This window comes from Phyllostomus hastatus, unplaced genomic scaffold, assembly GCF_019186645.2.
Source record: "Phyllostomus hastatus isolate PE091 unplaced genomic scaffold, TTU_PhHast_1.1 phas_contig_549, whole genome shotgun sequence".
Classification (NCBI taxonomy): Eukaryota; Metazoa; Chordata; class Mammalia; order Chiroptera; family Phyllostomidae; genus Phyllostomus; species Phyllostomus hastatus.
Genome location: NW_025333907.1, coordinates 941,105 through 1,013,193, shown reverse-complemented (window position 1 = coordinate 1,013,193; position 72,089 = coordinate 941,105). Strand labels below are relative to the sequence as shown.

The 72,089-nt window shown below is 40.6% G+C and overlaps 2 protein-coding genes and 3 pseudogenes across 2 annotated transcripts; 3 read left to right on the top strand and 2 right to left on the bottom strand.

The window, feature by feature from the left end:
• Nucleotides 1–16,265: 16,265 nt before the first annotated feature.
• On the bottom strand, nt 16,266–19,208 carry LOC123824127 (annotated as a pseudogene).
• Nucleotides 19,209–22,727: 3,519 nt separating this feature from the next.
• Nucleotides 22,728–23,668, top strand: LOC123824126 (annotated as a pseudogene).
• A 13,140-nt stretch (nt 23,669–36,808) lies between these two features.
• On the bottom strand, nt 36,809–37,339 carry LOC123824195 (novel acetylcholine receptor chaperone-like). The gene has a single exon (XM_045847321.1). The coding sequence runs from the start codon at nt 37,337–37,339 to the stop codon at nt 36,809–36,811; it is 531 nt and encodes a 176-aa protein (XP_045703277.1).
• A 6,271-nt stretch (nt 37,340–43,610) lies between these two features.
• LOC123824125 (vomeronasal type-1 receptor 4-like) lies at nt 43,611–44,669 on the top strand. The gene has a single exon (XM_045847234.1). It carries the CDS (start codon nt 43,611–43,613, stop codon nt 44,667–44,669), a length of 1,059 nt encoding a protein of 352 aa, XP_045703190.1.
• A 20,161-nt stretch (nt 44,670–64,830) lies between these two features.
• Nucleotides 64,831–65,857, top strand: LOC123824193 (annotated as a pseudogene).
• The last annotated feature ends 6,232 nt before the right edge of the window (nt 65,858–72,089 follow it).

Genomic DNA, 72,089 nt, shown 5'->3' with positions numbered 1-72,089 from the left:
TGTTCCCTGGCAACTCCCCAGCACAGCACATCAGAAAGTAGGAGGGGAGCTTGTGGGTGTTGGAGCAGGTCATGAAGAGACAGAGAAGGAGAAGAGACATGTGTGGACTCAATGTTAGAGGTCAGTAATGAGAGCCTATGGGCATCAGGGTATGTGTCTTGGGGGCTGGTGAAGGGTGAATGGGGTGCATTGGATTGACTGGCAGTTTGTGTAGGCCATGCACAGAGTCTGTTGGGATTGGTTATCATGAAACATGTGAAGGTGTTAACAGGTGAATCACTAGGTCAGCAATGGAGGGAAGCTGGGGGTCAAAGCTAGAGGCCTGGAGATCAGTGCTGAGGGCTCGTGCGGTCACTGAGTGGGAAGGCTGTGTGGTCACTGATAGGGCTGTGGGGTTAGTGACTGGGAGCCTTGAGATCAGGGACAGGAGAGTCTGTGGGGTATTCATAACGTGGAGGTTGTGGGAGTCAAGGGTGAGGTATTAGGGTGCAGGAGTGTAGTCACTGGTGGTTATTGGGGAGTGGACATGTCACTGCTGGGTGTGGTGATCAGTATTTATAATTGTTTTGGGGGGCAGGTCACTGAACAGAGTTCTGTGAACCACCAAGTTGGCCGTATAACCTGGTCGTGACCGGGAGACCTAAGTATCGGGGTCTGACTGGTGCGCTGATGGGAGCTGTCACTTTGAGAGGCCTGTGGGGATAGTGATGGGGAAGGACTCCCTGGGGATCCTTGACTTGGGTCTCCAGCCTGTTGTCAGAATGAGCTTTACACAGCAATACCTCTACCTCCCCCCCAACACCTTACCAGCAGTTTTAATCAAGGCACTCTTCTCAAATCTATTACTTTGTCACAGTTATTTCTCCTTGTGACCATTCAGACAAAAGTTGTATTTTGAAAATATTAGACCCTTGCCCTGGCTGGTGTGGCTCAGTTTGTTGGAGCATCATCCCATACACCAAAATGGTTGTGGCTTGATTCCCAGTCAGGTCACATAACTAGGTTGCTCTTTGATCCCAGACTGAGTGCCTCCAGGGACAACCAATCAATGTTCTCTCTCTCCCTCCTTCTCTCTCTCTCACTCTCTCTCTCTCAAATAAATGAACATGTCCATGTCCCCTGGTGAAGATTGAAAAAGAAAGAAAGAAAATGTTATACCCTAAGGAAATCCAAATGATATATTCAAATATATTTGCCTATGCATAAAACATCACTGGAAAAATTCATATAATTCTAGAAATATTGCTTCCTGGGAGAGGACCTGGGTTGCTAAAGGACCACTGGAAAAGACTAAGACCCTCCCATGCCCTTTATACCTTGTGTATATTGAACCATGTGAACTATTGTTTAAAAAATTCTCTTTTAGATTTTATTTATTTTTGTAGAGAGGAGGAGAAAGAAAGGGATAAAAACATCCAGGTGTGGTTATCTCTTGCCCATCCCCAACTGGGGACCTGTCCCACAACCCAGTCATATGCCCTGACTGGGAATTGAACCAGTGACGCTTTGGTTCTCAGGCCAGTGCTCAATCCATTGAGCCACACCAGCTAGGTTTTTTTTCCGTTTGTTTGTTTTTTGTTTTTATTTTTTTATACAATTTTTTTAGATTTTATTTATTTATTTTTATAGAGGGAAGGGAGGGAGATAGAGAGATGGAGAGAAACATTAATGTGTGGTTGTGGGTGGTCATGGCCTGCAACCCAGGCATGTACCCTGGCTGGGAATTGAACCTGCGACACTTTGGTTCGCAGCCCACACTCAATCCACTGAGCTACGCCAACCAGGGCCAGTTTTAATTTTTTTTAAGTATATTTTATTGATTATGCTATTACAGTTGTCCCAATATTTCTACCCTTTATTCCACTCCTCTCTGCACCCCCCAACCCTCCAGCATCCCCCCACCCCCCCCGCCCCTTAGTTCATATCCATGGATTGTACACATAAGTTCTTTGGCTTCTCCATTTCCTATACTATTGTTAACCTCTCCCTGTCTATTTTATACCTACCAATTATGCTTCTTATTCCCTGTACCTTTCCCCACCAATCCCCCCCCCCAGCTAATAACCCTCTATGTGATCTCCATTTCTGTGATTCTGTACCTGTTCTAGTTTGCTTAGTCTGTTTTTGTTTTAGGTTCAGTTGTTGATAGTTGTGAGTTTGTTGTCATTTTTTTTATTTGTATAAGAATGAACAAATTTAGTTTTTATCTCATGAATTTGTTTCAGTTATTTTAAAAAGTGGGACTTTGGCCAAGATGGAGGCATAGGTAGGTACACTGTGCCTCCTCCCACAACCAGGATAGGGACAATGACAATTTAGAAACAGGATAACAACCAGAACTGACAGAAAATTGAACTATATGGAAGTCAGACAACCAAGGAGTTAAAATAGACACATTCCTCCAGACTGGTAGGAAGGGCAGAGTCGGGCAGCCAGGCGGAGAGGGGTTGTGGCAAAAAAAGTGGTGGAACCGGGCACGTAAGGCATTCCGGGCATACAAGACCACAGTGGGCAGACCCTGGGCAAGCAGGCGGTGGCTGGCAGACCCCAGGCATGGGGTGGCAATGGGCAGACCCAGCAAGGCAGTGATTGTGAAGTGAGGCATTGTGCTCAAGGCAGCTGGCTTACCAGGCAGTCCCACATTCATGCACAGATAAACCAGGCAAAATTGGGAAGTGAGACAGATCATCCAATCCAGGGTCCAAGAGCCGGGAAACAGAGCCTCGGAACACTGGTTGAAAACACCTGCGGGGGTTGACGCTCAGGGATAGACTACCGTCCTCACAGGAGAGTGTGTTGGAGAGACCCCTGGGGTCGTAGAATGTGCACAAGCCCACCCACACAGGAATCAGCCCCAGAGAGGCCCAGTTTGTTTGGGGGAAGCAGTGGAAGGGACTGAAGTCTGACAGAGAATGGGGCAAGAGCCATTGTTCCCTCTCAGACCCCTCCCCCACATACAGCATCACAACCCAGCAACTGGGTTGCCCCACCCTGGTGAACACCTAAGGCTCTGCCCCTCACTGCATAACAGGCGCGGCAAGACAAAAAAAAATGGCCCAAACAGAAGAACAGATCAAAGCTCCACAGTAAATACAACTAAGTGACGAAGAGATAGCCAACCTATCAGATGCACAGTTCAAAGCACTAGTAATCAGGATGCTCACAGAACTGGATGAATTTGGTCACAGATTAGATGAAAAAAATGAAGGCTACACTAAGTGAAATGAAGGAAAATGCATAGGGAACCAATAGTGATGGGTAGGAAACTGGGACTCAAATCAATGGAGTGAACCAGAAAGAAGAAAGAAACAACCAAACAGAAAAGAATGAACAAATAGAATTTAAAAAAAAATAAGGAGAGGCTTAGGAACCTCCAGGACATCTTTGAACATTCCAATATCTGAATTATAGGGGTACCAGAAGGGGAAGAGGAAGAGCAACAAGTGGAAAACTTATTTGAACAAATAATAAAGGAGAACTTTCCCAATCTGGCAAGGGAAATAGACTTCCAGGAAGTCCAGGAAGCTCAGAGTCCCAAAGAAGTTGGACTTAAGGAGAAACACACCAAGGCACATCATAATTACATTACTCAAGATAAAAATGAGGGAGAGAATCCTAGAAGCAGGAAGAGATAAGGAGACAGTTACCTAAAAGGAGTTCCCATCAGACTGTCAGCTGATTTCTCAAAAGAGACCTTACAGGTAAGAAGGGGCTGGAAAGACGTATTCCAAGTCATGAAAGACAAGGACCTACATCCAAGATTGCTCTACTCAGCAAAGCTTTCATTTAGAATGGAAGGGCAGATAAGGTGCTTCTCAGATAAGGTCAAGTTAAAGGAGTTCATCATCACCAAGCCCTTATTTTATGAAATGTTAAAGGGACTTATCTAAGAAAAAGAAGATAAAAAACATGTATAGTAAAATGAAAGCAAACTGAATTTATTAACAACCACACCTAAAACAAAAATAAAAATAAAAACAAACTAAGCAAACTACTAGAACAGGAACAGACCAACAGAAATGGAAATCACATGGAGGGTGAGCAATAGGGGATTGGGAGGAGGAGAGAGGGGGAAAAGTTACAGCAAATAAGTAGCATAGATGATATATAGAAAATAGGGGGAGGGCAAGAATAGTATGAGAAATGTGGAAGCTAAAGAACTTATAACACACGGACATGAACTAAAGGGGGAATGATGTGGGTGGGAGATGGTGTTCAGGGTGAAGGGGAATTAAGGGGGGAATGGGACAACTGTAATAGCATAATAAATAAAATATATTAAAAATAAATAAATAATGACATAAAAAAGCAAACAGCAAAAAAAAGACATGCTATTAAAACATAACCTTAAAGACATTTCTATAGGAATAGTAATCTATTGTAGCTTAGATACATTTTCTCTTTTTTCTTCCATTTTTAAAATTTTTTTGTTGTTCAAGTACAGTTGTCTACCTTTTCCTCCCACCTCTCACCGCCACCCCAGCCATCCCTACCTCCATCCCCTGATTCCACTCCCCCTTGGTTTTATTCATGTGTCCTTCATAGTTGTTGTTGCAAAACCTTCACCCCTTCCCCACATTATCCCCACCCACCTCCCCTCTGGTTACTGTCACTTTGTTCTTAAGTTCAGTGTCTCTGGTTATATTTTTCTTGTTTATTTGTTTCATGGATTAGGTTCTACTTAAAGGTGACATCATATGGTATTTGTCTTTCACTGCCTGGCTTATTTCACTTAGCTTAATGCTCTCCAGCATGGATGGAAGTGGAGAGCATTATGTTGTCATCTTACTGTTAATAGTTTTGATCACCTTTTTTTAGATAAGTCCCTTTAACATTTCATATAGTAAGGGCTTGGTGATGATGAACTCCTTTAACTTGACCTTATCTGGGAAGCACTTTATCTGCCCTTCCATTCTAAATGAAAGTTTTACTGAGTAGAGCAATCTTGGATGTAGGTCCTTGCTTTTTATGGCTTGGAATACTTCTTTCCAGCCCCTTCCTGCCTGCAAGGTCTCTTTTGAGAAATCAGCTGATAGCCTTATGGGAAGACTATCCTTTGGAGGTAACTGTCTCCTTTTCTCCTGCTGCATTTAAGATTCTCTCATTTTTAATCTTGAATAGTGTAATTATGATATGCCTTGGTGTGTGCTTCCTTGGGTTCAACTTCTTTAGAGGGACTCACTGAGCTTCCTGGACTTCCTGGAAGCTTGTTTCCTTCGCCAGGTTGGGGAAGTTCTCCTTCATTACTTTTTCAAATAAGTTTTCAATTTATTTTTCTTCCTCTTATCTTTCTGGCACCCCTATGATTCAGATATTGGAATGTTTGAGGTTGTCCTGGAGGTTCCTAATTCTCCCCTCATTTTTTTTGAATTCTTGTTTCTTCATTTTATTCTGGTTGAATGTGTATTTCTTTCTTTTGTTCCAAACTGTTGGTTTGAGTCCAAGTTTCCTTCTCTTCATTGTTTTGGTTCCCCATATATTTTTCATTATTTAATTTTGCAAGCCTTCATTTCTTGCTCTATTTTGCAACCGTATTCAACCATTTCTGTGAGCATCCTGATTACCAGTGTTTTGAACTCTGCATCTGATAGGGTGGCTATCTCTTCATCACTTAGTTATGTTTTTGGAGTTTTGATTAGTTCTTTCTTTTGGGCCATATTTTTTTGTGTTGGTACCCCTGTCACATTATAAAAGGTGGAGACTTAGGTATTCACCAGGGCATGGCAAGCCACTTTGGTGCATTGTGGTGCTATATGGGGGGGAGGGGTCAGAGAGGGATCAATGCTGCTTGCTCAGCTCTTGCCCAGCTTTGAAGAGACTGGCAGTTTCTCCTGCTGCCACAACCTCCACAGGTTTTTACAGCCAGAGGTTCTGAGGCTTTATTTCGCCTGTGCTGGAACCCGAGGTAGCCTGGTGCTCCCCAGGTGTTTCTCCCTGTTTATCCTCAATGAATGTGGGACTGCCCTGTCCACCAGCCTCCACCTCACTCACCTGGTCCTCCAGCTGCCACATTTCCTTTCCACCCTGGCTACCTGTCTCTGCCTCTCCTCCTAGAAGAAACCAGAATATTTCTGCTTTATCTCCTTGGTTGTCAGATTTCCATACAATTAGATTCTCTGGCAGTTGTGGTTGTTTTTTGTTTTTAAGTTGTTTGATTTCTTCTCTTGGTTGTGTGAGGAGGTGAAGCATATCTACCTACACCTCCATCTTGGCCAGAGCTGTATAAAACATATAAAACATTCAATTATTTTTTAGAACATGTTTTAATTTTCATTTAGGCAAGTGACTGATAACTTTCATCTCATCCTATTTTTGTTTCTACCCCATAATAATAAAAATAATCACTTACAATTATTATGATAGTATTCATGCTTTTTCATCACAATTTTTCAAATATGAATATTTAACATTTTATGAATGTGCAATAATTGATTATTGTATTCTTACTTTGTTGGGAACCACCCTGCCTGGTATCAGAAGCTGTAACCCCCGCCAAGGCTAAGGCTGAGAGAATGACCTTGGACCATAAGCCACCACGAAGACAAAAGCTTATCTCCCTGGCAGGAGCACCACTTCTGCTCCTTTTACTTCACCCTGCCTGGCCCCCAATGCTTGGTCAGTTAGCCAATGATGGGTGAGATTCCCAAAGGGGGGAACGACCTAAGACTGGCATGATCACATGGGAGGCTCCTAAGGAAGGACTTTGGGGGCTACAGCAAAAGGGGGTGATGGACCCTTGCCCCTCGGCGAGGCTTTGACATAGCCTGAGTCCTCATTGTCTGTGGGAAAATCTCCTAATCTCTTGGCTGCCTTACTTCCCTTGCTCCACTTAAGCCTGAAACAATGACAGAGGGTGATTCAGCCCCCGTGCTGGAAAGGACAGGTTCCCCTGGGTGATCAGGCTTGAGAAAGAATATGTAAACTCCTGTGAAACCTGCTTTGTTTAGAATGCTCTTAATTAAATGATAAGGGTCCAAGGAAGAAGTAAGTTTGTTCCTTAAAGTTTTTTACAGCTCTTTAGCTATCTGACCCTGACTCAAAATAGGCCCTCAGAGTTCCTTGTTATTTGATCCTTACTTCCTGGCAATGAGTAATGAGCTTTACCTGAATTCCTGTGTAAACAGACCCAATAAAAGCCATTGAGGAAAAGGCTCTTGGTCCTACTCCTGTGAGAGATTGGCCACCTTTCCTCCCCAAGCAGATCATGTCTTGGTAGACTTATTCTCATCTGTGGCAGATGGGAGGGGGCTCTGTGGGCAGAGCTCCCCCACATTACTTCACAGTAAGACTAGGATAATTTTTATTTTTTTATTTGAATTTTCTGATGTTTGGAATATTTGGCTGCCATGTTTTTTTTTGTGTGTGTGTGGTGGCTGTTGTTTTTATCCTCACCTGATAACATTTTTTCACTGCTTTTTAGAGAGAGAGGAAGGGATAGGGAGAAACATCGGTTAGTTGCCTCCTGAATGTACCCAGATTGGTGAATGATCCTGCAACCTAGGTATGTGCCCTGGCAGGGGAATCGAACACACAACCATTCTCTATGGGATGATGGACCAACCCACTGAGCCTTGCTGACCAGGGCAGGCTGCTGTTTTTTTATTATTCCTAATTCTATATAGAGGAATTGACTGAGCTTCTTGTTCTTGTTCTTCAGTATATTGTCTTTTTTAATTGATTTTTGGAGTTAGGGGAGAGATTCTTGTATGTTCTTTGATGGGGTTGAACCTGCAACCTTGACATATTTGACATGATGCTCTAACCAACTAAACTATCTGGCAAGGGCAATATATGATTTTTTTTAAAAAGTACTTCTGAATATTTTAAAAGAATGTGTATTTTCAATATGGCATGATCAATATCTACTTTGTAGCATATCTACTTTGATGTATTGCTGAAGTTATTATTTTTAGTTTTAGTATTTAGGCTGTATATATAAAATAACATTTGCCTACTTTATCTGTCACAAATTTATAGTGATATTTTAATACCTTCTATTCCAGTGGTGTTTGTGTCAGATATCCTTGTTTCTTTTTTTTAAAGATTTAATTTATTTATTTTTTAGAGAAGGAAGGAAGGGAGATAGAGAGAGAGAAATATCAATGTGAGGTTGCTGGGGGTCATGGCCTGCAACCCAGGCATGTACCCTGACTGGGAATCAAACATGTGACACTTTGGTTCGCAGCCCGCACTCAATCCACTGAGCTATGCCAGCCAGGGCTGTATCCTTGTTTCTGTAACAGCATTTGATGTAATTTAGTTTTATACTATTTGTGACACACAGTAGCCACACTGCAACTTCTGAATCTTGTTATCCTATAACTCTACTTTATCCCACATAACCCATCTCATCTTAAATTTGCTTGCCTGTTATGCTGACCATTACTTGCGATTCAGTTATCTACTTTTTCCTGATCCTGGAAGACTTTGTCTCTTTCTCATTGTTATCTTCTCTGAGTGTTTTTTTAAAGAATGCAGGTATCACTAAAAATCAGCCAGTCCCTGGATTTTGTTTTCTTTTTATTCACTGCAGTCAGCTTTGTCTTTTCTTGTGCCCATTGCATTATTACATTTTACCACTTGCATTTGCTGCCCCAAACCTGGACTGTGGGTCTCTCACTCCTGTTTTACTCTTGCCTTTTAAATTTTATTTTCTGTTTCTTCACAGTTTATTTTGCCTTATAGTTCCTGTTACATAGATTATCACTGTTATCTAGGTCCACAACATTTTGATGTCTCCAACAGGACATCTCATACCAATTAACCATTCACTCCCATTCCACCTTCCCCAACCACGAAAACTATTTTATGCTTTCTATTTTTATGAATTTGACTATTGTAGATATTTCAAAAAACATATTTCTTTCTTTATTTTTTTTTAGAGAGAGGGGAAGGGTGGGAGAAAGAGATGGAGAGAAACATCAACCAGTTGCTTCCTAGTTGCATCCTGAGTGGGGACCGAACCCCTAAACCTAGGTATGTGCCCTGACCAAGAATTGAACTGGTGACCTTTCTCTTTGTGGGATGACACCCAATCAACTGATCCATACCAGTCAGGCTGTAGATGTTGTTTTATAAATGGAGTTATACCATATTGTAACAGGGTGTAGCCAAGGGGGCAGGGCCCAAATAGGGATTTATAATGGCATCCAGAATTTGGTGTCCAGGAAACATTAGAAAAAAATATATGTACATAAGATGTCCTCACCCCCACAAGTCTGAGCTGGGGGATGGGACCCATAGAGCAGGGCCATTGAGAGTTATTTTGAATAGTGGCAGTTTTGCAGATAACCTCTATAATGGTTGTTTAACGTATCTATAACTTTTAACTGGTTTCATGGATATGTTAAACAACTGTGGCCAAGCTTTGAGCCAGGGAGATGGGAGTGACTTCAACCCATGATGTAACTGGGAGGCAACTCCCCCTTGTTGCAGTGCCTGCATGAGAGCTTGGAGATGATTGGCTCTACATCACAGGGCCACACCTGCCCAGACTTACTATGGCAGCCCAGTAAAGCTGGAAAAATATGGGAATGCCGGCAGCTGTGGTCAATTGTGGGAGGAGTTGGAAATGGTGCAGTAGAGGAAGATTGGCGCTGGGATTTAAATCCAGGTGCAGCAGCCATGTGGCATCTTTTTGGGACCACAGGCCTTGGGCAGAGAAGAATCACAGACTTCTATTTCTTTTTCTGAGATACGGTACCCCACATTGGGCAGAGGGAGAAGGAAGGACTGTGTGTTTGTGGGTGTCCTAAAGGACTTTGGGATCTCAATGAAGACATTAAGTTATTACTCTTAAGTTTGTATAACTCTTTAAATAAATAATCCCTTTCCTTTTCACCAGTCTCTGGCATTGAGAGACATCTTTCCCTGGCAGTGGGCAAGGTGAACCTACTACAGGGTAGGGGACCCCTGGAGCACAAGGGTGGGTCAGTTTGGTAATAGTATATCGTTCATGCCCCACTCTGTAATAATATGTGGCCTTTTGTTTCTGGCTTCTGTCACTTAGTATTACTATTGTCAAGACTCTTCCTTGTTGTAATATGTATCAGTATTTCATTTCTTTCTATGACTGAATAATACTCTATTGCATGCCTGCAGTACATTTTGTTTATCCATTCATCAGTAGGTGGACATTAGGTTGTTTCCACCTTCTGGCTACTTTGACTAGTAGCCATTTGTTCCTATGATTGTGCTGCTATGAACAATCTTGTACACTTACTGTTTGAACATGTTTTCAGTTCTTTTGGGTATATATCCATGAGTGGAATCACTGGGTCACATTCTGTGTTTAACTTATGAAGTTAGTACCCAAATTATTTTCTACAGTGGCTGTAGTGGGTATAAAGTGGTTTTCTCAGTATCTTCTATTGTGGTAAAATATACATAACAAAATTTAATGTTTCAACCAGTTTTAAGTGTAAAGTTCTGTAGCATTAAGTACATTTGCGTTATTGAACAACCATCATCACCATCCCTTTCCAGAACTTTTTCATCATCACAAAGTAAAACACTATACTCATTAAACAATAAGTGCCCATTTCCCTTCTTACCATTCCCTGACAGCCACTACTTTACATTTTGTTTCAAAGAATTTGACTTCTCTTGATACTTCATTTAAGTGGAATCATACAATATTTGTCCTGTTGTGTCTGGCTTATTTCAGTTGGCATAATGGTTTGAAGACTCATTGAAGCTGTAACATGTATTACAATTTCATTTTTTATAGGGTCGAATAATATTCCATTGCATGTGTATATCATGCTTTTTTTATCCATCCCTCCATCGGTGGATATTTCATTTAGTTCCATGTTTTGGCTATTGTAAATAATGCTGCTGTGAGCATTGGTGGAAAATACATGTTGGAATCACTGCTTTCATTTCTTTAGGGTGTATACCTGGGAGTGAAATCGCTGGATTATATGTTTATTCTATGTTAATTTTTTGAGGAACCATTCATAATATTTCCCCACCAGCTGCACTCTTTCACATTTCCACCAGCAATATTCAAGGGTCCTAATTTCTCTGTATTTTTTACAAACACTTGTTATTTTTATTTTTTGTTTTATATTAGCCATCCTAATGGATGTTACACATGGTGCTTTTGATTTGCATTTTCTTAATGACCAAGTTTACATTAAATATCTCATGTGTTTTTTTGGCCACCTGTGTATTTTCTTTAGAAAAATGTCTATTTTTACCTGCTTTTTGTTAGGGTTTTCTGTCTTGTTGAGTTATAAGAGTTATTTACATACTCTGAATACTGGATTCTTATTAGATACATGGTTTGGAAATATTTTCCCCCATTCATTCTCTAGGTTTTTTTTACTTTCTTGATGGTGTTTATAGATGTTCAAGTTTGTAATTTTGATGTAGTCTACATTATTTCTTTCTGTTATTGCCTGTACTTTTGTTGTCATACCTAAGGAACCATTGTGAAATCCAATGTCATGAAGATGTACCCTATTTGCTTCTAAAAGTTTATAGATTCAGCTCTTCTATTTTACCCGTTTTTACAATTAGCTCTTCATTGCCATGATCTTTTTTGTTCCTATGACACCCTGTACACTTGATCCTCCCAGATCCCAATTCCCTTACACCCTTAATATCCTTGTACATTTGCCCTTTGTGATCTTAAATCTGATACTGCACTTTAACACCTAAGCAACATTCTTTTTTTAAAAAAGATTTTATTTATTTATTTTTAGAGAGAGGGGAAGGGAGGGAGAAAGAGCAAGAAATATCAATGTGTGGTTGCCTCTCACACACCCCCTACTGGGGACCTGGCCTGCAACCCAGGCATGTTCCCTGATGGGGAGTTGAACCAGGGACCCTTTGCTTTGCAGTCCAGTGCTCAAATCACTGATCCACACCAGACAGGGCTCTAAGCAACGTTTATTTGCCTTTTATCCCTCTGACTTTTCTGAGCACTCTACCCCACACTTCCAGACTATGTCCAACCATCTTACCCCAATCCCCCCATTTTATTTTGCCTCTTCTTATGCTATTCTGTCACAAATCCACACACTGGAACTTCCCAAACATTCCAAAGCTAAGCAGTGGCTACTGCCCGTTTCTAACAAATGTTCTGTAGGTAGGAGTATTTGCACAGATCAAACTCTGAGTCAGGTCACATAAAGAAAAACCATCAGAGTGGAGCTTTTCATCATACTGCCAGATAGGATACATAGTGGAATCTCTCTGGAAATTGGATATTGGGTAGTTCCCAAGACATTCCCCCTCTAGTGGGTGCTAGGTTGCTGATCTTCACTGTTACTGTTTTTGCCAGGTGTTTGGTTTTCAAGGGTACCTTGAAGCTGAACAGATAGGGTTGGGATTAGAGTGCATTACAATGTTACAAGGCTCACTGTGGGTGAATGTGTGGACTTAATCAGCTGCTCAACAGGGGCAATGACTGGCCTCTAATCAGGGCCTCAAAACTGGGTCAATGGTATCACTCTTCTCCCCACAACCCCCACTGTTCAGTCTAGCAAACTCCAACCTTTCAGGCCAACTCCATCTCTCTACTCTTCTTTTGGCATCCTATAATTTCACTTCCTTTCTCTCACCATACAAACACTCTTTGAGATATCTCTATTTATTCTACATACAATTCAGATGACAACTGGGGATGTTGGCTTTCACCTACCGGTTCCACCGTCCTGAGAGGCTAAAGTTTTCACGGGAATTTGTGCTAATTTCCTATAGTTTTTATTATCAAGATCTCCTGTGTTCCCAACTCAGCCATCCCCATAGAATTAGCTATTGTCTTGTATAAGCACAGATACAAAAATCGAGCTCTTCCCTGAATATTCCCAAAATAAACCACTTTCACAGAAAAATACAGTGATAAATGTTGCCTTTTTTTTGAAGATACTGTAGACTGAAAGAGACAGAGGTATCAGGGCACCCGAGGACAAACAATTTAATATCCTTTTTAAAAATATATTTTATTGGTTACGCTATTACAGTTGTCCCATTATCCCCCCTTCACTCCCCTCCACCCTGCATACCCTCTTCCACCCACATTTCCCCCCTTTAGTTCATGTCCATGTATTATAAGTTCTTTAGCTTCTACATTTCCCATACTATTCTTGCCCTCACCCTGTCTATTTTCTACCTACCATTTTTGCTACTTATTCTCCATACCTTTTCTCCTCCTCCCACTTTCCTATTGCTCACCCTCCATGTGATCTCCATTTCTGTTGGTCTGTTCCTGTTCTAGTAGTTTGCTTAGTTTGTTTTTATTTTTATTTTTATTTTTGTTTTAGGTGTGGTTGTTAATAAATTCAGTTTGCTTTCATTTTACTATACATGTTTTTTTATCTTCTTTTTCTTAGATAAGTCCCTTTAACATTTCATAAAATAAGGGCTTGGTGATGATGAACTCCTTTAACTTGACCTTATCTGAGAAGCACCTTATCTGCCCTTCCATTCTAAATGAAAGCTTTGCTGAGTAGAGCAATCTTGGGTGTAGGTCCTTGTCTTTCATGACTTGGAATACGTCTTTCCAGCCCCTTCTTACCTGTAAGGTCTCTTTTGAGAAATCAGCTGACAGTCTGATGGGAACTCCTTTTAGGTAACTGTCTCCTTATCTCTTCCTGCTTCTAGGATTCTCTCCCTCATTTTTTATCTTGAGTAATGTAATTATGATGTGCCTTGGTGTGTTTCTCCTTAAGTCCAACTTCTTTGGGACTCTGAGCTTCCTGGACTTCCTGGAAGTCTATTTCCCTTGCCAGATTGGGAAAGTTCTCCTTTATTATTTGTTCAAATAAGTTTTCCACTTGTTGCTCTTCCTCTTCCCCTTCTGGTACCCCCTATAATTCAGATATTGGAATGTTCAAAGATGTCCTGGAGGTTCCTAGGCCTCTCCTTATTTTTTTTTAAATTCTATTTGTTCATTCTTTTCTGTTTGGTTGTTTCTTTCTTCTTTCTGGTTCACTCCATTGATTTGAGTCCCAGTTTCCTACCCATCACTATTGGTTCCCTATGCATTTTCCTTCATTTCACTTAGTGTAGCCTTCATTTTTTCATCTAATCTGTGACCAAATTCATCCAGTTCTGTGAGCATCCTGATTACTAGTGCTTTGAACTGTGCATCTGATAGGTTGGCTATCTCTTCGTCACTTAGTTGTATTTACTGTGGAGCTTTGATCTGTTCTTCTGTTTGGGCCAATTTTTTTTGTCTTGCCGCGCCTGTTATGCAGTGAGGGGAAGAGCCTTAGGTGTTCACCAGGGTGGGGCAACCCAGTTGCTGGGTTGTGATGCTGTATGTGGGGGAGGGGTCTGAGAGGGAACAATGGCTCTTGCCCCATTCTCTGTCAGACTTCAGTCCCTTCCACTGCTTCCCCCAAGCAAACTGGACCTTTCTGGTGCTGATTCCCATGTGGGTGGGCTTGTGCACCCTGTGGGTCTCTCCAACACACTCTCCTGTGAGGATGGTAGTCTCTCCCTGTGCCTCAACCCCCACAGGGTTTTCAGTCAATGCCCCAAGGCTCTATTTCCCAGTGCTGGTATCCTGGGTTGGGTGCAGTGTCTTGCTTCAAAATTGCTGCCTTGCTGGGTCTGCCAGTTGCCACCCCTTGGCCAGGGTCTGCCACTTGCTGCTTGCATGCCCAGGATCCGCCCGCTGCTGGGCGGATGTGCAGTCTTATGTGCCCGGTCCCAATACTCTTTGTGCCATGACCTGTCTGCCTGGCTGCCTGACTCTGCCCCTCCTACTGGTCTGGATGAATGTGTCTATTTTAACTCCTTGGTTGTCCGACTTTATATAGTTCAATTTTCTGTCAGTTCTGGTTGTTATTCTGTTTCTAAATTGTTGTTATCCCTATCTTGGTTGTGCGAGGAGGCACAGTGTGTCTCCCTATACCTCCATCTTGGCCGGAAGTCCACAATTTAATATTCTTTTATAGCAATAGTTTCATTTTCCAAAGTTCCTCTGGGCTTCTGTACTTGTGAGGCCTCTTGGACCTTCCCCATCTTGGACCTGCTCTCCTCCCTCTGGGACCTCCTGAAAATAACTTACAGTTTTTTACCATCATAATATAGACTAGTTGGCTCTCTTAAGTCTACACCCTAACCCAAATAACTAAACTTATGGTGATTTAGATATTAGGTAAGCTTTTCCTTTGGTATAATCCATCTTCTTAAGAGAATAGTTAGAATTCTCACAATCTTTCTATCCGTGTATCTACCCACCTATCAGTTATGCATCTGCCTTATTTTGAATCACACCTATGGTTATTTCAGGCCCTGTGAACATTTGAATTTAGCCTCTACTTTTAGAGATAATGGCAGAACACATGAGATTCCTAGATTAAAAAGAGAAGACCATTATTAATGGCACAAAAGGCAGAATGAACATTCTGACTGGAAGTTGTCTTCTCTGCCCCCACTCCTAGTTCCATTTGGAGTGGAACAGAAAGAACCAGGTGAATGTTCACATGCAGTGGGTTTGCATCACACATAGGAAGCCTGAATAGAGGAAAACCCAATTTTTAAAGGGGACTGCTGGGAAGCCTGCTACACTCTTTGAAGACATTATTTGTATTTCTTTGTACTGTTCCAGAGGGTGACACTATCCCTATCTTTTAAGGTTCTTTTTTATACAAACATCTCAGAAAACACAATTTCAGACAAAATCTCTCCATGTCTCTATCTACAAATCATACACATAGATGGGAAACCTGTGGAGAATTGTCTTCCAGAAATATCCAACACTCATTTTTTTGACTGCATAGCTCCTGACACAACTTTTCCATGAATAGATCACTTGTTCAAACACTGATTAAACTGACAAAGGGCTGCGATCAAAGCCATTTAATTTATTTCAAGCAATATTTGATTAAGATTACTGTGAAGAGGGACTGGATGAAAGAAGGTGAAGGTATTAGCTAAAGAACATTCATGCATGACCCATAAACACAGACAACAGTATGGTGGTTGCCTGAGGGAAGGGGAGACTAGGGCTGAGTGTGGAAATGGGGAAAGGTGGGGGGATGGGGCCATATTTAATAATGTAAACAATAAAAATAAAAGAAGACTATTAAGAGGATACTGTATATCAGGATGTGGATATCCTGCTTTATTCAACTCATTAATGCTCAAGTGGTTTCTACTTTTACCCATGGAAGAAACCCCAATACCTCTTAAGTTCTAACTTAGACATGTATATGTGTTGAGTGTTTGATGGGGGTGAGTGGATAAGCAACCACACATTGTGAAAAAACACACAACAAGTATATTTCTGATATGGAGATGGAGTCTCAGCTCATGAGTAGAAAGGGGCTGACAGATGGAAAACACAGGAAGAGTAGGGAAGCAGTTCACACCAACCACCAACTGGGAGTATAGAAAAGAGCAATACAGATGGAAGAGCTAAAGGTAGAAGAGAGGATGTGAAAAGACACAAAGGTGCTCACCAGGACAGGGGTGCTCTGGTCTCAGGGGAACATCTGTGAGAAACATTATTTCTGTGAATGTGTTGAACTCTCTGCTTGTGTCTGTATAGGATGAAGACCCTGGTTCTACTAGCCCAGAGCATGAGCACAGAAAGTGAAACTTCAGGGAATACTAATAATGCTGCAAACAGTGAACTTGTGATTGTTCTTTGACCAGAAGTAGAATGGCATTCAAAACCCCACTTCTTTGTGATGTTTTTGCTACTCCATTTCTTAGAATATACAAAGCATGTGTTAAGAAAAATAAAATTTACCTCCCTGTATGTCCTCCAGCAGATGGACATGAAGAATCTAATGTACTTGGGAGCTTTTACTTTAAGATCCTTCCAACAGGAGTTCATTGGTCTTCTGATCATGATGGTCTGGAAGACAATCAAGAGGCAGGTGGTGCACGTAGACATGCCCATGCCCACTCTCTGACATAAAAAAGAAGTTTGCATCCAAGAAGACATACAGATGGCCAATCAACATATGAAAAGATGCTCAATGTCACTAATCAGAGAAATGCAAATTAAAACCACAATGAGATACCATCTCACACCTGTCAGAATGGTTCTCGTTAATAAATCAACAAACAAGTGCTGGTGAGGATGTGGAGAAAGCAGAACCCATTTGTACTGTTGGTGGGAATTTGAACTGTTGCACAGATTGGTGCAGCCACTGTGGAAAGCAGTATGAAGATACCTCAAAAAATTAAAAATAGTTCTCCCTTTTGACCCAGTGATCCCACTTTTGGGAATATATCCAAAGGAACCCCAAACAGTAATTCGAATAAACATAAGCACCCCTATGATCATTGCAGCAGTATTCACAATTGCCAAGATATGGAAGCAGCAGCCCATGTGTCCATCAGTAGGTGAGTGGATAAAACAACTATGGGGCATTTACACAATGCAATACTACTCGGCTGTAAAAAAGAAAAAAAATTACCCTTTTGATAGTTTGGATGGACCTGGAGAACATTATGCTAAGTGAAATAAGCCAGTCAGAGAAAAACAAATACCATATGATTTCATTCATATGTACAATCTGTGAATAAACTGAACTAACAAGGAAAAAGGGGACAAAATAATAGATGGGGAGCAGGATGACAGGTAAGATGGGGGGAGGCAAGATTAAGCTAAAAGGAAAAAAAACTCATGGACATGGACAGTGTGGTGATGGACAGTGTGGTGATTGCTGGGGAGAGAAAGGTATAAGGAAACTAAGTGGTAATGGAAAAAATATAATAAAGATTAACTTTAAAAAAGTCATTGAATGCTCTGGCTGGTGTGGCTCAGTGGATTAAGCACCGACTGTGAAGCAAAGGGTCACCAGTTCGATTCCCAGTCTATGGCACATGCTTGTGTTGTGTGCCAGGTCTCCAGTGGGAGGGGTGTGAGAGGCAACCACATGTTGATGTTCCTCTTCCTTTCTTTCTCCTTCTCTGCCCCCCTCTCTAAAAATAAATAAATAAAATCTTTTTTCTTTTTTTTGGTAAGATTTTATTTTATTTTATTTTTTAGAGAGGGAAAGGGAGAGAGAAAGAGAGGAAGAGAAACATCAATGTGTGGTTGCCTCTCACAACCCCCAAACTGGGGGCCTGGCCCACAACCCAGGCATGTGCCATAGACTGGGAATCAAACTGTCAGCCCTTTGATCCAAAGGCCAGCATTCAAACTCTGAGCCACACCCACCAGGACAATAAAGTCTTTTTTACAAAAGTAATTTTCAAGTATATCTGACCTAGGTAGAAAACTTGATTTTTATCCTTGAATGTTCCTTCCTACCCCTCATGGATCCTTGATTTTTATTATCATGGAAACATCTAATTCCTCCAATTATTATGTGGCTTTTGCTGCGATTGTTCAGAATCTTCAGTTGAGACTTTTTAAAAAAGGCTTGGAGAGCTGACTGTTTCATAATGTTGGAATATTTGGATCCAAACTAGTAAGAATAAGCTGTACAGGAATTAGTGCTCCATATATATTGTATACATTTATTGAAATTTTTTGGATGAGAATGTGTTACTTCAAGTGGCTTATACTGAATTTCTCAGATGTGGGTGTTTAAACAAACCCAGATGTGTTGTTTTTTTTTTTTGTCACACAGTCCTGCTTTATAATTTTGTAATACAGTTTCCTTGCAGGAAAAAAAAAGCCATTGAAGAAATGTTTCAACCCCAAACATTGGGGTTGCCATTGTCTAGGGGACTTTTTTAGATAAGATGACCATGGAGTTTGGCTACAGTCAGGTGATTGAAAATAGAATCTGTGGATGTCAGCCTGCATTCAGTATGGTAATGGAGGATATAATGGTAAAAAAGAGAGAAATTGCCCAGAATTCCAAATAGAGTCAGTGACAGGAAGATTATTCCTATTGCCAAAACCCTATAGGCTATTCTGTCATTTAACACATTTTCCTTTAAATTATGAAACACTGCAGAATGTTCTATATATTATGATACAGTTTAGAATCATAAACACAAAATGCCATCTAATTTCCTAATGTTTTGATGAAAAATTATATCAAAAAGTCTGTGACGGTATAAGCTGAAGTCAAAGGGTACATGTCTCACACCATGTTTTTTTATTGTTCAGGTACAGTTGTCCTGCTGTTGTTTTTCCCTGCCCTGTCCTTCCCACTCCCCCCTGCCACTGCCCATGGCCATGAATTCTCTATTCATGTTTCTTGACTTGCCCCCTCCCCTTCTTTCCCTCCTTATCCCCCTTCTTCCTTACCTCTGGTCACTTTGTTCTTTATTTCCATGTCTCTGGTTCTGTTTTGCTCATTTGTTTGTTTTGTTGATAACCCACCCCACCACTTAGCTTTCCTTTCTGTAGTTCATTAACTTCCTATCCCTGTTAGAACTTCAGTTTCCACGATGCTGCACCATGATCTCCCCTGATCCCAGTATCTTTCCACCTTAACCCCCTGCACACTCTGCCCAATTGCATTCTCACCCCTGGCATTGAACTTTAATACTGACCCAACATTAGAAACCTTTTGCCTTTTATCTCTCTGCCCTCTCTTTACCTGCACTCTCTGTAACCCCCTGCCCCCCCAACTTCTCTGTACAATTATCTTTCCCTTATGTTCCTTTTTACTTGTGGCCTTTTCTTACTTCAGCCCATCAGATACCCACACACTGTAACTGTCTTTAAAACTCCCAGTTTCCCAACATATGTCATGATGTAAAGGTAGCAATATTCACAGCATATTTCAAGTGCTATGCATTATATAAATATTAAATGCTATGATTGTTGCAGGGTTACAAGGACTATAAAAAGTAGGAAGAACCCCATTGCTTTTCAGGGATCCAGAATTCTGGAAAAAGAAAAATTCTTCTGTAACAGGTCATGTTATTGAGATATACACATAATGGTGACTGTGATTTTATGCAACAGAGTGAGTGTAAGTTTATGTGAGTGTGCATATTTATGAGTATTTATATATGTGAGTGTGAATTTTCATGTACTCAGTGTGTGCATTGTTTGTGACTGTGCAGTTGAAATTGTATAGTATGTGATTTATTGTAAATCTGTGTACCTGAGTGTACATGTATGCATTTGCATCTATATGTAAATGAGAGTGTGTGTGGAGGGTGAGTTGTCCACCATTATTGCTCTAACACGTGACTTGATAATGGTGGTAACTGTATAGTGAGCATGGATCAAAGAGTTTTCTTGTGTGTAGGAAAACCTCAAAAATTAACTTCAAGTTGTATACATTTTTCCCTTTGCCTATCAAAAATCTATTTCTTCTCAATTTAAAAAGCAATTGTAGTTCTGTGCTCAAAATTTTTCAAAAATGTTTAGAGGACTATGTTGACCATTTGATGGTCCTGAATTCAGTAAGTGGCACTGGCCTCTAAAATAGTTACAAGTAATGGAAGAATCTTCTGTTCATTTCTGTGATTGCGGTGCTGTATATGAGAATTTGTTTGGATATCATATCTTCTATGGATATCATATCACAGTATGGATATCATACTGTGTCTGCTCTGATCCCTATTGGGGGTCAATATGGATATTATATTTTTTTTTCTGAAAGTTTCCATATGAGATGACATGGACTTGAACCAATGACTGCAGTGTTATCTAATGTACATGCTTTTCCTGTTACTTGTCCCTCTTTTTAAATCTAAGATATTTGACTCAGTTTATTTCTTTGCTCCATATGTAGATGATGGTGCAGCACTTTTGTATGAAGATTAGAAAAGAACTCACTTTGGGTAGAACTTCCCAATGAAGCACAATGTCCAGGGAGACAAGCAGACTTGCCCTTGTCTCTCAGGGGTCTGGCATCAGCACTCCCAGGGAGACCCTGTCTCCTGCAGAGATCATGGAAAGAAAAAGCCTGTCACAAACACTCCCAGAGTCTCCTAAGAGACACTGGTGAAAACTTGGAGTTGTTCTTGGTAATTCCAACTGAGAAGAAAGTTTTGAGAAATACTCTCAGCTCCCAAGCCTGTCAGGGCCAGTGCTGCCTATCAGTGAAGTGATAATTGCCATTCACACTGGCAAGGTGTAGGGGAGATGAGGTCACCAAATCACAACCCATATCTCAGGGTCTGGCTGCCTCCCTGTTACATGTACCAACAGTGCTGACTTCACAATGAGTCCAGAGTCCAGGCAGCAGGGAGACATCAGTGAGTTTTCCCTTTATCAATCTGAGAGGTAGAGACTGTAAGGGAAGGAGTTGTATTAGGAATCCGGGTAAGTGAACATACTGCTTAAAGGGGTCTTGGGTGAATGAACCTGATGCAGCACCAAAGCCAGAGGGTAGGGGGAGGAATTCGTGGGACTTGAGCTAAGCTGGTAAAGAGACATGGGGCCTAGAGCTGCTCTGCTCCAATCCCTGGTGGCTCCTGAGGTGATGTAGTGTGATCCTCACTCTCAGTGCTGGTTATTTAATCCAGCGATTATGAACCCTGATTTTTAATGTGTTTAAGGGCTGGAGTTTTGGAGTCAATCTCTGTCTAGCCAACTTTACAAAATCACAGACATTTTCAGTTTTCTAGAGGTCCCTGCTTCATACCTCCATGCCTTCAAATTTAGAGGAATTATTGATAATTCAGTAATTATTGAATTATTTCTGACCATGTGCAGAAAGTGTGTCTGTGAGCATTATCTGTATAGAAATGTTTTCTCTAATTCTGGGTGTATTGTTTGCTAAATAAATTTAATAATAGTGTCTATTTTGATTATGAAGAAACATTTTCCACATAATGTCTACAAAGCAGCATTTAAGAAATATGTTACTTTAAAAGTTTCATACAGTATTTTCAGACTCCATTGTACCTTCTGATATTTTTGCTGTTCTCAACTGTTTTAATACCAATGCAACACATGTATGTGTTTTAGAAAATACGCGAGTGTTTGACCTAAATGTTCCATTTTGCATATGTCTTTTGTATTGTAATATTTTTACTCAACTGTAGCCTTAGTGCTAAATATTTTACTTCTTTAGGTCTAAATACATCATTATGCATATGGTCTGAAATTAGTAATAATTTTGCTTGTGTCACACACTGTTTATCAGGCATCCATGTCTCCTGTCCAGTAGTTCCCATGACTCATGCACTTGTCGACTTCTGTTCCTAGAAGGAAGTGAATGAGCTTTTGTGTTGCCCTCCTAATATTGCACCATTCCTACATTCACACCCAACTTGTCAGGGGCTGGTACAGGCAGTTTATTCTGTACTCAGTGCATCTAAGTTCTATGAAGATTTGTAAAGCTTTATTCAAAGCACATATTTGGAAAAGCAAGTGGACACTTTTCATTAATCTAAAAATGAAAACTTAAAAAAGCAATTCATTTATTTGAATAACATTACTTATTCAAATAACAGCCAACTAGCATGTTGTTATACTATGGATTAAATGCACTGTTGTCATTACAAGCACAGCCACCTTCAAATCACCACTCTACCCCTATCCAGTGAGAGAATTTAGATGTAAGTTTTTACTGACATGGTCCTCATTTATTTAAAAAATATGCAACAGTGTCTGCCTCACAAATCTGTGAGGGATAGAGAAGTTTTTGAGTGTGTGAACTTCATAGCAGTGATTGGTATTTTAAGTGTGTTCTTTAGTGCTTACAGATTCAACTTTGGGAGCCACTAAATGGCAGAAAATCTTTGTCAGTATGTAACAGACTGCATACTGTTGGTAAGTGCAGAATGTTAGGGTTAGCTGACGTTATACATGTGGCTTACATCTCATTTTCTTATGCAGGGTTCTCCCTAGCTCAGAGAACAAATCTAAATCACTGAGAAGTGACAGGATGGCCACCAGGGATTTGGTAGCTGGAATGATGATTTTACTACAGACTACAATTGGAGTCTTGGGGAATTTCTCTCTGCTTTACCATTATCTTTTCCTTTATTTCACTGGGTACAGGCTGAGGTTCATTGATTTGATTATCAACAACCTGATTGTGGCCAACTTTTCAGTTCTGTTTTCTAGTGGACTCTCCTATACCTTATCATCCTTTGGGTGGTATCATCACTTCAATGATTTTGGATGCAAATTTTTCCTCTATGTACGTGGAGTTGGCAGGGGTGTGGCCATTGGTACCACCTGCCTTCTGAGCATCATCCAAGCCATCATCATCAGCCCCACAAACTCCAGGTGGTCAAAGCTTAAACATAAAGCTCCCAAGTACATGGTCCCTTTAATCTTTCTGTACTGGGTCCTGCAAATGTTGATAAACGTGGTTTTTCTTATGTATATATCTAGCAGTTTGAACTACAAAAATATCACCAATATAAAACGTTTTGGGTACTGTTTTGCTGTTCGTCATGATAAAGTGGGGGACTCATTATATGCAGTATTGATAGCATCCCCTGATTTTTTATGTTTTGTGCTCATGCTCTGGGCAAATGGCTCCACGGTCTTCATCCTGTACAGACACAAGCAGAGGGGTCCAACACATTCACAGAACCCACCTCTTCTCTCCATCTGCTCCTGAGGCCAGAGCTACCAAAACCATTCTTCTCCTGGTGAGCACATTTGTGTTTCTGAACACCCTTTCCTCCATCTTTCATATTGTTTTAGCTATTTTAAATAATCCCAACTGGTTCATCCAGAATACCAGTTCAGTACTCTCTGAGTTTCCCAACTATCAGTCCCTTTCTGATCATGAGTCGTGACTCCAGAGTCTCCAGGCTCAGCTTTGCCTTGATAAGGAGTAGAAAATTGCCTAATATTATGAGAAGTATGTAAGTTTTATGTATGTGCACATTGTTCATTTGGTAACTCACACATCCCTCTCAGAGTTATAATGGTACAGAGGTCATGGTAAGCACGTTCATCTGGGTAAATAATTTATAATAATATTTTTAATGAAATTTCCTATAACTGCCTTGTAATACATGTGTGATGAAGTATTTCTAATGTTTGCCACGGGAGAGTTCAGAATTAATGCAATAATAACCACTGGTCTTGAAAAAATCTGGATATTATAGAGAAGTCTTCAAGTGTGTAACTTGACCCTATCAAACAATTTTCAAAAAAGAGCAAGGCAGTGAATTGTAAGAAAAAGCGCATGAAGTGGGACAGCAGGTGGCAGGTCACTGCTGACCCTGAAGCCATTGGTGCTGCCAGGAAATTCAGTCCCTGAGGAAAGCTTGTGGGAGCCAGTTATGATCTTGTACATGACACCCTTAAAGAGAAAGTGGTCATTTATTGAAATACGATGTTATAATGGGAAGGCTTGTTCACACATATTCAGGTGGAAGTGGCCAGATCTAACTGCAATGGGGCACAGGGGAGCATGAAATTACATTTTAGCTGGTGTTTAAACTACATCATGAGAGTGTGACAATTGAAAAAGACATGAATTTCATGGAATTGGGACCTGCAGAAGGCAAATGCTTCCTTTGTGAAGAAAAGCTGGACATGTTGACAAAAAGGAGGTCTGACGGTACTTGCTCTGGTCTCTAAAGTCATGACACTAGTTTGTGGTGGGGACTTCCGTGAAATGTGGAGCCATTAAAAGAAAGAAGGCAGGAATTAATCCTCTGTATGTAAAGTTTATGATTCATTGGTTGTCAAAAATAAAGTAGATATTTCCTTAATTTTAGTAGGTATTTCAGATTGCTTTTTTCTGTATGTACATTTTGAAGCTGAAAGAAGGTGTGGATAATCGAACATATTGAAGGACAAAATAATTATATTCACCTAATTGACATATATTTTGAGCATTGTACCACAATAAAAAAAAGCCTGTATTTTCAGCTTATGGAAAACATGGGCAATATAGACATCAAAGAGCAAGAACAAGAAACATGTATAGAGGTACACACAGGCTTGGAATTTTGTATGTGAGTGCCTGTGTGTATATATATGTGTATATACACCTTTACATATAAAGTCACTCAATGTATTGGAAAGTTGTACATTAATACAAATTTTAAATTGTACTAATTACAATAATGACAAACATTGTCTAATTGAAAAATACTTTATTGTTCAAGAATGTGAACCATCATCTCAGCCTTCAGTGAGTTATAATGGTTTTGTTGGTGGAGGTCTTCCCTCCGTGTTGATGGCTGCTGACTGAACAGGGTGGTGGGTGTTGAAAGTTAAGGTACAATATTGACAAAATCTTAAAGTGTTTATAACCTAATGTGCATATTGCCATTCTAGTTATTTAGTGTTTGAAATTACAGAAAATGTAGTTAAAGCAATCTGACAGTAACCAGAGGGGAGGTGGGAGAGGATAATGGGGAAGGAGGGGAGGATTTTCAGGAACAACTATAAAGGACACATGAACCAAACCAAGAGGGGGTGGAAGCGAGGTAGGGAGGAGGGGATTGCTGCTGCTTGGGGGTTAAGAGTGGGGGTAAACGTAGACAACTGTAATTCAACAGTAAAGTAATTTAAACAGAAAAAAGAAAAAGCAATCCTTGTAATACATTGTAAAAGAAAAGAGACTTCGCCCTTTGCAAGGGGAGGGTTTTAGAAGATAATCTGAGGCTGTACCAAAGTGCTAAGGAGAGTCACCACTCAGCATAATATTTGTAACAGGGGACATTTCAGTATGGTCATGATTTTCTGTCAGAGGCCTCAGACTCTCTAAGAAACCTGAAAAATGCAGATTCATGAGTCACACCCAACACATAGACCAGAACCTATGAGGCTGGAGTCTGTGGGTTTGCATTTTCAACAAGGGTTCAGATGCACATCTCATTTTGACCATGTTTATTGTTAATTCTGACTTACTGTCTTCATCATCACTCTCACAGTATACATTATAATGGGGTGGATTCAGGGCAGACAGTCCTAGCAAAGAATCAGTCATAAGTGCTCCACCATCCCAACCTCTTCTGGTCCTGTGAATTTTCAGATCCAGCTATGGCAAGGTCAGACTGGGTGACTGAAACACTGATCCGACAAGGACGAGGTTGGGCATCCAGATTCACCTGAGTTCTGATGGCCACGTGCTAAACTCACTTTTCCACACTGGACATCCCCAGGAGAAGGCTGCCTAGTATACACCTAATTTTCATACCATACCTAGGATTCGTATGGTTCTGACGAGGTCCATCCTAGACCTTCAACAGTTGCTACAAGTGAGTCCTGAAGTCACACTGTTGTTTGAAACCTAGTCTTGGTGCTTTTGGGCCAGTTACTCAACTCACCTATGTGTCAGATGAAGTATTGTCTGTCCCAGTTTGGTTGGTGAGAAGCAGATGTAGTTAAAACAGTGCCTGTCAAATAAGGAATTAAGGATCATTATTGGCCCTAGTGCAGGAACAATCCCTCTCTCCTGGGATATTGTGGGTCATCTTCATTATCTTCATTTATCACTTTAGAAGTAAAGCCTGTGAGCTTGATTTTTACAGAGCCTGGCTGCGCTCCTACAACAAGTGTGTGTCCTGGGTCGTGCAGACTGGTGCTAATCCCATGCTCCTTCTACCCCATTTCCCAGTGTCACCAGGACTTCAAGGCATCAATTGTTTTCCCTCCAGTGTCACTTGTGCCTCTAAAGTCACAACTCCACCCAATGCACTGTTTGTTCACAGGCTCCTCCAGAACCTAGCTCCCTGGGTGTTCTCAGCTGCAGTGACCACACTTCCGGAAAGATGGCCGCTCCCGCGAGGGCCCCGCAGTCAAAGCCCTCAGGTTCCGCCATCTTTCTGTTCCCCAGCACCTAGAGAGAACACGAGCCACTCCACGTTGTCCTTGGGGAGGCTCCGGCCTCTGAAAACGTAGCACCAGGTTGTTAACCAAGGGGGAGACTGCTATTTGTCCCAAAGGTGATGTTGATTTCTGTTGGCTGTACTGGAAGGCCGAGGCACTGTGGGCTGTGTGGGTCTGGGTCTGGGGAGGTGGGCGTGGTCACATAATGTCCTATAGCCACGCCCACAGCCCGAACTTCCGGGGTCCAGCTGTGCAGCTGGCGATAGCCCACGAGGGACTCGGGTCCCACGGTACCGCGAGGGAAGTTGGTTTGGAAGACCGTTGGGCCCGGAGTCCTGAGAAGCCCAGCAGCAGGTGGGTCAGCGCCTGCGCGGGTCTGTGCACTGGGGGCATGTGAGGGCTGAGAAGGGCCTTTTTGGGGACTTTGGGTTTGCCCACTGTGAAGTTTGGCTGGGTGAACCGCCTTGTGCATGAAGAGTGTGAAGACAGTAGCGACCGAGGTTCCAGCTGTGGGGATTTGCTGTCCGGAGGGTGATGCTGTGCGGCTCAGTATTTAAGAACCGGGGTGGTAGGTGTGTCAGTGAACGTGGTGTCTTGGCCAGAATTCAGGTTTAGTGGGAGCTGGGATGGTGGTGTGGGGAATGAATAAAATGGGAGTTTCTGGTTCAGATTTCATACTTAAGTTAGGGTCACATTTTTAATTTTTTTTGTTTTGGGGGGAGGCGAGTGTATGTGTGTAGAGACACATGAGGTTAGAGCTTTGGAGACCTAGGGAGCCTGGACAGTAAGTAGGTTGAAACTCAGATGCCGATACTGGGAACAGACTAGAAGATAACGACATCCAGCTGATCTGTTGTTTCCTTTTCATTGAACTTATTGGGGTGACCCTGGTTAACAAAATTACACAAGTTTCACATGCACCATTCCACAGCATACCATATCCAGCTGATGTAAATCCAGTTTACCTCAAGTTAGTAATTAAAATCTCTGTCTTCTCATGTAAATACTCTAGTCACTATTTCTGTAACAAAGTAGTTAGGTATGATCTAGTATATGTCATAAAAAATGAACTTTGTTCATTTTGCCTCCTGGTTTATGCCACAAAGTTCTTGGATGTTTCCTTTCAGGTTCATTCCACACAAGTAAAAACGTCTCCATGACCCTGAGTTCTGCTTAATGAAACATTTTGTGTGTGTGTGTGTGTGTGTGTGTGTGTGTGTGTGTGTGTTGTGTTCTTAGTACTTTCGGTCCCTTATTCACATTGGGAATGATTTTATAGATACTATTTCATTTCATCACCTGATTTCTAGTTGCAAACCTTTCTGTAATAGAAAATGATCACAGTTTTTCTTAGTAGTTGCAATAGCATCACAGACAATGGGTAAACTAGTGATGACTAGAGTCACATTCCATGTGTATATTCATTTGGATAGGCTTGACTTAAATATTCGTTATATTTCTTTGCAGCACTTTGTGAGTCTCTGCTTCTCCAAGTTCTCTCATCCACCTCCAGGATTTCTTGTGTCTCTTTCCCATATGTCTCAGACATTTCTGGTTACACTTATTCCTAGGTAGTTTATACTTCTTTGCAGTTCTAAATAGTGCCTTAAAAGAAAAAAAAACCAGCTTCTTATCTTATTACCTAATCCAGCAATTGCATAGCTTTGATAGTACTGAAAGTGAACATTTCAGTGGGTTCCTTTATATTTTCTAGTTAAGCAGTCTTTTTTTCAAATTTCAAAATTTTTTATTTTGAAAGAATAAGAGAAGACACAGGGGTATGAATGAATGAGAACAATGACATTGAAGAAATGCAATAAGTTTACACCACACACACACACACACACACACACACACACACACACCCCTCTTACCATATTCTCCAGCCCTGGCAGATCAGTATTAAAACCATCAATGCACATCTAACAAGGAGAGTCATCAGTATTGAATGAAGAAAGCAAATTTTCATACTGCTGGATCCAACTAACCCATATCAAATGTCCTTCCACCAGCTCAGTTCCACCCATTGGAATGATAAAGAAGTATAGAGGGGACAACCTTGGGGATAGCTTATGCCTGTGCTTATACCAGCAAAGTTCAGTGATGATTCAATATGAGTAGTAAATCTGTTTGTAAGGGAAACAGTGGGTACAGCTTTTAGGTCAAATTTCAGAATAGTTTGAGATTCACAGATTCTAACCACAACACTGGAGAAGCTGCCAAATCTTGGTTTGTAGCTGAGAGTAGTGGAAGGGAGGCAAGTTTTGGGTTAAGAAAAACATTTTTTAAGCATTTACTGTTTCACTTTTCAGCTGTGGGCAAAGGACCTTAGTAGGTTGGGGTTGGAGAAAAGCAAGGTGAAAATTCATGACTTGAAGAATTAGATTATCTTTTGACTGCATACATTCCTTCTTTTAATTAAACTCAATGTAGAGTATTTAAAATTTAAACAACCTACAAAAGTAGAGGCTAATTAATTTTACACTTAACTCACTGCCTGGAATTGAAGGAAATTTTTCTTTCTTTCTTTTTAAAAAAATTTATTTTAATCATTATTCAAGTACAGTTTTCTCCCTTTTACTCCCAATCCAGCCCACCCTCCCAACCTTCCACACTTCCCTCCCATTACCATCCTCCCCCTAGTTTTTGTCCACGTGTCCTTTAAATTTGTTCCCATGAACCCTTCCCATTGTTCCCTGAAATTGCCTCTTCTCTTCCCTGTGGTCACTGTCAGCCTGTCCTCTATTTCAGTGTCTTTGATTATATTTTGCTTGTTTCTTTGTTTTGTTGTTTAGGTTCCTGTTAAAGGTGAGATCATATGGTATTTGTCTTTCACTGCTTGGCTTGTTTCACTTAGCATAATGTTTTCCAGCTCCATCCAAGCTGTTGCAAAGGGTAGGAGCTCCTTTTTTCTTTGTGCTGCATAGAATTCCATTGTGTAAATGTACCATAGTTTTTTGATCCATTCATTTACTGATGGGCATCTTGGTTGCTTCCAGCATCCAACTATTGTAAATTGTGCTGCTATGAACATTGGGATGCATAGGTTCTTTTGGATTGGTGTGTTAGTATTCTTAGGATAGAGTCCCAGCAGTGGAATTGCTGGGTCAAAAGGCAGATCCATTTTCAGTTTTCTGAGGAAGTTCCATACTGCTTTCCATAGTGGTTGTACCAGTGTGCAGTCCCACCAACAGTGTACTAGGGACCCCTTTTCTCCACAACCTCTCCAACACTTGTTGTTTGTTGCTTTGTTTATGATGGCCATTCTGACTGGTGTGAAGTGGTATCTCATTGTGGTTTTAATTTGCATGTCTCTGCTAGCTAGCATTATTGAACATCGTTTCATGTGTCTTTTGATTTTCTGTATGTTCTCCTTGGAGAAGTGTCTGTTCAAGTCCTTTGCCCACTTTTTAATTGGATTCCTTGTCTTCTTAGAGTGTAGTCGTGTAAGTTCTTTATATATTTTGGAGATTAAAGCCTTGTCTGAGGTATCATTGGCAAATATGTTTTCCCATACAGTTGGTTCTCTTTTAATTTTGATACTGTTTTCTTTAGCTGTGCAAAAGCTTTTTATTTTGATGAGGTCCCATTTGTTTATTCTTTCCTTTATGTCCCTTGCTCTAGGGGACAAGTCAGTGAAAAATTTTCTGTGTGAAATATCTGAGATTTTCCTACCTACGTTCTCCTCTAGGACTTTAATGGTGTCACAGTTTATATTTAAGTCTTTTATCCACCTTGAATTTATTTTTGTATATGGTGTAAGTTGGTGCTTGAGTTTCATTTTTTTGCACGTGGCTGTCCAGTTGTCCCAACACCATTTGTTGAAGAGGCTATTTTTATTCCATTTTATGTTGCTGCCTCCTTTGTCAAATATTAATTGACTGTAGAGACTTGGGTTTATTTCTGGGCTCTCTGTTCTGTTCCATTGGTCTATGTGCCTGTTTTTATGCCAGTACCAGGCTGTTTTGATTACAGTGGCCTTGTCATATAGTTTAGTGTCAGGTATTGTGATCCCTCCTACTTCACTCTTCTTTCTCAAAATTGCAGCAGCTATTCTGGGTCGTTTATAATTCCATATAAATTTTTGAAGTGTTTGTTCTATGTCTGTGAAATATGCCATTGGTACTTTAATAGGTATTGCATTGAATGTGTAAATTGCTTTGGATAGTATGGACATTTTGATGATATTAATTCTTCCAATCCATGAACACGGTATATGTTTCCATTTGTTTGTGTCTTCCTTGATTTCTTTCCTCAGTGTTACGTAGTTTTCTAAATACAGGTCTTTTACCTCTTTGGTTAGGTTTATTCCTAGATATTTTATTTTTCTTTCTGCTATTTCAAATGGGATTTTTTCCTTGATTTCTGCTTCTGCTGTTTCATTGTTGGTGTACAGAAATGCCTTGATTTCTGGATATTGACTTTGTATCCCGCTGTTTTGCCAAATTTATTTATTAGGTCAAGCAGTTTTTTGGTAGAGTCTATAGGATTTTCTATGTACACTATCATGTCATCTGCAAACAGTGACAGTTTTGTTTCCTCCTTTCCGATTTGGATGCCTTTTATTTCTTTTTCTTGTCTGGTCGCTGTGGCTAAAACTTCCAGTACTATATTGAATAGAAGTGGTGAAAGTGGGCAGCCTTGTCTTGTTCCTGATCTTAGTGGAAAAGATTTTAATTTTTGCCCATTGAGAATGATGTTGGCTGTAGGTCTCTCATATATGGCCTTTATTATGTTGAGGAATGCTCCCTCTATTCCCACTTTGCGGAGTGTTTTTATCATAAATGGGTGCTGTACCTTATCAAATGGTTTTTCTGCATCTATTGACAGGATCATGTGGTTTTTGTCTTTGCTTTTGTTTATGTGATGTATTACATTTACTGATTTGCGAACATTGTACCATCCCTGCATCCCTGGAATGAATCCCACTTGGTCATGGTGTATGATCTTTTTAATGTATTGTTGGATGCGGTTTGCCAGTATTTTGTTGAGGATTTTAGCGTCAATGTTTATCAGTGATATTGGCTTGAAGTTTTCTTTCTTTGTTGTGTCTTTATCTGGTTTTGGAATTAGGATGATGTTGGCCTCATTAAAAGAGTTTGGGAGTCTCCCATCTTTTTGGATTTTTTGGAATAGTCGGTGAAGGATAGGGGTTAGCTCTTCCTTAAATGCTTTGTAAAATTCTCCTGTGAAACCATCTGGTCCAGGGCTTTTGTGTGTTGGGAGTTTTTTGATCACTGCTTCAATTTCTTTTGTTGTTATTCGTCTGTTCAGGCTTTCTGCTTCTTTTTCATTGAGTTTTGGAAGATTATAGTTTTCTAGAAATTTGTCCATTTCACCTAGGTTTTCAAATTTCTTGGCATACAGTTCTTTGTAGTAATTTCTTACAGTCCTTTGTATTTCTGTGGTATCTGTTGTAATCTCTCCTCTTTCATTTCTGATTGTGTTTATTTGGGTCTTCTCTTTTTCTTCATGAATCTGCTTAAAGGCTTGTTGATTTTGTTTATCTTTTCAAAGAACCAGCTCTTGGATTCACTGATCCTTAGAATTGTGCTTTTAGTCTCTATGTCATTTAATTCTGTCTGATCTTGGTTATTTCCTTCCTTCTGCTTGCTCTGGGCTGTCTTTGTTGTTGTTCCTCAAGTTCTTTTAGACGTAGGGTTAGGTTGTTTGTTTGGAATGTTTCTAACTTATTTAGGTGGGCCTGTATCACTATGAACTTCCCTCTCAGGACTGCCTTGGCTGTGTCCCATAAGTTTCGGGTTGTTTTGCATTCGTTTTCATTTGTTTCCAGAAACCTTTTGATTTCTTCTCTAATATCATTCTTGACCCATTCGTTGTTTAATAGCATACTATTTAATCTCCATGATTTTGAGTGTTTTGGGGTTTTTTTCCTTGGGGTTGGTTTCTACCTTCAGTTTCTTGTGGTCCTAGAAAATGCTTGGTATGATTTCAATTTTCTTGAAATTGTTGAGGCTTGTTTTGTGTCCTATCATGTGGTCAATCTTTGAAAATGTTCCGTGTACATTTGAAAAGAATGTGTATTTAGCTTCTTTTGGATGGAGGGCTCTGTATGTATCAGTAAAGTCCATTTCATCAAGTGTATTGTTCAGTGCCACAATATCTTTGTTGATATTTTGTTTGGAAGGTCTGTCCATTTTTGATAGTGGGGTGTTAAAATCCCCCACTGTACTTGTGTTGCTGCCCATATCTTTCTTGAAGTCCTCTAAGATTTTCTTGATGTATTTGGGTGCTCCTATGTTGGGTGCATATATATTTACAATATTTATGTCTTCTTGGTGGATTCTTCCCTTGGGTATTATGAAGTGACCTTCTGGGTCTTTCCTTATGGACCTTTTTTGGAAGTCTATTTTGTCTGATATGAGTATTGCTACCCCGGCTTTTTTTTTTCCTGTCCATTTGCTTGGAAGATTTGTTTCCAGCCCTACACTTTCAGCCTGTGCAGGTCTTTTATCCTGAGGTGGGTCTCTTGTAGGCAGCATATATGTGGGTCATTTTTTCTTATGCATTCAGCTATTCAATGTCTTTTGATTGGATCATTTAATCCATTTACGTTTAAGGTTATTATTGATAGGTACTTATTCATTGTCTTTTATGTATGAGTGTTCCTCTCTCTCTCTCTCTCTCTCTTTTCCTCCCCTTACTTAAAGCAGTCTCTTTAGAATCTCTTGTACAGCTGGTTTGGTGGAGGTGTATTCTTTTAGACTTCTTTTGTCTGGGAAGCTTCTTATTTGGCCTTCTGCTTTGATTGAGAGCCTTGCTGGATAAAGTAGCCTTGGTTGCAGACCTCTGGTTCTCATTCCTTGGAGTATTTCTTGCCATTCTCCTCTGGCTTGAAGTGTTTCCATTGAGAAGTCAGCTGTTAGCCTTATTGGGGCTCCCTTGTATGTTACTTCCTGTTTCTTCCTCGCTGCCTTTAATATTCTGTCTTTGTCTTGAAATTTTGCCATTTTAATTATGATGTGTCTTGAGGTGGGCCTCTTTGGGTTCCTCTTGATTGGGACTCTCTGTGTTTCCTGGATTTGTGTGACTTTTTCTCTCATCAAATTAGGGAAGTTCTCCTTCATTACTTGTTCAATTAGGTTTTCGATCCCTTGCTCTTCTTCTTCTCCTTCTGGTATCCCTATTATATGGATATTATTACGTTTCATATTGTCTTGCATTTCTCTTAATCCTTCTTCATTCTTTCTGAGTCTTTTTTCCTTTTCTTGCTCTTCTGGGTGTTGTACTCTACTTTGTCCTGTAGCTCGCTAATCCGATCTTCTGCTTCATCGATCCTGCTTTTCATTCCTTCTACTGTGTTCCTTAGTTCAGAAATGGCATTCTTCATTTCCTCTTGGCCCTTCTTGAGAGTTTCTGTTTCATTCTTCATGTTTATATAGTTTGCATTGAGATTGTTATAGCTTCCCTCTGGTTTCTGATAGCTCATTGTGAGTTCATTGAACTTCCTGATAATCATTGTTTTGAACTCACTATCTGATAGTTGAGTTGCCTGTAACTCATTTAGCATTTTTCCTGAGGCTCCCTCCTTTCCCTTCAATTGGGGATTGTTTCTTTGTTTTCTCATTGTTCGTGGGTTTCTTCTTGTTAGCCTCTGTTTCTTAAATTGATCTGTTCTGGTTCCCTGTAATTACGGTGTGAACTTCTGTGGTAGAATACTTGTGAGATTCAGTGGTGCAGTCTCCTTCGTGTATCCTGGTGTTCACAACTTCCCCCTACTCTGTTTTTGTGATCAGTTGGAGGAGTAAGGCAAAATGGTTTAAGACAGCAAGACAGTATACTATGATATTTACATTAGCAGCCAGTAGAGAAGAGATGGGTTATCCTTTGGCTCCTTATAGTGTTAACCATGATCCTCCACCCCACTATCCACTTTTTAGAAAGGATGGAAAGAAGGTAAGACTCTTATTGGGGATGAAAGGATTGTTAGTTGGATCTACAAAGCTGTGAGGCTGTGGGAGGTCAGCTTCTAAGGTAGGGTTGGAATAAAGATCAGTAAATAGGAGTGGTGTGTAAAAGAATAGAGACAATCCCCACAATAGTATAGTTCAGGAAATTGCAAAGTGGGCTGAGATCAGGTAGGGGTGTTGAGTAATATTTACAATTGTGTGAACTAGGTCTTATTTACAGTAATAGTAAAGCAACAGTCTTGTGGCAGAATCTATGAGATCTAGATAACAAGAATAAGGAGTATAGAACCTTGAGAGGTGTATTAATGGAACACAGATGAAGGATAGTAAATTATCAACACACTGTGACTGAGATACCAGGGGGAACCTATCAAATGACAGTATAACCAGCCAAGCAAAGAAGATTATACAGAAAGAAAAAGAATACTAAAATACTATTAAAATAAAAAGTGTAGGAAAAGTGAGAAAAAGATAATACAAATTTGCAGTAACTTGCAAGATTAAAAAAAAGATAAAACACAGCAGAAGATGGAGTGCAGGAGAGATAAATTTGGAGTGGAAGGAATAATACTAGGATGAATGGAAGAGAAACATAAGGGATTGAGAGATATAAAAATAATAAGAATTGAAAAATGAAAAGTCACTTAAAACACAAGATAAAATCAAACAACCAACAACAGCCAAAAAACCCCAAACCAAGCCAAACCAAACCAAACCAAACCAAACAAAAAAACCTCCTGTTGGTCTCTAACTGGCCAGACCAGTTTTTCTGATCTTGCTGGCTTCAATTGGCTGAGGAACGTTTGAAATGCTTATCACTCTTCCCAGCCAAATCTCAGTAAGTCTCTCAGGTACTATTCCCAGGGCCAATCTGACTTTCCCCTTCAGGACCCTGGGCGCTCCCGAGCACGCTCGCTCTCTGCCGAGTTTTCCCAGGCACTGGGGTCCCCACAGGGTACCAACTCTATGATCTCAGGAACCACCCTCGATGTTTTGGGATTCACTGTGCCATCTCTGGGGATCTAAAAGGGCGTGCCCATCCACCAAAGTTTTGAGTTTTAGGCTCTAGGTATGCACTAAGCGCTCTGTCACTTCTGGGTTCACAGTGCAGAGAGTCAGGATTCCGGGTAGGGTGCGCGCTTCCACAGTTCAGCACCACAGGCTGCAGAAACCTGAGAACGCCTGCGCCCTTTCCTGGATCGGGGCTGCGATGTCTGGGTTTTCCACCGATCCACACTCCCACCAGGCTGGGGGTGTGGGCGCTCTTCCAGGCCTCCCCTGGTGGTGCCAGCTGGAGGCCCTCAGTTCTCCCAGGGCTCTGGGTGGGTGTTCACGGTCCCTGGGTGATTTTTTCCCCAGTCCACCTGGCCTCTCTGTGCCTTCAAGCAACAAGGTCTCCCCTGGTGTTGCTCAATCCCTGTATTCTGGGGAGGGAGCAGTGACCCCCTCTCCCGGGAGCCCTGAGGCCGACCCAGGAGCACTGGACCTGGGAACTGCAACCCCCCTGGCCCCCGCGCTGTTCCCTGGGTCACTTTTGTCCTGAAGCAATCTCCTTACCATCTGGTTTTTCAATGATCACAATAATTTTTGATGTCCTGTTTTCAAAAATGTTTTGGTAACCTAGGCCACTTGGTCTGTCCCTCCATGGATCCTTGAGTTTCCATCCTCTTCACAGAAGCCAAGAATCACACTGCCTAGAGTAAAGCCGCCATCTTTCCCCACCCAAACTTTTCCTTAAAGTGGTGGGTTCAAGTTTTCAGCTTAATCTATCAAGAGATTCCTCCATACCATGGGAATTCACCCACTTTTTTAGGTCAAAAGTGGGATTCTCTTCATGGGAGGTTTATTTCATTGCCTTCACTATACTCAGCCTATAAAGGGAAGGATACCTATGCAGGATTAGTTCAAGGTCAGAGCCTTCCCCCCCACTTGTGCATGCATACACACACAGTAAGTACATTTTCAGACACATACAGTCCTAAAGCCATATGCTTCCTGGAGTGCATCTCATAAGAAGGCTTCAGTAGTTAGCCATATACATATACATATACATGTGACAAGATGTGAGAATATCAGAAGAGTGAGTAAAGGTGGTGCACATATGTCTATGTGCAGAGATCCTTTTAGGTGTGTAGGTGTACACAAGCCAACAGGGACATTAACTTGTAGATTATATTTTTCCCTTTCTCTCAAGATAAATAGATCACATAGAAAACACACACTGACATCTTCCTGGGTGTGATGGAGGCAACTGCATGGAAGGTCCATTCTTTGTAGTTGCACTTTGCTATGACAACTTCCTTTTTCCCTGAGGGGCCTTGTCATATAAGAAGGGCTGTTCCTCAGCTTCCCACACATCTCCCCCAACATTTCCCTCATTTGCAAGGGGCGAGGGCTTGTTCTCAGAAGAGTGGTCTTCAGGCCTGCAGGCAGTCAGCAGGCAGCAGGGCAGGATTCCAAACACCAGGGGGTGGTCATAGCATTTGAGAGGATCACCAAGTAGCTGGTGGAAGAACAGCACAATCAGCACCAGCAGAAGCAGGAAGACGTTGGCCATGTCTGTGGGACATCCAGGCACAAGGTTCATGACAATGCCATAGGCCACCTCGAGAGCAGCAGTGCTTTTACCAAGGGGAATGGCATTGATCCCCATTTTCAGCAGAGGAAGGGCTTGCACATAGCTCTTGTTAGCGTGCTTCATCTCCTTGTAGGCATCCTTGCTGAGGCTGGGAGTGAACTTGATAGTCCCCATAAAAGCAAAAAAGAGTCTCATTGCCATTGAGAGGGCCATGACAAGTACAATTCTGGGGGATGCCATGAAGTCACCAACTAGGTCCTAACTAGTCCTCTGCTTTGTGCACCCTGTGTGTCTGTGTTGAGCAGTCTTATAATCTGCAGAAAGTTTGGCTGAAGAACAACTGGCTTGAACAAATCTTTTTTTGTGTGACAGCATAATCCCATAATCAGAAGACTACATCTATATTAAAATAAAATGTTATATGTTAGAAATTGCACAGTGAAGAAAGGTGTTTTCATCATGTTAGACTTGGGACCTAAAAATCATTGTGGCGCTGAAGTGTTTCAGTACATAAGGAGGTCTTTGAAAGGGATGGATTGATAGCGCCTTGCACTTCTGATCACCGGACACTATTAAACAGCCTCTCTTGTCAGGCCCTCTGTGTCTGGTCGTATGCACAGTACCCCAAAAGAAAAGGGAGAGACCAGACACTTCTGGCCAAGGTAAAGGCATAGATGGATACACTTGATCTCCTTGCACAAACAAAGGAAGGACAGTAAGAGATTTAAAACCAAGATGTAACCAGAACTGCTAGAAAGTTGAACTGTATGGAAGTCCGACAGCCAAGGAGCTAAGGAAGAAACATTCATCCACTAGGAGGGGCAGAGAGGACTCCTGGCAAGGTGGCAGCTCTTTGAGCAGGCAGTCCCACTTCTGTGTTCAGATAAACTGGAGGAAACAACTGGAGAGTGAGACAGAACATCTCGCTGTTTAGTTCCCCTCGCTGAGGGGAACTAAAGCCTCCAAACCTCTGACAGAAAAAACCTGTGTGGGTTGAGGTGGTGGGAGAAATTCCCAGCCTCACAGGAGAGTTGGTTGGAGAGACCCATGGGGTCGTAGACCGCCCCACCTGGCAATCAACACCAGATGGGCCAAGTTTGCTTGTGGATAGTGGAGGAAGTGACTGAAGGTGGCTGAGAGCTGAGCAAAGGGGCATGGTTTTCTCTTGGACCTGTCCCCCACATACAGTGCCACAATGAAGCCTGAGTTGCATTCCCTGGTGAATACCTAAGGCTCTGCCCCTTAGTATATAATAGGCATGTCCAGGCAAACAAATATGGCGCAAATGGAAGAACAGATCAAAATCCAAAAAATAATACAACTAAGCAATGAAGAGATAGCCCCCTATCAGATGCAGAGTTGAAAACACTGGCAATGAGGAAATGAAGCAGATTATTAAAGAGATATCTGCATCCCTTGCCCATTGCCCCATTATTTACATTAGCCATATATGGAAACGACATAAGTGTCTGTCCTGGATTAATGGCTAAGAAAGATGTGAGATACATTATGGATTATATTCACTTATGAGAAAGAAGGAAATTCTGTCACTTGGGACATCATAGATGGACCTTGAGGTCATTGTGTGAAGTGAGATAAGTCAGAGAGAGACAGGTCCTGTCCTCTGTCATTTATATGTGGAGTCTGAAAGAACCAAGTCATAATAACAGCAAGTAAAGTGCTGTTTACCAGGAGCAAGACCTTCGCAGAAGAGGAGAGAGGTGGTTCCAGGGCCTGAGCTTGCAACTTGTAGACAAGTACGTCCTGGGGATCTAATGCACACTATGATAAATACTGACTATACCATTGTGTTATCAGCATGAAACTTGCTAAGAGCCTGCATTCTAATTATTCTGAGCACAACAAAGATGATACTGTTGTAACAGAGGTGTTATCACTACAGTGGTAATCATATCACAACATATAGATGTGTCAAATGAACATCTTGTACACCTCCAATTGATGCAACCTGTCTAATATATTTTTATTAAAACATTGACCATGGCTCAGTATTGTGATTTGATCATAAATGAGAAAAAGGATTAATGAGGGATCTGTGTTGCCTGGCCTCCAGTGTGCCCTCTGCCACCTTCATCAGCCCAGATCCAACCATCCTCTCACTCTCCCTCTAGTCCCCCTGCTATATCCTCATCTGTTTACCCTGTGGCCTTCAGACACCCACCAGAATTCCACCAGCTCCTTGACCTCCATCCAACCCCTTCAGACTTCATATTACACTCCTCATCTCCCCTTTTTGACCTTTTTGACATCCAACCTTCCATGACCACTATTCTAAGGACCTCAGTCTAACCTTCTTCAGCTTTAGTCTCTTTTTCAAAGACCACCATCCTTGGCCTTCTTCCTCTTGCCTTCTCCCTATGCCCCATTCCAGTATGTCATCCCTTGGCCTGTGACTTTGGTCTTTAGCCCTTAATTTGTTGGCATCATCCTCACCACCAGGGACACAAACCACACCTTGCACACATTACACCCATTGTATACTTTCATGCCCCTTGCTCCTGGGCTCACTCATGCCCACTGTCCCCTTCAGCTCACATTGTTTTGTGCCTGTTTTGCCTTCTTGGCCATGCCCCTTATTTTTCCCAGTTCCATCTCCTTTTCCAACACTCTATGTGACTTGGACCATTGTCTTCTACTGAGATCTTCCTACCCCATCTGAATTCCTTCTTTCCACACCGTGTTCTTTTTTTTCTAAATTGCAACAATTTCATTTTTAAATTTAATCTTTATTGAATTTTTACATTTTACTCTTCTAAAGTCCCCTCCCCTAGCCATCACCACATAGTTGTTAATGGCAATGAGTCCTTTTTCCTTTATGCTTAATCCCTCCACTCACTAATACCCCCACTAGCTGTCATCTGCTCTACATCTAAGAGTGTGTCTCTGTTTTGCTTGTTCAGTTTGTTCATTCAAATACCATAGGATTTTACTCATATGTGGAATCTAATTCACATCATGTTTTTTAAATTCACCATACAATTGACCTTTTCTCACTGTAGCCCATTAACTTCCCATCCCCATTGAACTTTAGTTTCTATGACTGTCTGCACTATGATCTCTCCTGATCCCAGTATCTTTCCACCTTAACTCTCTGCACACTCTGTCCACTTGCATTGCAACCCCCAACATTGCACTTTAATACTGAACCAACATTAAAAACCTTTTGCCTTTTGTCTCCCTGCTCTTCCTTTCCCTGCATTTTCTGTCACTGGTTGTCCCTGACTCCCTGTCCCGGAGTTTTATCCTTATGTCTTCTCTTCCTCATGGCCTCTTCTTACTTTGGACTATGAGATACCCACACACTGTAATTGTCTTTCAAACTCTCAGGTCCCCAGCATATGTCATGACCTAAAGTTGGCAATGCTCACAGCCTATGTCAAGTGCTGTGCATTATATAAATATTAAGTGCTATGATTGCTGCAGGGTTAAAAGGACTATAAAGAGTAAGAAGGCTCTAGGAGGTGTAGCTCACTGGGTTGAGCCTTGGCCTGTAAACCAAAGGGTCACCATTTCGAATCCCAGTCAGGGCACATGTCTGGGTTGCAGGCTAAATCTCCAGTTTGGGGTGCGCAAGAGGCAACCACACATTGATGTTTCTCTCCCTCCCTTTCCCTTCTGTTTCCCCCTCTCTCTAAAGAAACAAATAAAATCATAAAAAAAGAATAAAAAATACCCCCACTCCTTTTCAGGCATCCAGAATTCTGGAGATAGACAAATTCTTCTGTAGCAGGTCATGTTATTGAAATATACACATGGATGGTGACCCTGATTTTATGCAAGATTGTGAGTTTTATTTTAGATGAGTATGCATATTTATGTGTATGTGTGTGAATTTTCATGTGGTCACTGTGTGCATTTTTTGTGACTCTGCAGTTGAAATTTTGTGAGTACATGATTTATTGTACATGTGTGTACCTGAACGTACACATGTGCAGTTGCATCTATGTGTAAATGTGTGAATGTGGGGGGTGAGTTGTCCACCATTATTGATGTAACAAGTGACTTGATAATGAGGATAATTTTATAGTGAACTGGGATCAAAGAGTTTGCTTGTGTGTAGAAAAACCTAAAATATTATTTACAACTGGTATATATTTTTGCATTTGCCTGTCAAAAGATTTTCTTCCCAATTTGAAAGGCAATTGCAGTTCCTTACTGAATATTTTGCAAAAAGGTTTAGAGGACTATGTCAACCATTTGATAATTTTGAATTCAGTAAGTGGCACTGGCTTCTGAAATGGGTGCAAGAATGGAAGAATCTGCCTGTTAACCTCTGTGATTGTGGTGCTGTATGTGAGAGGGTTTTGTTTAGGACCTTCTTTTTCTTCTGTGGATATTGTTCTGTGTCTGCTTCTGTTTTCTATTGGATATCAATATGGATAATATATATTTTCTCTTAAAGTTTCCATATGAGATGACATTGACTTGAACCAATGACTGTTGTGTTATCTAATGTACACATTTTTCCTTTTACTTGTCAATGTTTTTAAGTCTTTGTAAGATGTATGCCTGTTTATTTCTTTGCTCCATATGTAGATGATGGTGCATCACATTTGTATGAAGATTAGAAAAGAACTCACTTTGGGTAGAACTTTCCAATGAAGCAGAATGTCCACTGAGACACGCAGTCTTGCTCTTGTCCCTCAGGGGTCAAGATGTCAGCACATCCTGATGTCTGTCCCCAGGGAGACCCTGTCAGCTCCTGGGATCATGGAAAGAAAAAACCTGTCACAAACACTCCCAGAATCTCCTAAGAGACACTGGTGAAAACCTGGAGTTGTTTTTGGTAATTCTAACTGGGAAGGAAGTTTTGAGCAATACTCTCAGCCCCCAAGCCTGTCAGGGCAAGTGCTGCTACCAGTAAAGTGATAATTGCAGTTCAGAGGGGAGGTGAGGTCACTGAATCACAACCCATATCTCAGGGTCTGGCTGCCTCTCCCAGCTCCTGACAGTGCTGACTTCATGATGAGAGAGCATCCAGGCAGCGGGAAGAAGTCACTGGGTTCTCCTTTCATCAATTTGAGAAGTAGAGACTATAAGGGAACATGCTGCATCAGAACTCCAGGTAAGGGAATATACTGGACAAAGGTACCTTCTGTGAGTGACTGGTCTAGCACCAAAGCCAGAGGGGCAGGGGGAGGAATTCTTGAGGGTTGAGCTGAACTCATGGCTACTGATGTGATGTAGTGTGGTACTCACAGTCATGGTTGTGTTTTATCCAGCAACAAGGCACCCTGATTTTTATTGTGCCTAAGCTCTGGCATTCTGCAGTGAGTCTCTATTCATTGGAGTTTACAGGAATCACAGGCATGATTATCAGGATTCTCGAGGGGCACTGTAATACAATAGCTCCATGTGTTTCAGTTGGTAGGAATCTCCTGACCTGTGTGGAAGGAATGTGTGAGAGCATTTGGTGAGGTATAGACTTTTTCTCTAACCCTGGGTGTACACAGGGCTTAATAGATTTAATGATTCTGTCTCTACTGATTATGAAGACACTATTCTTTTTTAAAATTAGGGAAACAGAATAGGAAAAATATAACTTTATGAATTTCAGTCATCACATCAGGCTAAGATGTATCTTGTGATATTTCTGCCTCTTTTTCTCATCAAGATTATTTAGTTAGTTGTTAAATATTGTACAATATGAATACAGAAAAAAATATGTTTTTATATAATATACAGGTTTTTCTGTTACCAGTTATTTTGTTTGTAGCCTTACTGCTAATTACTTTATTTATTTGAGCTTTTAAATATTTTTATTTATTTTATTTTATTGTTCATCAAGCACAGTTGTCTGCTTTGCCACTCCTCCAATTCCCCCACCCCAGCCATGCACACCTCCTTCCCCTGATTCCAAAGCCCCACACCTCCATGGTTTTGTCCATGTGTCCTTTATAGTTGCTCCTAAAAACCCTTTGTCCCTTTCTCCCCATTGTAGCCAAGTGCTGTAAGCAATCTAAGTGCTCCTCAGTAAATGAATGGATCCAAAACCTCGGTACATTTACATGATGAAATACTACGTAGCAGAAAGAAAGAAGGAGCTCCTACCCTTTGTAACAGCATGGATGGAAGTGGAGAGCATTATGCTAAGTGAAATAAGCCAGGTGGTAAAAGACAAATACCACATTTAACCTAGGTTTAAATATTTATATGACCTGAAATTAGTAGTAATTTTGATTATACTGTATATTGTTTATCAGGCATCTGACGTTTCTATCCTGTATTTCCGATGACTCATGAAATTTTACTTTCCTTCCTGGAATAAAACCTACTGAGTGTGTCTGTGGCCATCCTGATCTTGCTGGCACTGTGAACTAGTGAGGGATACAGAAGACATGGCATGTATGGAATTTATAGTAATGATTTAAAAATTGCTCCTTAATGATAGCACATTCAACCCTTAGAAGACACCAAATGACAGAAAAACTGTAACTCATTGTTTCACTTGGACTATAGGTAAATGGAGAATATTTAGGTTACAGCTAAGATGATACATGTGGCTTATGCCTCATATTCCTCTGCAGCGTCCTCCAGTTCAGAAGACAAAGATCAGTCCTTGAGAACACACAGCATGGCCACCAGGGATTTGGCAGTAGGAATGGTCTTCTTACTACACACTGTAATCGGAGTTTCAGGGAATTTCTCTCTTCTTTATCATGATCTCTTCCTTTACTTCACTGGGTACAGGCTGAGGTTCATCGATTTGATTATCAACAACCTGATTGTGGCCAACTTTTCAGTTCTGTTTTCTAGTGGACTCTCCTGTACCTTGTCATCCTTTGGGTGGTATCATCACTTCAATGATTTTGGATGCAAATTTTTTCTCTATGTACGTGGAGTGGGCAGGGGTGTGTCCATTGGCACCACTTGCCTTCTGAGCATCATCCAAGCCATCACCATCAGCCCTATGAACTCCAGGTGGGCAAAGCTTAAACATAAAGCTCCCAAGTACATTGTCTCTTTAATGTTTCTGTACTGGGTCCTGCAAATGTTGATAAATGTGGTTTTTCTTATGTATATGTCTAGCAGTTTGAACTACAAAAATATCACCAATATAAAACGTTTTGGGTACTGTTTTTCTGTTCGTCATGATAAAATGAGGGACTTGTTATATGCTGTATTGATAGTATCCCCTGATTTTTTATGTTTTGTGCTCATGCTCTGGGCAAGTGGCTCCACGGTCTTCATCCTGTACAGACACAAGCAGAGGGTCCAACACATTCACAGAACCCACCTCTTCTCTCCATCTGCTCCTGAGGCCAGAGCTACCAAAACCATTCTTCTCCTGGTGAGCACATTTGTGTTTCTGAACACCCTTTCCTCCATCTTTCATATTGTTTTAGCTATTTTAAATAATCCCAACTGGTTCATCTGGAATACCAGTTCAGTACTCTCTCTGAGTTTCCCAACTGTCAGTCCCTTTCTGATCCTGAGCCGTGACTCCAGTGTGTCCAGGCTCAGCTTTGCCTGGCTAAGGAATATAAAGTCCCCTAATATTATGAGAAATATGTCAGTTGTATGTATTTGTATAATGTTCATTTGGTAATTCACTCACCCCTCTCAGAGGGATATATGCCTTTATGAATAGATTGCCATGAAGTGGTAAACAAGTCTTGGTAAGCACTTTTGTCAATGTAATTACAATTTATAATAATAACTTCAATGAAGTATCATATAGCTGCATTATATTACATGTGTGATTGAAGTATTTCTAATGTTTGCCATGGAAGAGTTCAGAATTAATGCAATAATAACCATCAAATCCTGAAACATTCCTGATATTATAGAGAACGCTTTGAGTGTGTAACTTGAGTCTATCAAACAATTTTCAAAAAGAGCAAGGCAGGGATTTAGAAGAAAAGGTACATGAAGTGGGACAGCAGGTGGCAAGTCACTGCTAAACCTGAAGCCATTGGTGGTGGCAGGAAATTCAGCCCATAAGAAAAGCTTGTGGGAGCCAATTATGATCTTGTACATGACACCCTTCGAGAGAAAGTGGCCATTTCTTGAAATACAATGTTATAATGGGATAGCTTGTTCACACATATTGAGGTGGAAATTGCATCTAACTGGAGTGGGGTACAGAGGAGCATGAAATTACATTTTAGCTGATGTTTATATCATGAGAGTGAGACAATTGGAAGACGTGAATTTCATGGAATTGGGACCTGTAGGAGACAAATGCTTCCTTTGTGAGGAAGAGCTGGACATGTTGACAAAAAGGAGGTCTGCAGTTTCACACTCTGGTCTCTAAAGTCATGACACTAGTTTGTGGTGGGGACTTCCATGAAATCTGGAGCCATCAGAAGAAAAAAGCAGGAATTAATCCTGTGTATGTAAAGTTTATACTTCATTGATTGTCAAAAACCAGATTGTTCTTTCTGTAGGTACATTTTGAAGCTGAAAGAAGGTATTGATAATTCAATGTATTAAAGAACAAAATCACTTTATTCACCTAATTGACATATATTTTGGGCATTGTACCACAATAAAAAAGCCTATATTTCAGCTTATGTGAAACATGGCAATATAGACATCAAAGAGCAAGAAGAAAAAACATGTAGAGATACACACATGCTTGGAATTTGTGTGTGTGTGTGTGTGTGTGTGTATGTATATACACATTTACATATAAATTCACTCAATATATTGGAAAGTTGTATATTCGCAAAGTTTTAAAACTGTACTAATTACAATAATGATAAGTATTTTTAATTGAAAAATACTTTATTGTTCAAGAATGTTAGTCATCATCTCAGCCTTCAGTTAATTATAATCTTTTTGCTGGTGGAGGTCTCCCCTCGATGCTGATGGCTGCTGACTGAAGAGGTTGGTGATTATTTGAGGTTAGGGTGCAATAACGACAAAATCTTAAAGTGTTTTTAATGCAGTGTGCCTGTTGCCATTCTAGTTGTTTAATGTTTGAAATGACAGAAAATGTATTTAATTCTATTACTTGGCTTTATCCCTTGAAAAGATATTCATAAACATAGTAAAAATGTTTGATTTTTAAAGGAGTAATTTATCTATTTAACTTTGCTATAATATTTGGTATAGTTTGGCATTACTAGAGATCATTTTCTTAGATTATCTGTGATAATTTATTTGTAGTTGACTTTAAAATATAATTATGTATTGTAGTTGTACATGATATTTCAAATTTATCATGAGCACCTTTTTATTGAAAGTTGCATCCTCAGTATTTGTTAGTTTCCAACCAGAAATGTCAGCATATATTTAAAAGCTAACTACACAGTGCCATTTCCTTTAATTCTAATAAATGCCATCTTTACACCACAAGGACATTACAATACTAACATATTTACCCAATCGAATCCCTAATAATTTTGATGCATATTTAAAAACTTAAAGGTACTTGCACAGGTCATATGTGCACAGCTGAATGACAGTCCACAGAGTGAACACATCCCTATACTGAGTACTATGATCAATACATAGAATACTGTCATACCCCAAGAGTCCTCTCTGCTCTCTCTCTGTCACTCCTCCTCAGGATAAGCAGTGTCAGAGCAGAGGTCACTTCCCCTGCCCTGCACTTCATAGAAAGGCAGTCATAGAGCATTAACTCTTTTATGTTTGGTGTCTGTCATTCCTTATATTGTTGTGTATTGATTGCTGCATGTTGGTATTGATCATTCCATTGCATTGCAGTATAGGGTTCTATGTGTGAATATAAAACACTTCATTGAATCATTTTAGTTCATTGGATCATTGGTGATTTCCTGAATGGGGTTGTTAGGAATGGTGCTGCTATATAAGTTAGGAACATGTTTGGTAAGATAACACCACATTTCTACAGGCGATATATGTGATGGTGGAGTAGTTGGGTGACAGGTTCATATTTCCCACCACTATGACATAATGCCAGAAAGGTTTGGAAAATGTTTGTACCAGTTTCCACAACAAACAGCAGTGTAAGATATTTCTGCTTATTCTCATCCTTGTCAACACACATTTTCACAAGGCAGCAGGGCAATGGGGCTCAACTCGGGCCTTTTTGATGACGTCAGTCCTACTCATGAGGATGCTGCCCTTGTGTCCCAATCATCTTCTAAGGTTCCACATCCTAATACCATGACCTGGGGTGGTGGTTTTCCATATATTAATTTTGTGGGACACACAGGTCATAGCAGAACCCCTTGGAAACAGGCAACATTATTTTGTAATATTTTTTACATCAGAATGTCATAATAATTAGTGAGACAAACTATCCTTTCTCTTTTCATTGGCTGGAGGAGGGTTTAGTTCAAGTGCCCCTAACCTCTGATATATGCTGTTTTCTTTGTATGAATGATACTCTCTTTGTTAAAGGCCTCAGTCTCCACAGCCCTGTCCAAGGTATCATTGCCCATCTGCCACTGAATGGGGCTGATGCAACCTGATTATATTCAGAGTCGTCTTCTCCAATGACACTTGATTGTGACTCTTGGGCAGATGTACTGAGCTCAGTCTTTACAGCAGTGAGGGAACAACTGTTGTTGCTCTGGCTCCCCATCATCTACAGGAGGCCAGCCCTGACTAGACTCTTGAGAGATGGAGGTTGGCACAAGTCTCTGTGACCATGGATTTTGTACTTCAGATCCTCTGGAAAAGGAAGCAATAGTTTCCTGGAAGCCCCTTTTGGTAAATGAACATGTGGCAACTCTGACAACTAATAAGTCCTCTTTTTTTAAAGCAAAAATGAGCCAGCTAGAGGTCTCATTATAAATGAAATGTGTGCCCACACCAGGGTGGCTCCATTGGTTTGAGTGTCATCATGTGGACTGAAAGTTAGCAGATTCAGTATCCAGTCCACATACATACCCAGATTGTCAACCCCTGGTCAGGGTGCATATGAGAAGGAAACCAAGTCCATATGTCGCTCTCTACATTAATCCGTGTTTCTGACTCTCTCCAATGAGAAAAATGTGCTCAGATGAGAAAAAAAATAAAGTTGTAGAATTACATGAAACCTTGGGTCTCCCTTTATTGATCTTTCCATTTTTGGGGAGAATACAGTTAAGAGTCCTTCACCATCCAGGTAGGAAGGCCTGTTCCTTTTTGAAAGTGGATATTTGAGAATAATGTTAGACTGGCCTCAAGGTCATTTCAGCTTTATATGAACAAGTGGTAACTTGGCCTTTGGAGGAAATTTTTTTGCCCCATACTGGTAGCAATCCTTTGGCAGTAGGAACCCAAATGATCTGAGATTCCCTTACCTGGGTGGCCCTAGTTCATGGTGGTCCCGGGTGGTAACCAGCATCTAGCACTCTGCTCACTCCATGGCAGCAGTGGTCTACATACCCCAAATGACATAAATCATAGTCTACAAACATTGGCAAATGTTCTCTGAGTGACAAATAACTTCTAGTATAAAATTATTGTTTTAGGACAAACATTCTTCACAATTGTTTAAGCTCTTTTGCAACAAAGGTATTAAACTATAATGATCATCTAATGGTTTCAGTGTAGTAAGATGTTCACCCATTGTAGTTCTGACATTCTAGCAATGAGGATGGGTAGTGAGTGACCAAGCTGTATATAAATAGAAAAGAGAGACTTTGCCCTCTCCAAGGGGAGGGTTTTAGGATATAATCTGAGGCTGTACCAAAGTGCTAAGGAAACTCACCACCCAGCATAATATTTGTAATAGGAGACATTTCAGTATGGTCATGATTTTCTGTGAAAGGCCTCAGACTCTGAGAAACCTGAAAAATGCAGATTCATGAGTCACACCCAACACATAGACCAGAACCTATGAGGCTGCAGTCTGTGGGTTTGCATTTTCAACAAGGGTCAGATGCACATCTCATATTGACCATGTGTATCCTTAATTCTGACTTACTGTTTCCATCATCACTCTCACAGCATACATTGTAATGGGGTGGGTTCAGGGCAGACAGTCTCTAGCACAAAATCAGTCATAAGTGCTCCACCATCCCAACCACTTCTGGTCCTGTGAATTTTCAGATCTAGCCATGGCATGGTCAGACTGGGTGACTGAAACACTGATCCATTAAGGCCTGGAGTTGGGCATCCAGATTCACCCGAGTTCTGATGGGCACATGCTAAACTCATCTTTCTACGTTGGACATCCCCAGGAGAAGGCTGCCTACCATACCTAGGATTCATATGGGTCTGATGAGGTCCATCCTAGACCTTCAACAGTTGCCACAAGTGAGTCCTGAAGTCACACTGTTGTTTGAATCCTAGTCTTGGTGCTTTTGGGCCAGTTACTCAACTCACCTATGTGTCAGATGAAGTATTGTCTGTCCCAGTTTGGTTGGTGAGAAGCAGATGCAGTTAAAACAGTGCCTGTCAAACAAGGAATTAAGGATCATTATTGGCCCTAGTGCAGGAACAATCCTCTCTCCTGGGATATTGTGGGTCATCTTCATTATCTTCATTTATCACTTGAGAAGTAAAGCCTGTGAACTTGATTTTTACAGAGCTTGGTTCTGCTGCTACAACAAGTGTCTGTCCTGGGTCGTGCAGACTGGTCTTAACCCCATGCTCCTTCCCCATTTCCAAGTGTCACCAGGACTTCAAGGCATCAATTGTTTTCCCTGCAGTGTCACTTGTGCCTCTAAGGTCGCGGCTCCACCCAATGCACTGTTTGTTCACAGGCTCCTCCAGAACCTAGCTCCCTGGGTGTTCTCAGCTGCAGTGACCACACTTCCGGAAAGATGGCCGCTCCCGCGAGGGCCCCGCAGTCAAAGCCCTCAGGTTCCGCCATCTTTCTGTTTCCCCAGAACCTAGAGAGAACACGAGCTGCTCCACGTTGTCCTTGGGGAGGCTGCCCCCTCTGAAAACTTAGCACAATGTTGTTGACCAAGCGGAGACTGCCACGTGCCCCAAAAGCGATTTTCATTTCTGTTGGCTGTACTGGAAGGCCGAGGCACTGTGGGCGGTTGGGTCTGGGTCTGGGGAGGTGGGCGTGGTCACATAACGTCCTAGAGCCTGGCCCACAGCCCGAACTTCCGGGGTTCCCTGTGCCCCGGGAGATAGCCCGCCAGGGGACTCCGGGGCCAGGGCACCGCGAGGGAAGTCGGTTTGGAAGACAGTTGGGCCCAGAGTCCTGAGAAGCCCAGCAGCCGGTGGGTCGGCGCCTGGGCGTGTCTTTGCACTGGGGGCCTGTGAGGGGAGAGAAGGGCCATTCTGGGGACTTTGGGTTTGGCCACTGTGGAGTTTGGCTTGGTGATCCGCCTTGTGGATGAAGGATATAAAGACAGTAAGGTTCCAACTGTCGGTGTTTGTTGTCCGGTGGGTGGTGCTGTGCGTCTCAGTGATTAAGAACTGGAGTGGCAGGTGTGATTCAGGTGATGTGGTGTCTTCGCGGGAAACCTGAATTACTGTTATTGGGGATGCTTGATGCTGGGGGCGGTGGGCGTGAGGGAAGACGGAATGAATGAATGGAAGTTTCTGGTTCGGATTTCAGATTTAACTTGGAGTCACGGTTTTTATTTTTTATTTTATTTGTCAGGAAGGTGAGTGCATGTCTGTTGAGAAACATGAGGCTAGAGGTTTGGAGACCTAGCGACCCTGGGCAGGAAGTAGGCTGAAGCTGAGATGTTAATGCTGGGAATAGACTAGTAAATACCTACATCCAGCTGATCTATTTTTTCCTTGTCATTGAATTTAATGGGGTCACCCTGGTTATCAAAATTATACAAGTTTCAGGTGCACAATTCCAGAGCTCATGTAGCTTCTCCCACCTGCCTCCAAGTTTTGTTGTGTTTCTTTTTGCAAATGGTTGTAGGGCTTCTCCCAGTCCCTTTGAAGGGAGATTTGAGGCAGACTGTTTTTGAAAACTAACCCAGGGTTGTATTGGTCAGTAATGAATATTGGGTCTGGAGAAATGAAGGGCCTTTCCTTCTGTACTGGATGGGGGTCAGGCCCTTCTTCAGTTTCTTCCTATGTGACCTTTGCCCTCCTGCTCATCTTCCTGATGGTCCTACAACCTAGCTGTCCCTTCTCCAGAGGAGGGGGCTAGGGTAGAGGGTAGTGGATAGGGAGCCTGGGAGAATTAGAGAGCCAGGTGTTGGTCCATGATGCACAGAAGAGGTGGTGGCCAACCCGAGGTTAATCTCTGGCAGTGATGGCTACAGAGAGAACCATCCTTTCCAGGGCAACAAAGTTGCCCCAAGCAGCCACTTCCTTTGGATGGACCAAGCACCCTTTTTAGAGCACATGGCAGGCAGCTGGTTGGGTATGCCCAGCAGTTTTTGGCACTAGGTGGTCTCTGTGCTCCACTAAGCTATGTGCATTTTTCACTAGCATGAGAGCTCCACATTGATCAATTTGTTGTAAGGTTCCAGCTTCAGGGCTGTACTTGGTACTTCACAATGCGACTTTCACACATTTACCAAAACTCCAACATTGTCTGACCTCCATCCAACCCATTTATACTTCAGTATTGCACTCTCCACCTCTGCCTTTTTACTTTTTTGACATCCAGCCCTCCATGACTATATTCTAGGGACCTCAGTCTAACCCTCCTCAGGTTTTGTTACATCTGCAAAGTTCATCTTCCATGGCCTTCTTCCTCTTGTCTTACTATGCCCCAGTCCAGTATCTTATCCCATGCTATGTGTCTTCTGTGCCCTAGCCCTCAACTTTCAGGCATCATCAACACCCCAGGAACCCAAACCACATGCTGCAGTCATGACATTCAATATATAATTTTACATCCTTGCTCCTTGGCTCCTGGCCTCAGTCACACCCACTGTCCTCTTCAGCTCTGTAGTTTCCCTGTACCATTTTACCTTCTTGCCCATGTCTGTTCTATTCAATAGTTCCATCTTTGTTTTCAACAGTCTTCGTGACTTGGAACATGATATTCTACCAATATCTGATTTCCATTCAAGATGGAGGCATAGGTAAACATGCTTCGCCTCCTCATGTAACCACAGAAAGAATTACATCCAGACCTCAAAACTAGTAACCCCCAGAACTGTCAGAAAATCAAGGTGTATGGAAGTCTGACAATCAAGGATTTAAAGAAGCCACATTCATCCAGATGGGTAGGAGTGGCAGAGTCATGAGGATGGGTGGAGAGATGGTGGTGGCACTGGCAGAATGGATGGGAAGTATACCCTGGGAGCAGGTGGTACCAGCCCCAGGCCATACCACACAGCCCAGGGTTCCATCATTGGAAAGATAGATCACCATTACCTTTGTTTGTAAAAACCTGTGGGGGTTGGGATGGCAGAAGTCACTGCCAGATTTTCGCTGCTTGAAGGGCCAGCATGGTCTTAGAACGTGCATAAGGCCACCCACTGCAGGATTCACCACTGTGGCAGGAGCTGGAAGGGTGCCAGTCATACATGGGAAGGAGGTAAAGTGACTGGAAACAGGGCAAGTGCTGGCTGGAAGCCAGGTGGCAGCATTGTCCACTCTCAGAGCCTTCCCCACCCAGACACAAAGTGGTGAAGTGGGTTCCCTGCCCTTGCAATTACCTAAGGCTTCATCCCACAGAATTTACAGGTGCTTTTTCTACATAGGCCATGCTACTAAGACAAAGTAAAAGCAGCTCTACCTACACAGAAACAAACACAGGGAGGCTGCTAAATTGAGGAGAAAAAGAAACATGGCCCAAAGGAAAGAACAGAACAAAACCTCAGAAAAAAAAAAAACTAAGCAAAACTGATATAGCCAACCTATCAGATGCAGAACTCAAAACACTGGTTATCAGGGTGCTCAGAGAACACCTTGAGTACAGCAAAAGAAAATAAAGGTTAGAAATAAAGGTTACACTAAGTGAGATAAAGAATAATCCACAGGAAACCAACAGAGAGGGGAAAGACACCAGGATTCAACCAATGATTTGGAACATGACAAAGAAATAAACATTCAACCAGAACAAAAGGAAGAAACAAGAATTAAAAAGAACAAGAGAAGCTCAGGAACTTCTGGGACAGCTCCAAACATTCCAGCCTCCGAATCATAGGGTTTCCAGAAGGAGAAGAGGAAGAGCAAGAAATTGAAAACTTATTTGAAAAAATAATGAAAGAAAACTTCCCCAGTTTGGTTAAGGAAATAGACATATAAGTCCAGGAAGCTCAGAGAGTCCCAAACAAGTTGGACACAATGAAGATCCCAACAACACACATCATAATTAAAATGCCAAAGGTTAAAGATAAAGAGAGAAACTTAAAAGCAGCAAGAGAATGGCAGACAGTGACCTACAAAGGAGTTTCCATAAGTACCCACACACTGAAACTCTCCCAAACTCCCAATTTTCTAGCATCCTTCTTGATATAAGGTGGCAGTGCTCAGAGCACATTTTAAGTGCTGTGCATTATAATAGATATTTCCCCAGTGATTGTTGCAGGTTCAAAGGTCCATAAAGAATAGGGAGATTTCCATCCTTTTACAGGCATTCAGAAGTCTGAAGTTATACAAGTCTTCTGTAATGATCACGTTATTGAGGTATACACAGGTATGGTGACTGTGATTTTATGTAAGAGAGTAATTGTGAGTTTAGATGAGTGTGTGTACTTAGAGGATTTATATATGTGAGTGTAAACTTTCATGTGTTCAGTGTGTGCATTAATGTTAGCATATGTTTGTGTATTGTGTAAGTAATTAAATGTGTGACTAAAATACAGTGAAAGTGCATGCATGTGTGTATTTGCATCTGTGTAAATGACTCTGCATGTGTGAGTGTGTAGGATGGGTTATCCATGATAACAACTCTAAAAAGTGACTTGACAATGTGGGTATCAATAGTGAACTTGGATCAAAAAATTGATTCATGTGTAGAAAAACCTAGAGAATTAAATTCAACTTGTAATTTATATGGTTTTTTTTTGGCCTGTGAGAAATATATTTCTTAATTAAAAAAGCAAGGAGTTTTCTTTTCTGAAAATTTTGCAAAAAGGTAAGTTTAGAGAAAGATGTTTACCATTCAATGGTGTTGAATTAAGTGGCATTGGAAGAATCTACCTGTTAAACTGTGTGATTCTGGTGCCTTGTATGGGAGGGATTATTAGAATGTTCTGTCTTCTGTGGATAATGTTCTGCCTCTGCTTTTGATACTATTGGGGATCCCTAGGGAGTAACGTGTATTTTGTAACAAAAATTTTCTATAAGTCTACATTGCCTTTGAGCCACTCAGTATAGCAATATCTAATGTGTTTTATTCACACTATGTTTTTCCTGTTACTGTCCCTCTTTTTAAATCTTCCTCAGATATTTTAACCATTGATTCCTTTGCTCCATACATCAACAATGGTATAATTCATTTGTAAGGTTAGGAAAGGATTCACCTTGGATAGAACTTCTTTTTTTTTTAAGATTTTATTTATTTATTTTTTGAGAGGGAAGGGAAAAAGATATATATATATATATATATATATATATATATATATATATATAGAGAGAGAGAGAGAGAGAGAGAGAGAGGGGGGGGGGAGAGAGAGAAAGAAACATCAGTGTGCGGCTGCTGGGGCCGTGGCCTGCAACCTAGGCATGTGCCCTGACTGGAAATCAAACCTGCGATGCCTGGTTTGCAGCCCGCACTCAATCCACTGTGGATAGAACTCCTTAATGGAGCAGAATGTCCTGTGAGACACCAGATTCACCCCTGTCCTTCAGGGGTCAGATGTCAGCACTCCCTTCTGTCTGTCCTCCATGGGAGACCCTGTCTGCACCAGGGATCGTGGAAAGAAAAAGCCTCTCACAAACACCTCAGTAGTCTCCTAAGAGATGCTGGCTGGGAACTTAGAGTTGTTCTTTGTAATTAGCAAGTGGAAAGAAAGTTTTCAGAAATACTCTCAGCTCCCAAGCCTGTCAGTGCCAATGCTGCTACCAGTGAATTGATAATTACAGTTCAGAAGGGAGGTGAGATCACTGAATCACAATTCATATCTCAGGGTCTGGCTGCCTGCCCCAGGTACTGACAGTGCTGACTTCACGATGAGTCCAGAGTTTGGGCAGCAGCAGAAGTTGGTGGCTTTTATCTTTATTAATCTGAGAGTTAAAGACTGTAAGGGAAGGCATTATATAACAACAGTTTGGGTAAGTGATCATAGTGGACAAAGGGGATCTTCTGAGAGTTAACTTGGTCCAGCCCCAAAGCCACAGCAAAGGGTGAGGAATTCTGAGGCTTGAACTAAGCTGGTAAAGAGATGTGCATCCTAGACCTGCTCCTGTTTCCAATGCTTCCAGATGTGATGTAGTGTGGTTCTCACTCACAGTTAATAGTTGTGTTTTATCCAGCAATCAGGAATCCTACTTTTTAATGTGCTTAAGGGCTGCAGATTTCAAATTAATTTCTGATCAGCAGAATTTATAGGCATCACAGAAATAATTTGCACATTTCTAGAGGGGCATTGTAATATCTCCATGATTTTTCATCTATAGGAATAATCTGACTGCAGAAAGTGTGTCTGAGAGCATTTACTGGAGCACACATGTTTTCTTTAACTCAGGGTGTATATTGGGCTTAATAGGTTTAATCATAGTATCTTTATTTATTTTTTTAAAGATTTTATTTATTTTTAGAGAGGGAAGGGAGGGAGATAGAGAGAGAGAAACATCAATGTGCGGTTGCTCGGGGTCATGGCCTGCAGTCCAGGCATGTACCCTGACTGGGAATCGAACCTGCAACACTTTGGTTCACAGCCCACGTGTTTTGTTGTTTTTAAATTGAATTCTTGTTTCTTCTTTTTGTTCTGGTTGAATGTTTATTTCTTCCTTTTGTTCCAAATCCTTGATTTGAACCCTGGTTTCCTTCCCTTCACTGTTGGTTCCCTGTATATCTTTCTTTATTCCACTTTGTGTAACCTTCATTTCTTCCTTTATTTTCTTGCCATGCTCAATAAGGTCTCTAAGCATCCTTTATCACCAATGTCTTGAACTCTGGATCTGATAGCTATCTTTATTTCATTTCATTCTTTCTCTGGGCTTTTGTTCTGTTCTTTCATTTCAGTCATACTTCTTTGCCTCCTCAATTTGGCAATCTCCCTGTTTCTGTATATTAGGTGAAGGTGCTTTTACTCCCTGTCTTAGTAGCATGGCTTATGTAGAAAAGTCACCTGTAAATTGTATGGGGTGGAGCCTTAGATAATTACCAGGGTAGGGCAATCTGCTTCCCCTCTTTGTGGCTCTGCTTTGGCTGGGGGTGGAGGGGGGACCCTGCCACTGCCTGGCCTCCAGAGGTCCGGCCATTGCTTGCCTTGTTTCCAGTCACTTCACCCACTTTCCATATGCAATTAGCACCCCTCCAGCTGCTTCCCTGGGGTTGCATATGTTCTGAGTCCATGTGGGCCCTTTAAGAGTGAAAATCCAGCAGTTTCTTCCACTGCCCCAACCCCCACTGGTTTTTAAAGCCAGAGGTAATAGGGGTTTATGTTCCCAGTGCTGGAACCCTGGGCTGTGCAGTCTGGCCTGGGGCTGGGATCACTTGCTCCCAGGGAATCCCTTCTGACTTTTATCCACCACACATGAATGTAGGATCATCTGCTCTGCTGCTTCTGTGCTACACTGTCTTTCCTCCTAGTCTGGTTGAATGTGACTTCTTTAAATCCTTTGTTGTTAGGCTTCCATACAGCTCAATTTTCTGATGGTTCTGGGTATTATTTGGTTTTGAGATCTGGTTTTTATTCTTTCTATGGTTGTGCAAGGAGGTGAAGAGTGTCTACCTGCCCTCCATCTTGACTGGAAGTGTATGATTTTCTCACAAACTAAGAAATTGTCATTCATTCAGACACTGGGATGTAATTTTTCTCTTCTTTTGCACTCACTCTCATTCCTCACCTAGGTTACTGCCACCTCCCTTTTGTGTCTTGATGCGTGGGTCACCGGCCAGGAGTGATCACGGAATGCTGCGGATGGCTCGTCGAAACATGAGAAAAAACATGCACAGAGACAGATTAGTTTCTGTGGAGAAGTAGGGATGGAATGGCCACCCCCTCTAGTAGGGAGCACACCGATTTACCGTCCAAACCTGCTTTTATTGGGCTCGTTTTGCATAATAATTCAGGTAAAGTACAGTACTCATTAGGGGGAAGTAAGGAACAATAGATAACAAGGAACTCTGCGGGTCTATTTTGAGTCAGGGTCAAAGAGCTGTAAAACTGTGAGGAACAAACTAACTTCCTCCTTGGACCCTTCTCATTCAACTGAGAGCATTCTAAACAAAGAAGGTTTCCCAGTAATTTACATGTTCTTTCTTAGACCTGATCACCCGGGGAATCTGCCCTTTTCAGCACAGAGCTGTACCACCCTGTCATTGTTTCAGGCTTCCTGCCAGGGAGATAAGCTTTTGTCTCCTTGCTGGTTTACAGTTCCAAGGGCATTCCCTTAGCCTAGGCGGGGGTTACAGCTTGTGATACCAGTCAGGGCAGTTCCCAACAGTATCTGTCTTTTCTTTGATGTCTCCTGGTAAATCTATGTCCTTCCTTGCCTTCTTCAGTTTTTAATAATTCCCTAGCACCATTCAGCCAATGACAATTTCGGTGTGAAAAATATTCATTAGATTTTTTTTACTCAATATTTCCACATTCTAAGGGTAAAAGTCCATCATGTTAGGAAATATTTATTTGTGATTTTCTCAAATTCTTTTCACCTATTGTGTCAGCTTCTATTCTGGACTATTTTGCAAGTCTATTCTGGACTATTTTTTATTAATAATATTGAAAGATGGCAATAGTGTCTTTCTTGGAGAGGAGGCAGATAAATTTCCTGACTTATACAATAAATTTAATGCCTACCTTCAACATAATGTTTGGGTGTGTGTACTTAGAGGCCACATAAAAAATTTGGAATTTATTAAGCTCAGTGTTCTCCAGCTGTGTTGCAAACCTGCTGTGTGTGCACCATCCACCTGGACCTCTTTGCATTACCTTGTGGGGCATGTTGAAGCAGTGTAACCAGATGAGAACATGAAACTCTTGCTCCCTGTTGTGCCATGAATAATAATGTCTCTGTCTCAGTCCCAGGAGTCTCATGTCTTGTTCACCATCCTTGGAATTGGCAGCCTTACTTGTTTGTTTGTAAATGGAAAAAATTTACATGCTTTACATATTTTATAGTGTTGGCAATGAGGATGGACGGTGTCTGAGCCCTCCATGAATAAATAGCCTGATTATTCACCTTGGCAGAGTAATGCTGATTTGGTGAGGTAAATGAGGCCCATGTCATTTTGATAAGGCTGCTATAACACAACTCCCCAGAGTGCTTGATAAACAACAATTTCTGTCTCACAGTTCTGGGGGCCAGAAGTCTGAGGTCAGGATGCAGCATGGTCAGGTGAGGGCCCTCACCTGAATGGGAAACTTCTCCTTGTTGTGTTCACAAGGCTCCACCTCCTAATACTATCACCCTGGGTGGTGGGTTTCCATACATGATTTTTGAGGGAATACACAGACCAATTGCTTGGGTAAAGGCAGCATCCTATTGTTCTACATCAGAATATAATAGGAAATACGTGTGACATGCCTATGCATCCCCATCCCCTAAGTTTCAGAGGCAATTATTCTGGTCAGGTGAAGTCAGTAGACAAATGTTAGCAGGAAAAACTACCCTGTCTCTTGTCACTAGAAGCTAAATGAGGGTTTGGATCAAGTACCACTAATTTCTGATATACACCATTTTCACTGTATTAATGACGTGCTGTTTGTTAAAGGCCTCAGTCTCCACAGCCTGTGCAAGGTGTCATCACCTCTTTGCCATTCAAGGTGGCTGATACAACCTGACCATATCTGGAGACATATTTTCCAATGACAGTTGACTGGAATTCTGGGGCAGATGTACTGAGCTCAGTGAAGGAACATCTTTTGCCACTTTTTCATGCCACGGAGTCCTTTGATTAAGGTGTCACAACCCTACATCCACCAGTCTGGGCTCTAGTCTAAAAACTCTGAGGAAGAATCCACATCCAGGATTTTAAAAATTCAGGCAGAATTTATTTTCTTCTTATAATTTCTTTGTGTGCCCACCCATATCCCATCTTCAAAGACAAATAACATGAAATTCCTGTCATGATACAGATCTATCCTCTTCTATAGTATCTAATTGTCTTTTTCCCCTGCTCTTATAATATGTGGGATCTATCAAATCATTGAGGACAGTCTGCCCATTTGAGTGAAGCTGATTAGTAACATTAATTTTAACTCCAAAAGTCCTATACCATGTCACATAACATGACTACTGAACTTAAGTCACACTCGTGGTTGGAAATTGGCCTATAGTATTATGAGAACAGTAAATCTGTTGCAATGAAAAATATTATTTTTATTCTATAAAACTATAACCACAGTTTAATTCTTATGATGATTTTTATATAAAAAGACCAAGGGGCACTATGTTAAAATTTTTAGTTGTTTTATTATGGTTTTTATGCTAAAGTTTACCAATCTAAGAACAGAAGAGCACACCGAGGTAAAAATTAAGTGTTATATTCTAGAAATTCCACAATAAAAGAAGATGTTTTCATCACGTCACCCTTGGGACATAAAAATCCTTGTGATACTAAAGTGTTTCAGTACATAATCAAGCCTTTAAAAGGGATGGACTGATACCATTTTCCAACTCTGAACACTGGGTGGTAGTCAACAGTCTCTCTTGTCAGACCCTCTGTGTTTGACCCTGTGCACAGTACCCTGAAAAAAAAAGGAAAAATACTGTTGAGTGTTGTTCAACCCAAGTTGTATCTGCTGTTCTTTACTGTTGATTCAATTAACAATTTGTTGATTTTTACAGAAAAAGAAGAAGGGGGGAGGAGAGAGAGAAGGAGAGTGATAGAGAGTAAAAAAGAATGATGTGTTGTTTTACTCATTTATGCATTCATTGGTTGACCAGGATGAAACCTGCAACCTTGGTAGATCAAGATGGCACTCTAACCAACTGAGCTACCCACACAGTGCATACTGTCTATTCACTTCAAAAGGTATATACTGGCATGTTATCTGAGCATGATTTTTAAGACCATAGGAAATGAAACACATTATTAAACAGGTATGCGTACCTCTATGTTCACTGAAGCATTATTTACAATAGTCAAATATGGTAACAACCTAAGTGTCTCAAAACATTAATAGGTAAAGAAGATGTGAGATACATAATGGATTATTTTTCACTCATGAAAAAGAAGGAAATTCTGCCATTTGTAACACCACGGATGGACCTTGATTGAGGTCATTGTGCTAATTGAGATAAGTCGGATAGAGAAAGACAGATCCTGTCTGATGTCACTTATATGTGGAAACAGATCATAAAAATAGCAAGTAAAATGCTGGTTATCAGAGGAATGGAGTTTGCAGAATAAAACATATTGTTTAACTTGCAACTTCTAGACAAATAGGTTCTGGAGTTTTAATGCACACTATACTGAATATTGACACCAATATTGTATTATCATCATCAAACTTGCTAAGGGTCTACATTCTAATTCCAACTACAAAAAATAATACTCTGTGGTTTGATAGTGGGGTTATCACTGCAATAGTAATCATATTACAGTTTTTAAATGTGTCAAATCAACATTTTGTATACCTTAAATTTATGCAACAAATCAAATATATTTCAATTAAAATTGACCATGCATGACTATTGTGATTTCTTCATAAATGAGATAGATTAATGGGGGATTCTGTCAGTGGCCTCCAGTGTGTTCTCTGCCACCTCCATCACTCCAGTCCCGTCCACCTCAATTTTCTCTGATACATCCTCATCTGTTCACTCTCTGACCTTCAGACATCTACTAAAATTCTACCTGCTCTCTGATATTCAGCCAACCTTTTAAAATTTCAATATTGCACTCTACACCTTTGCCTTGTGACCTTTTTCACATGCAATCCTACATGACCACTATTCTAAGGACCTCAGTCTAACTCTACTCAACTTTTGTCACCTCTGAAAAGTCCATTGTCCATGGCCTTCTTTCTCTTGCCTTCTACCTATGCCCCATTCCAATATCTCATCCCATGGCCTGTGTCTTCTATGCCCCATCCCTCAGCTTTTAGACATCATTAAGGCCCCCCAGGAACACAAACCACACCCTGCACCCATTACATCCAGTTCTATAATCTCACACTCCTACTCCTGGGCTCACTCATGCCCACTGTGCCCTTCAGTTACCTCATTGTATTGTGCCCATTTTGCCTTCTTGTCCATGCCTGTTATCATTCTCAGTTCCACCTCCTTTTCCAACACTGTATCTGACTTGGACTGTTATCTTCTACTAAGAACTACCTACCCCATCTGAATTCCCTCTTTCCACACTATGTTTTTTTTTAAGATTTACATATTTTTATTTTTTTAAGATTTTCTTTACTTATTCTCAGAGAGAGGGGAAGGAAGGGAGAAAAAGAGGGAAAGAAACATTGATCCATTGCTTCTCAAACTCCCCTAATTGGGACAACATGTGTCCTGACTGGGAATCAAACCAGTGACCTTTTGGTTCACAGGATGACACCCAACCCACTGAGACACACCAGTGAGGGCCATTCCATGGTCATTGCACAACTGACCTTTTTCTCACTATAGCCCATTAACTTCCCATTCCCATTAGAACTTTTGTTTCCATGACTCTCTGCCCCATGATCTCCTCTGATCCCAGTATCTTTCCTACCTTAACTCCCTCCACACACTGTCCACTTGCAATTTTCTCCCCATCATTGCACTTTAATACTGAACCAACATTAAACACAATTGCTTTTTGTCTTTCTTCTTTGCCTGTACTCTCTGTAACCGTATACCTCCTCCCTTGCTCTCTTTAACAGCATTTTTTTTATCCCTGCTTTCCCTTTTCTTTATGGCCTATTCTTACTCTGACCTGTCACATATCCACACACTGAAACTGTCTTCCAAAGTCCCAGTTTCAGAGCATTCATCTTGATATGTTTGCAATGCTCATAGCACATTTTAAGTGCTGTGCATTATAACAAATACTGTCCTTGTGATTATTGCAGGGTTAAAAAAACTCTAAAGAGTAGGAAGAATGCCACCTCTACTTCGGCAGCTAGAAGTCTTGAGCTATAACAATTTTTCTGTATGAGATCATGTTATTGAGATAAACATGTGCACCATGACTGTGATTTTATGCAAGAGGGTAATTATGAGTGTAGGCAAGTATGTATTTTTGAATATTTATAGATATAGGTGTAAATTTTCATCTGTTTGGTGTGTGCATTAATTGCACATGTGCATTTGAAATTGTGTGGGTTCATGATTGTGTATATGTATAGGTATTTGAATGTGCAACTATATTTGAGTAAATATGCATTCATGTGAATTTGTATCTGTGTGTAAGTGATTTGGGTGTGTGTGTGTAGGATGGGTTGTCCACCATAATGGCTCTAACAACTGACTCAATAATGAGGGCAATTGCATAATGAACTTGGATCAAAGAGTTCATTTGTACATAGAAAAACCTAAAAAATTAATTCAACTCATAATTTATATTTATCATTTTGGCTCATGAGAAATATATTTAATTGAAAAAAACAATAAAAAATTTTCCTGAAAATTTTGTAAAAAAGTAAGTGCAAAGGACTGTGTTGACCATTTGATGGTTTTGAATTTAGTAAGTAGCACTGGCTTTTAAGATATTTACAAAAATGAAAGAATCTACCTGTGAAACTGTGTGACCCTAATGCTCTATTTGAAAGGGATATTTTTAGAAGCTTCTGCCTTTTTTTCTATGGATGTTGTTCTGCCTCTGCTTCAGATCACTATTGAAGGTCAATATGGATAGTGCTTATTTTCCCACAAAATTCCTATATAAGTGGACATTGACTTGAGCAAGTGAGGACAATGATATCCAATGTTCCTTACTGACACTATGTTTTCCTTGTTACTTGTTTCTCTTATTAAATCTTTCTCAGATAGTTTGACTCAGTTCATTTCTTTGTTCCAAATATCAACAATGCTGCTGTTCATTTGTAAGAAGATTAGGCAAGAACTCACTTTGGGTAGAACTTCCCAATGGAGAAGAATGTTCAGTGAGACATGCATACTTGCCCTTGTCCCTCAGGGGTCAGACCTCAACACCTCCTGCTCTCTGTCCCCCATAGAGATCCTGTCTGCTCCTGGGATTATGGAAAGAAAGAGCCTCTCACAAACATTCCAATAGTCTCCTAAGAGATGCTAGTAAAAACTTGGGGTCATTCTTGGTAATTAGCAACTAGAAAGAAACTTTTCATAAATATACTCAGCTCCCAAGCCTGTCAGTGCCAGGGCTGCTACAGGTGAAGTGATAATTGCAGTTCAGAGGGGAGGTGAGGTCACCAAATCACAACCCATATCTCAGGGTCTGGATGCCTCCCTGTTTGTACTGACAATGCTGACTTCACAATGAGCCAGTGTCCAGGCAGCAGGAAGAAGTCAGTGGGTTTTCTCTTTATCAATCTGAAATATAGAGACTGTAAGGGAAGGTGTTGCATCAGAAGTCTGGGTAAGTAAACATACTGCACAAAGGGATCTTATGTGAGTGAACTTGGTCCAGTACCAAAGCCACAAAGACAAAGGAAAAAATACCTGAGGTTTTAGTTGAGCAGTTAAAAAGAGATGGGTCCTGGACCTGCTCTAATCCCTGATGGCTTCTGATGTGATATAGTACAGTTCTCACTCACAGTCATGGTTGTGTTCAATATAACAATCATGATCCCTGATTTTTAATGTACTTAAGAGCTGGAGTTCAAAGGCAATCTCTGTTCAGAGGAACTTCCAGAAAACACAGACATAATTATCAGATTTCTAAAGGGGCACTCTAATACCTCCATGCTTTTCAATCTATAGGAATCATCTGACCATGTGCAGAAAGTGTGTCTCAGAGCATTTGCTGCAGTAGAAACTTTTCTCTAACTCTGGGTGTATATTGGGCTTAATAGATGTCATCATTGTGTCTCTATTGATTATGAAGAGACTATTGTGACTTAAAGTTAAGGAAGCAATATTTTTAAAATGTTTATAAATTTCAGTCATTATCTTCAGGCTCAGATGTATCTTGTGATATTTCTGCTTCTTTAAATATAATACCAATCCAGAAAAAGCATGTCATTAAAAATGAACGTCTTACCATTCATTTTTCATGTGTCTTGTATTTTTGTATTTTGAACACAAATGTAGAATTACTGTTATTTTAGTTAACTTAGATCTTAATAAATAGGTATATGATCTAAAAATACTAATATTTTGATTGTACCACACACTGTTTACCAAATATCAAAGCCTCCTGTCCCATAGTTTTTGTGACTCATATAATTGTACTTTTGTTCTTGGAATATAATCTAATGAGTTTTCTGTGGCCATCTAATATTTAGCTGGCCTCGTGAACTTGTAGGGATAAAGAAGTTATTTCATGTGTGGTCTTGATAGCAGTGACTCATATTTTGAAAGTGTTCTTGAATGGTTACACATTCAACTCTTAGAAGCCAGCAAAACAAAGTGTAAAAAAAAAGTCACTAAATGGCAAAGGAATTTTGTCAATATTTCATTAAAAACTGTTGATAAGTGAGCCCTGGCTGGCGTAGCTCAGTGGATTGAGTGCAGGCAGTGAACCAAAGGGTCACCAGTTCGATTCCCAGTCAGGGCACATGCCTGGGTTGCGGACCATGTCTCCAGTGGGGGTCACATGAGAGGCAACCACACATTGATGTTTCTCTCTCTGTCTTCTCTCCTCCCTTCCTCTCTCTAAAAATAAATAAATAAAATCTTTAAAGAAACTGTTGATAAGTGGAGAATATTAGAGTTCAGCTGGCATGATACATGTGACTTATGCCTCATATTCTCGTGCAGGATTCTCTTCATGTCAGAAGAAAATATTGGTCACTAAGAAGTGATGAGATGACCACCAGGACCTTGGCAGCTGGAATGATGCTTTTACTACAGACGACAGTTGGAGTCTTGGGGAATTTAGCTCTGCTTTACCATTATCTCTTCCTTTACTTCACTGGGTATAGGCTTAGACCAACAGATTTGATTGTCAACAACCTGATGGTGGCCAACACCTTGGTTCTGCTCTCTAGTGGAATCCAGTTTACAATGTCATGTTTTGTGTGGAATCACCATCTCAGTGATTTTGGATGTAAATTTTTTCCCTATTCATATGCAGTGGGCAGAGGTGTCTCCATTGGTACCACCTGCCTCCTGAGCATCATCCAGGCCATCACCATCAGCCCCATGAAATTCAGGTGGGCAGGGCTTAAGGTGAAAATTTCAAAGCACATTGTTCCTACAATTTTTTTGTACTGGATCCTGCAAATGTCGGTAAATGCTGTTTTTCCTATGTTTATATTTAGCAATTTGAGCAACAAAAACATCACAAATATAAAACATTTTGGATTCTGTTCAGCTGTTCGTCATGATAAAACAAGGGACTCATTATATGTAGCGTTGTTAACATTCCCTGATGTTGTATGTCTCCTGCTCATGCTCTGGGCCAGCAGTTCCATGGTCTTCATCCTGCACAGACATAAGCAGAGGGTCCAACACATTCACAGAACCCACATCACCTCCCAATCCTCCCCTGAGTCCAGAGCTACCAAGACCATCCTTCTCCTGGTGAGCACCTTTGTCTTTTTGAATACCCTTTCCTCCATCTTTCATATTATTTTAAGTATTTTTAATAATCTGAACTGGGTCATCTTGAACATCAGTTCAGTACTCTCTCTGTGTTTCCCAATTGTCAGTCCCTTCCTGATCATGAGTCGTGACTCCAATGTCTCCAGACTCAGCATTGCTTGGATAAGGAATGCAAAGTTCTCTTATCTTAGGAGAAATATGTAAATTGTATGTACATGCACAGTGTTCATTTGGTAATTCACTCATCCTCTTCAGCATCCTAAGTACCATTAGGAGTGCCTTACAAGGGACTGGTGCACAGGACATGGTGAGCATCTTCAAAGTCAACAATGTTATAATAGTAAATGTAATGACATATTATAACTGTCTTGTAAATACTTCTTTGATTGAAGTTTCCCCATGTTTGCCATGGAGGATTTCAGAATGGATGCAATATAAACATTAGGCCCTGAAACCCTCTAGATGTTATGGAGAAGTCTTCGAGTGTGTAATTTGAGTCTATCAAACTACATTTTCAAGAAAGAGCAAGGCAGGGAATTGTAAGAAAAGGTACATGAAGATGGAACAGCAGGTCGCAGGTGCCTGCTGAAGCTGAAGCCATTGGTACTTGAGCAAAATTCAGTTCCCGAGGAGAGCGTATGGGAGCCTGACAGCGCTGGAGAGGTGGTGGGCATTTGAAATATGATGTTATGAAGGAATGGCTTGCTCACACATATTCAGGTAGATATGGCCAGATTTAACTGGAGGGGTGAAAGGAGGGCAAAAGATTACTTACATTTTAGCTGATGTTGAAACTACATTAGATGAGTGCGACAATTTCAAAAGATGTGTATTGCATGGAGTGGGACCTGCAGAAGGCAGATGTTTTGTGTGTGTGAAGAGAATCTGGGCACTTGGTTGATCTGGAGGTGCACACTCCTGTCTCTAAAGTGATGATACTAGTTCATGGTGGGGACTTCCATTAACTCGAGAGGAGTGTATGCAAAGCCACTAGTAAGGAAAGACAAGAATGTATTCTATGTATGTGGAATTTGTGGGCCTTTGAGTTTCAAGAAATAAAGTGGTTATTTCCTCAATCTTAGAAGAGGTTTTTAGATAGTATTCTCTGTATGTGCATTTTGAAGCTGATATAAAGTTTTGGATTTCAAGATATTGAAAAAGAAATTATTTTGACATAATAGATACATTTATTGAAATTTGTACCACAATTTTAAAAAACCCAAATGTTTAGCTTATATGAAACACTGCAATACATACCTCAAAGAAGAACAAGTTTTATAGAGATATACACATACTTATTGTGTGTATGTACATGTGTCTATATGCTTGTGTGTGTGTATATATATATGTATATATGCACATATAAAGTCATTCAACATATTGGAAATTTGTACATCAATAAAAATTTAAAATTGTTCTCATTACAATAATGATAATTCATAAAGCGTTTGTAGCTCAATGTGTATATTGCCATTCTAGTCATTTAATTTTTGAAATTACATAAACATTTAATTCTATTAGTTGGCCATATCCCTTGAAAATATATATATGACCATAGTAAAAAATGTTTTTTAAAGGAGTAATTTGTCTATTTAAATTTAATATGTTTTATATATTTTGGTATTAATAGAGAATATTTTATATTATCTACATTAATTTCTTTTTTATTAATTATAAAATATAATTACATATTTTAACTCTACATTATAATTCTAAATGATAATGAACACCTTTTCTTTGAAAGTTGCATACTCATTATTTGTTAATTTCTAACCAGTGGAGGGGCTGAGAAAAAAGGAGAAAGAACTCAGGGACATGGACAACAGTGTGGTGATTGCTGCGGGGTGGGGGGGGGGGAGTCTAAGGGGACTAAAAGGTAATAGAAAAATACAATAAAGATTGGATTAAAAAAATAAAAAGCTAATTACACAGTGTCATTTCCTTTAATCCTATTAAATGCCAACTTTACAATATGAGGACATTACAACACTAATATATTCACCAAATCCCATCCCTAATATTTGTGATACATATTTTAAAAGTTTAAAGAATCACACACAAGTCATATGTGAGAGCTGAACAACAGTTCACAGAATGAACTGTACTGAGTACCTGGGCATCCTTTCCAGAGGAAAATGTAATGCCCAGGTTGCAATTTGGTCCCCAGTTGGGGTCACATGTGAGGGGAGAGACCAAGGATCAATTGATGTCTCTCTCTCAAATTGATGTTTCTCTCCCCACTGTTTTTCCCACCCTTCCCTCTCTAAAAATAAATAAAATCTAAAAAATATATAGAATATTGACAGACCCCCAGGCATCCTCTGTACCCTGTCACTCCTCCTCAGGATAAGCAATGTCATAACATGTGTCATTTCCTGTTTTGCACTTTGTACAAAGGCAATCATAGAGCACTAACTTTTTTATATTTAGTGTCTATCATAACTTATATTGTTGATGTGTTGATTGCTGCATGTTGGTATTGATCATTCCATTGCATTGTTCTATAGGATTCTATTTTGTAAATATAAAACAATAATTTTTCTATTCATTGGCTTACAGGTGGTTTTCAGTTTGGGAGTATTAGGAATACTCCTGGTATATAAATTAGGGACATGTTTTGGTAACACAGTAACACATTTCTGTAGGCAATATATGTGATCGATAATTGTTGGGTGACAGTTATATCTCTCAGCTCTATGAGGTAATGCCAGAGAGGTTTGGAAAGTGTATCAGCTTCTACATCAAACAGCAGTGTAAGATATTTTTGGTTATTTATATCCTGGTCAACACTTCTAATTTTACTTCATTTTCATTTTAGACTTCTGTTTTGTTTGTGAAGATACCAAGTAGTGCTTTTAATTGCATTTTTTGATTATTATAAAATTTGACCTTACTTCACATACTTATTAGACACTCAGCAACATCATTCTGAAGTACTTGTTAGTTTACTTTGTCCATTAATTGTTTTGTCTTTCTCTTTTGATTTATAGTTCTATATATCTGCTGACATGATTTTTTTCCTGGTACTCTCATGCTTTTCCTTTCTCTGCACACGTGTCTGTGTTTGTGTCTCTTTGTGTGTTGATGAAAAACATTTTAATTTTAGCATAAGTTGATATATCCTTTTCAAAAAATAATGGTTCTGTTTAAGAATTATTTTCTGCTCTGACTGGTGTGTGTGGTTCAGTGAGTTAGGCATCGTCCCACAAACTGGTTACTGGCCAGGTCCCTGGATGGTGGCATGGGAGAGGCAACTGATAGATGTTTCCCTCATACATCGATGTTTTTCTCCCTCTCTTCCTCCCTTCCTTCCTCAATCTCTAAAAATAAAGAAATAAAATCTATTTTTTAAAAGAATGGTTTTCTTACTGTAAGACTACAGAAATATTCCCCCTTTGAAAAAAACTGTAGAGCCTTAAAATTGACATCAGCAATCCATCCAGAATTGATTTATTGTATCTGTGGATAGAAAATTATTTTTTTCCTGATAAACTATCAAATTTCAATGCATGAACAATATGCAGTATATTCTATCCCTTTTTTGGGGGGGGGGAGTTTTTTTTTTGTAGAAAACAAATACACAACTTGGAATGGATTTGACGCAAATTGTGCCATAAGCAGATTTTCTTTTAGTGGCTCAACAAAGTTTAAAAAGCAAGTAACAATAAAAGAAAATATTTCTGATATGGGACCAGCAGTACAAAAAAATAGTATACAAGTATCTGAATAGTTTGCTCATTTTGCAACAGTGCAAATATTAAGTACATATTGTTATCTATCCATAGTCCATACAGAGTCACAACTCCACACTTCAACAACAACATGCTAACACTTCCCTAAACAAAACTACTTAAGAAAATGCACAACCAACGGGAACCTTAGAGCACTGTTGGTGGGAATGCAGACTGGTGCAGCCACTGTGGAAAACTGTATAGAATTTCTTCAAAAAAGTTAATAATGGAACTGCCTTTTGACCCAGTGATGGTTGTTTTGAAACACCAATTCAAAAGAACATATGTACCCCATGTTCAAAGCAGTGTTATTTACAATAGCCAAGTGCTAGAAACAGCTTAGGGGTCCATCATTAGATGAGTGGATCAAAAAATGGTGGTACATTTACACAATGGAATATTATACAGCAGAAAGGAACTCCTACATTTATTTTGTGACAACATGGATGGAATTGGAGAATATTATGCTAAGTGAAATAAGCCAGCCAGTGAAAGACAAATACCATATGATCTTACTTATTAGAGGAATCTAATTAACAAAATAAACTAATGAGCAAAATAGAACCACAGACATAGAAATATGGAACAGACTGACAGTGGCCAAAGGGGAGGGAGAAAGGGGGAATGGAATCAAGAAGGTGAAGAGAATAGTCAAAGAACAAGTATGAATGAACCATGGACATGGACAACAGTGTGGGGACTGACTGTGGGAGTGGGGGGTTGGTTGAGCAGAGGAGGGCAAAGGGACAAAAATTGGGACAACTATAATAGAATGATGATAAAAGAAGAAAAAAGAAAATGCATAACTGGCCCTGGCTGGTGCAGCTTAGTAGATTGAGTGTTGGCTTGCAAACCAAAAGGTCACTGGTTTGATTCCTAGTTAGGGCACATGCCTGAGTTGGGGCCAGGTCTCTGGTTGGGGGCATGTGAGAAACAGTTGATCAATGTTTCTCTCCTCTTTTTCTCCCTCTCTTCCATTCTCTCTAAAAATAAATAAATAAAATTTTAGAAGAAAACTTAAAAAAACGAAAGGCATAACTGAATGTTCCCTCAGTTTGACCAATTCCATCTCAGTTTAGATGTGTATAAAAGGGTTTAGATATGCCCAGAGTAAGTCACATGCAACATGTTACATGATCAATTTTGTGAAATAAGATTTCAGGACAATGACAGTAAGATAAGGAAGAAAACACTGAAGAATGAAGTCCTAATTATTATATGTGCATATTTTTTGACAAAGGGGGAAACCTTTTACAGATAACTTACAAAGAAAAGGTAAATAAATAATTTTTGTACAAAAATACTTAACACATTCTATAGTGTCTTCACTTTGTTGTCATCATTTCTAAAACCTCTTCATAGTTTACTTGACCATCACCATCAATATCTGCTTCCCTGATAATTTCATCAGCCTCTTCTTAATCTGGAATGTTCTCTCTTTTCTTATGCTCTCACTTTCATTGCTTATTTAGGTTAGTATTCCCTCCCCTTGGATATGTCTTTCCTGTGAAGTATAGTGGTCAATCTGCACCCTTCCTGTTTCTTTCAGTCTTTAACAATCCCCCAGCACCACACAACCAATGGCAGTGTTGGCATCAAAAATCTTCAGTGGATCTTTCTACTCAATTATCTCAATTAGTAAAGGGAAAGGTGCACCCCATTGAAACACATTTCTTCATGAGTCTCTCATTTTTTTTTTACCTCTTGTATCACCTTCTGTTGTAGACGATTGGGCAAGGATTTTTGTATGAATGGCCTTGGAATATGTAATAGTGTCTGTCTTGAACAAGAGCAGATGAATTTCCTGATCACTATAATAAAGATAATGAGTGTCTGTGAAACAAAGGTTGGGCAGGTGTACTTGGAACCCACGTGAAAGAATCGGGGTTTCTTAGGCTTTATGTTCTCTAGCTGTGGCACAAGCCTATTGTGTGTGCAGCACCTACCTGGACCTCTTTACATGTACCCCTGGGGCTGGGGGAGCCATGGGAACAGATGTGAACACAAAGCTCTTGCTTCCTGTTGTGCCGTGAATAATAATAATGTCTTTGTCTCAGTCCCAGGAGTTTCATGTCTTATTCAGCATCCTTGAAACAGGCAGCCTACCTTGTTGGTTTGCAAATGAGGTAAATTATTGACCTCTTCCTTCTCTGACAGTCTTGTCACTGAGGATGGATGGGGACTGAGCCCTGTATGAATAGCCTTTGTGTGTCTCCTTATAACAGAGGGAATTGGACTCAATGAGACAAATGGGGCCTATTGATATAGGCCCCTGTTCAGCCTGCTGTAATACAATTCCACAGATAAGAGTGCCTGATAGCATGGATGTAACTGGAGAGCATTATGCTAAGTGAAATAGGTCAGGCAGTGAAAGACAATACCATATGATCGCATCTTTAAGTGGAACCTAATCAACAAAACAAACAAACAAAATATATCCAGAAAATATAACATCGAAATTAAGAACAATCTGCCCTGGCCCGTGTGGCTCAGTGGATAGAGCTGTGGCCTGCGAACCAAAGGGTCATTGATTCGATTCCTGGTCAGGGCACATACCTGGGTTGTGGGCCAGGCCCCCAGTCGTGGGGGCTTGCGCAAGAGGCAACCACACATTAATGTTTCTCTCCCTCCCTTTCTCCCTCCCTTCCTCTCTAAAAGTAAATAAATAAAATCTTAAAAGAACAATCTGACAGTAATCAGAGGGG

Excerpts from the sequence above, each read along its gene's own strand:
- LOC123824195 (XM_045847321.1), bottom strand. The coding sequence starts at position 37,339 with ATGGCATCCCCCAGAATTGTACTTGTCATGGCCCTCTCAATGGCAATG.
- LOC123824125 (XM_045847234.1), top strand. The coding sequence starts at position 43,611 with ATGATACATGTGGCTTATGCCTCATATTCCTCTGCAGCGTCCTCCAGT.